The sequence below is a fragment of the Cajanus cajan genome, chromosome 1 (genome assembly GCF_000230855.2).
Source record: "Cajanus cajan strain Asha chromosome 1, NIPB_CcT2T_4, whole genome shotgun sequence".
In the NCBI taxonomy this organism is placed as follows: Eukaryota; Viridiplantae; Streptophyta; class Magnoliopsida; order Fabales; family Fabaceae; genus Cajanus; species Cajanus cajan.
The window spans coordinates 45,041,878-45,113,966 of record NC_138517.1 but is presented as its reverse complement, the minus strand read 5'-3'; the positions used below and the strand labels follow the sequence as shown (position 1 = coordinate 45,113,966).

Sequence of the window (72,089 nt, the reverse complement as noted above, 5' to 3'; positions counted from 1 at the left end):
TTTCCAAAACCTAACTTACAAGCATTTTTCTATAATTTCGTTCTCTCTCCCAGAGCATCATTTTTACAAATAAATTATATATTCGTAGTCCTAAATATATACAGAATCAAATAAGACCAATAATTCTCCAAACAGAAATAATTATAAAATTACTCATAAGACTAAGAAGAGGAAAGAAGAGAGAGTAGAAGAAGTTGAATCTAGATATGTAGAAGTTGAATCTACACTAGATCTGGTTAGTCTCCCTCTCTGGGTTCCCCTCGGTCTGAAGCAGAAAGTAGAGGAAAGAAGAGAGAGTAGAAGAAAAGAAATCAGAAAATGAGAGGTGTGCTTTTTGGAAGTGGCAGAGAGCTCAATTTATAGGAATTCTACGCCGGAATGACCCGTTCCAAATCCAGAACGGCCCGTTCTGGACCCTTCAATCATGGGTAAAAATCACATCCAGAACGGCCCGTTCTCAAACCAGAACGGCCCGTTCTGGTGTGCATTAATTACTCACAACGGCCATATTTTTGGGAACGACCCGTTCCAAGCCCGTTCCCATTTAGGGTTAAAGGCAGATTTAATAGTCCGGAACGGCCCGTTCCAACTTGAGAACGGCCCGTTCTGGGCTACTAACTCACACTCATTCTGGTAGTTTGGAATGGCCCGTTCTATTTTCGGAACAGCCCGTTCCAAGCTACTAAATTACCCCTATACATTTATAAAATTACCAAAATACCCTCAATAAAAAATAAAATAAAAACTGGGGTGTTACAATTCTCCCCTCCTTTTAAAAATTTCGTCCTCGAAATTACCTGAAGCAAATAAAAATGGATATGACGCTTTCATCTTCTCCTCTAGCTCCCAAGTATCACTTTCAGGTGTAGCTCCTCCCCAAATAACTTTCACCAAAGGAATTTCCTTACCCCTAAGCTGCTTCACCATTCGATCCTCGACTCTCACCGGGGTAGCTTCCACAGTTAGGTTCTCCTTAACCTCAAGATGATCTAACTCAATCACATGCGAAGGATCATGGATGTATTTCCAAAGTTGGGAAATGTGGAAAACATCATGGAGATTTAACAGATTAGGAGGCAAAGCAATTTGGTAGGCAACACTACCGACTCTTTTTAGAATTTGGAAAGGACCAATAAATCAAGGAGTAAGTTTTCTGAATTTCAATGCCCTGCCAACCCAGTCCACGGAGTGACTTTCAAGAACACATGGTCACGTTCTTGAAACTCCAAGTCCTTCCTTCTCCTGTCAGCATAACTTTTCTGTCTACTCTAAGCTACTCTCATCTTCTCTTGTATCAATCTAACCTTATTAGTGGTTTGTTGCACAATCTCAGGTCCTAAAATAACATTATCACCAGGCTCGCACCAACACAAAGGGGTCCTACATCTCCTACCATACAAGGCTTCATAAGGTGCCATACCTATACTAGAGTGGTAACTATTATTATAGGTAAACTCTATCAAAGGTAAAAGACTATCCCAACTACCCCCTTGGTCCAACACACAGGCTCTAAGCAAATCCTCTAAAGATTGAATAGTCCTCTCAGTTTGACCATCAGTTTGAGGGTGGTAAGCTGAACTAAGTCTAAGTTGGGTCCCCAAAGCTCGTTGTAGGCTCTCCCAAAACCTAGAGGTGAATCTAGGGTCTCTGTCTGACACTATGTTAGATGGTATCCCATGCAATCTTACAATCTCATCAATATATAGTCTAGCCAATCTCTCAAGGGAATACCTAATGTTAATAGGTAACAAATGTGCACTCTTAGTCAACCTATCAACTATAACCCAAATGGAATCATGCCCACTCATAGTCCTAGGCAAAGCAACTACAAAATTCATAGAAATGCTATCCCACTTCCACTCGGGTATACTCAAAGGCTGAAGTAGTCCTGAAGGTTTTTGATGTTCTATCTTAGCCTTCTGACACACTAAACAGGAACTCACAAATTCAGCTATATCTTTCTTCATCCTAGGCCACCAAAATATCTTCCTAAGGTCTTGATACATCTTAGTTGCTCCTGGGTGAAAACTAAGTTTGCTCCTATGACCTTCCTCTAGGATCAAACGTCTAAGTGTAGGGTCACTAGGCACGCACACTTGGTCTTTAAATCTTAACACTCCATCTACACCCAAGGTAAATTCTCCTCCAATACCTTGTCCTATAGCTTCACGTCTAGCAACTAGAAATGAATCCACTAACTGTGTTTCTCCAATTTTCTTCAACAACTCACTAGTCACCCGAGTCATACCTAGTCTCACATTACTAGGGGTCACCTCACAAGTCAAACTCAAGTCTCTAAATTGAGCCAAAAGGTCCATCTCCCTAATCATAAGAGAAGACAAATGCAAAGATTTCCTACTTAAAGCATCAGCCACCACATTGGCTTTGCCCGGATGATAACTAAGATCAAAATCATAATCCTTAAGGAACTCTAACCATCTCCTTTGCCTCATATTTAATTCTTTTTGGTCAAATAAATACCTAAGACTCTTATGATCACTAAACACCTCAAATTTTGAACCATACAAATAATGTCTCCAAATCTTAAGTGTGAATACCACAGCTGCTAATTCAAGATCACGGGTGGGGTAATTCTTCTCATGTATTTTCAATTGCCTAGATGCATAAGATACGACCTTTCCTTCTTGCATTAACACTCCACCCAAACCCATCTTAGAAGCGTCACAATAAACCACAAAAGTCTTACTAAGGTCAGTCAACATTAAAACAGGTGCACTAGTCAACTTCTCCTTAAGAGCTCAGAAACTATTCTCACATTTACTATCCCATACAAACACAACTCCTTTCCTAGTTAAACTTGACAAGGGTAACGCTAACTTAGAGAATCCCTTTATGAATCTTCTGTAGTATCCAGCCAATCCAAGGAAGCTCCTAATCTCACTAACTGACTTAGGTGTCTCCCACTTAAGCACCGCCTCAACTTTAGATGGATCTACTGCTATACCCCTACTTGAAATCACATGTCCTAAGAAACTCACTTCCTCTAGCCAAAAGTCACACTTAGACAACTTGGCATAAAGTTGTCTCTCTCTAAGGGTTTGAAGTACTACCTTTAAGTGTTCCTCATGTTCCTCTTTAGTCTTGGAATAAACTAGTATGTCATCTATGAAGACAACTACAAATTTATCCAAGTACGGATGAAAAATTTGGTTCATGTAATCCATAAAAATTGCAGGAGCATTTGTCACACCAAAAGGCATTACTAGATACTCATAGTGTCCATAACGAGTTCTAAATGCTGTCTTAGGTACATCCTCACCCTTAACTCTAATCTGATGGTACCCCGATCTAAGATCAATTTTACTAAATACACAAGCACCCACCAACTAGTCCATAAGATCATCTATCTTAGGCAATGGATATTTATTCTTAATGGTCACCTTATTCAATTGGCGATAATCTACACACAATCTCATGCTACCATCCTTCTTCTTGACTAAGAGTACGGGTGCTCCCCAAGGTGATACACTAGGCCTCACAAATCCCTTCTCCAACAAGTCTTCTATTTGTTTCTTAAGCTCCACTAACTCTATGGGTGACATCTTGTAAGGTGCAATAGAAATAGGTCTTGTTCCTGGTACTAAGTCTATGGAAAATTCTACTTCTCTTCTAGGTGGTAGGCTAGACATATCATCAGAGAAGACATCCGAAAAGTTAGACACAACAGGTAGTTCATTTACCAAAACATTACTCTCATAATTCAAAGAAGCTAACAACATGTACACTTGGGCATCCTCTTGCAAAGATACCTTAACTTGGTTGGCAGTCAAATAATCCTTACTCACTTTTTCAACAGGCTCACTAAAAACAATAGATTTATCAGCACAATTCAAAAGGACATGATTGGAAGATAACCAGTCCATACCTAGAATGACATCTAGCTAACTCACAAACAAAAAAATTAAGTCAACCATGAAATCTCTACCATCAATAATCAAAGGACACTTTAAACTGACATCAGAAGTAGACACTGAACCACTAGTTGGTGTCTCTACTATTAATTCAAAAGACAAGGAAGAAACAGGTAATTTTAATTTGGACACACACGCATGTGATATGAAAGAGTGAGTCGCACCAGAGTCATACAAAACAATTAGAGGAGTTCCATTGATGAAACACATACCCTGGATTAAGTCATTGGATTGAGTAGCTTCAGCACCACTCAAGGCAAACACCCTTCCTGTCGCTCTAGGTTTACTAGCTCTCCCTCCAACCTCTGTTATTCCTTTCTTCTTATTAGGGCATTCATTAGCTTTGTGTCCCTTCTGTTGACAGTTGTAACATGTTATTGCTCTTGGTATCCAACACTCGATTGCCCTATGCCCTGGCTTCCCACAGTTGAAGTAGTTGTTGTGTGGAATAGAACTCACACTCCCTCCTCTAGAAAGTTGGCTAGCTTGGCTCCTTTGTTGCACAGAATCTTGATTATTCACTTTAAAACTCGAATTCCCGACAGACTTGGTGTAAGGTTTACCTTTACTAGATGACCCAAACTTATTATGATTCCTCATGGGTCCTCCACTCTTATAATGAGTTACCCTAGCACAGTTGTCCTCATCATATACTCGGCACTTGTTTACCAATTCATGATAGTGAGTGATCCCTTGATAATTGAAAACTTGTTTAATCTCAGGGCGAAGACCACTCACAAACTTCACACATTTGTTCTCCTCATTGTCCACACCATCATACATAGGACAAAATCTGACCAAGTCTTCAAACTTAGTCACATACTCAGCCACAGAATTTTCTCCTTGCTTCAACTCAAGGAATTCCACCTATTTCTAATGTCTCACATCCCGCGGAAAGTATTTCTCCAAGAATAGCCGCTTGAAATTCTCCCAGTTCACTTGGGTACCTGCAGCTATCATTCTTTGCAAAGTACCTTGCCACCAGATGCCAGCCTCTCTAGAAAGCATGAAGGCAGCCAAAGTCACCTTTTGTATCAAAGGACATCCCATAGCTTGGAATATCTTTTCAACTTCAAAAATCCAGTCAGCAGCTCCATCAGGATTATAACCCCCACGAAAGCTTGGTGGATTATTTCGCTGGAATCTCTCCAGCCAATCTACCTCTGGTTGTTGGTTCATATTACCAAGAGCTTGAGCCATCGCTTGAAGAGCATCAGCGATTGCACGATCGTTCCTACCTCCTGCCATTACTTTTTTGATCTCCAGAAAAGTTAACAATTATACTATAAGTAAACAACAAACTTAATCAATCATTGCACTAACATATCAACAAATTTCACAATCAATTCATTCCATCAATTATCTACCAAACAAGCATAGTAGACTCATAACTCACGGCCGATTGGATCAACCAGGCTCTGATACCACTAAATGTGACACCCTTACTACCCCAACACATATATTGCAATAATGAAAACTTACAAATAAATTTTTCAATTTCGGTAAAAGGGTTCACATGAGAAACTTCAAAAAATTTTCTTCAATAACCACAATAAAAATTTAGAACATGAAACACAAGAGTTTACAAATTATTTTCAAAATAATATTTACAATTTCAAATCCATATAAAAATCTATGTTCTAAAAATCCTCTTCCCCGATGTCACAATATCAAAGCGTAACCACAATTCAATTGTTGGCATTCTAGAAGCCACTCGTAGCCGGATCCTCCTCACCTAAAACATCCACAATTTATACGGTGAGAAAAGAAAATATCTATATGTAAAGCACATACAAACACACCACAATGTGATCTCATCATAACTCATTACTTAATAAAAAATTTACAAGCATTTATATCTATCATAATCATTTTCACATCTCAATTCACAATTACATCAATCCATCACAATCGACATAAATCTTACAATTAACACTATGTCAAGACCACGCCACAACTGACACAAGTGATACGGGTTAATTGCCTCACTAATCCCACACCATGCCAGGGGCACGCTCGTCCTTGTAGCATCACTTACCCAAGGTTCGTCTCATCCCTGGTCATTAGTGTGAGGAACCATAATCACATTACAATCCACACAATCTCTTGCAATTAACCCTATGCCAGGGCTGCCATATTTGACATAAGTGATGCGTGTCAATTGCCTCACTCATCCTACACTATGCCAGGGGCACGCTCGTCCTCGAAGCATCACTACTCAAGGTTCGTCTCATCCCTGGTCATTAGTGTGAGGTACCACAATCACATTCATAATCATATCCACACAACATCTCATCTCATATCTCAATTCCATGCACAATTCCATATCACATATACAACAGATAAGTCCAACAAAAATAAGGGTTTACACACCCCTCAAGCAATTCACATCTAAATCATCAATTCTTATCAATTAACATAACAATAACATTCATAAGTTAATAAGATAATCAATAGAATTATCAATTTAATATAATTTTAACATAAATAGTAAAATCCCCAATTGTTCCAAAACCTAGCTCACGGGCACTTTTCTACAATTTCGATCTCTCTCCCAGATCATCATTTTTACATATTAAATATATATTTCTAATCCTCAACACATACATAATCTAATGGTATCATTAATTCCTCAAACAGAAATAATCCAATTTTTCCAAAACCTAACTTACAAGCACTTTTCTATAATTTCATTCTCTCTCCCAGAGCATCATTTTTACAAATAAATCATATATTCGTAATCCTAAATATATACAGAATCAAATAAGACCAATAATTCTCCAAACAGAAATAATTATAAAATTACTCATAATACTAAGAGACTCTTCCTCTACCCAATTCCCTCATGTAACTCTACATACAAATAATTCCCTTTTCCCCCATATACCTGGATATGTAGAAGCTGAATCTAGATGTGTAGAAGTTGAATCTACACTAGATCTGGTTGGTCTCCCTCGATGGGTTCCCCTTGGTCTGAAGCAGAAAGTAGAGGAAAGAAGAGAGAGTAGAAGAAAAGAAATCAGAAAATGAGAGGTGTGCTTTTTGGGAGTGGCAGAGAGCTCAATTTATAGGCATTCTACGCCGGAACGGCCCGTTCCAAATCCGGAACGGCCCGTTATGGACCCTTAAATCATCGGTAAAAATCACATCCAGAACGGTCCGTTCTCAAACCAAAACGGCCCGTTCTGGTGTGCATTAATTACTCACAACGGCCATATTTTTGGGAACGACCCGTTCCAATCCCGTTTCCATTTAGGGTTAAAGGCAGATTTAATAGTCCAGAAAGGCCCGTTCCAACTTGAGAACGGCCCGTTCTAGGCTACTAACTCACACTCATTCTGGTAGTTTGGAACGACCCGTTCCAATTCTGGAACAGCCCGTTCCAATTCTGGAACAGCCCGTTCCAAGCTACTAAATCACCCCTATACATTTATAAAATTACCAAAATACCCTCAATAAAAAATAAAATAAAAACTGGGGTGTTACACCCACTATCTGAATGGATCGCAACCGACCTCAGCCCAAGGCCCAGAAAAACCCTATTTCACACTATGGTACGTGCACTACATATACGAGACCCATACACCCATAAATACTAACTTTAGCATCGTAGTCTCTTTTGCAGGCACCACCCTCACTTCGGAACAGCCGACGTACCCAGTGAAGGAGGCTCGCCAATCTTGCCCAGCAGATCGTCTCCCTTGACCGATCTTCGGTAAGAACATTAATTAAAGAAAAATTATGAAATTATTTATTATTTTAATTATTATAGATATAAATAGATTTTAATTGCTTTTACATATTTTGATTATATATTATAGTTTTGATTGATTGACTGGTTTTTAAATAAGGAAATCATAGATTTATAATTCTTTATTTGGAGGTAATATATTCTAAAATGTTTCTTTATAATCTATCCTTATGAAAATTATTATCATAAAATTATCAGTATACCACCTAAATTCTCCTAAGGTAAGGCATCTTGAGTTATGAAGTTAAAGATTTTTGCATCGGAACTTTTAGAATCTCCCAAAAAATTTTGAATTATTTCTATTATTAAATTTTCCACCACTATAGGTATTTGTTGACCATTTTCTATTTTTGTTAAAGTTGTTATAAGGTAATTTTACTATAGGGTCAAATAATTATCCCACCATGCTTTTTTGGATTCAATAAAATTGGTTATTAGTAATTTAATAGTTTGTTCTTCTAAATTTTTTATTTTGTAAGCTGAGGCAACCATAACTATTTCATTAGTGCTTCCAAGAAGTAAATGATCGGTCATATCATCAATTTTCATTCTATAATTCCATTACCATTAAAAATAGATGGAATTTCTAAATTTCATTACTTGAATTGAATATTAGGTAAGACATATCTTTTAAAAGAATCTCCAGATATTGGTGCATTTACAAGAAGTTATGATTATTTTTCACATAAATTTAATATTTTATCTTGAGTGTCAAAATCTTCAAGGTGTTGTCTCTAATTCTTCTAGGGGTATATACTTTTTTATATAGTATTTTCCTTACTTATTTTTAATTGGTTTAATATTTTAGAAATTTCATCTTGTGACACTCTCTACCACAACATATATATATATACATATATATATATCTTATTCAATAAAAAAAATATTTAAAAATGAAACGACAATTCCAATAATCATGTGAGTAGAAAATTCACATTCATGTACTTAATCCAAATAGCAAATAAAATTACAAAGAATAAAAATTAAAATTTCCAAAATATATATATACTTTAATAAAACATAAACAACATCATATTCTAATTCTATCTATGTCCCGATGTCACATATCCTATCAGAGCAAAATCCCACATAGAAGCCTAAGCTCCATAGTCCACATCCTTAGCCTCTTGCTGCTGATGGTCTCCTGTATATCAAACAAGAGAAACAACACAAAAGAAAGGAGTGAGAAACATCTCACTCTGGCTCACGGTGTAGGAACACACACTGAATAGCCAAACACAAACAATACAGTTACCTCATAGATCAATCAACAACAATAGCTTATCCAATCATCCAAGTCATACAAATAGTAATTTATCATCATTTAATAATAAGAATGCACATGCATGGACACGGACTTCACATTAAAATGCATGTGGTGCCAGTAAAACATCACATGGAATATTGCCACTAGCAATACACGAAGAGTAGTCTAGGAGTACATGCCGGGTCACACCCTCTGCACACTCTCACTAGAAGGATATACTACCAGAGTCTCATCGGGATAGCTAAGCCGCGCAAGATACATCCCATGCACACAATGGGCGAGACTGGGACTTCCAAACTGAGCTATCCCCAAGGACTAATCCCCGAAGCTTTTACACTAGGGGGCCTTCTCTAGCAGTGTATTTCATATCGTACCCTTAAAACATTTATGCAAATGATGCATGTCAATCAAGACTCTAGACATTCTCATATCACATTATGATTTCCCATGGTCATATCGCATCATCACATTTCGTCATCACATTTCATCATCACATTTCATTATCACATTTCATTGACAATCTTTACAGAGCACTTTATTCCGTATTAAAACTCATCTATTTGCATAATTAAATACACATTTATACATCTTATACAGCAAGGAGTACAACAGAACAATCAGAAGGTAAAACAGAAATATTCCTATTTTGCCTGCTACTCATAGGGTTCTCTCAAGAACCCATAGAGTGTTCCAATTTATGCAATAAACATTTAAAATAAGACAATTCACGTATATAATTATTATCACAATTAATTTACTCATACAAGCACCAATGCACTCCCTTAGGGTTTCCCGTAGGAACCCATAGGAGCACCAAATTCCACAATCATAGCCTAAACAAAGTTTCTATTCATACACGCATATTAATTAAGTAATTGGAACATACAAGAAAAATATGACATATAACAAACACAGGATTGAGGGCCAATCCCACTACCCAACATACAATCCCACACCCAGAGCGAGGTTTATCACTCTCCCCTTACCTCGATAAACAGGGGTTGAAACTGAAGCAGGATCTCCTCCTCCGAGTTCTCCTTGGTCTCCAAAAAGTGTAAAAGAAAAAGGTTAAAAGTGAAAAATGCATTTTTCTAGAGTGCCAGAACGCATTTATAGGCATCAGGATTTGGCCAGAATGGCCCGTTCCAAATTCGGAACGGCCCGTTTTGGACACATAGAACATGTACAAAAGCCTCTCCCAAAACGGCCCGTTCTGAGTTAATACTTTTTTCTTTAAAACCACATCCGGAACGGTCCATACCCAAAGTGGAACGGCCCGTTCTGGGTTGAAATTTTACCCATGCATGCTCGAGTTGGAACAGACCGTTCCCAAAGTGGAACAGCCCGTTCCGGGGCTATGAAAATCCATAATTACTAATTAATAAATAAATAAATTACATATATATATATATATATATATCAAATTAAAATAAAATATCAATACAATTTAAACCATGATTTTCTTCAAATAATAATTATAACAAAATATCATAATTAATAATATTATAAAAAAATAATTTCATAAACGATTATTGTTAAAAACCTTTAAAAATTCAATCAAACCCATTTAATTAATCAAAATAATTATAAGGAAATAATCTTCATAAATACAAAAATAAATAATAATTATTCGTAGTATTAGTAGAAAAAATTCGGGGTGTTACACATATGTTATTGTCATATTTATTAATCAATTTGAATTCTTTACATTCCTCATCAATAAATTTTATGAATCTGATCAAAGATCTATTTTTTTTTGTTCTTTCCTAGAGTATCCACCGCCGATAGCGGTTACTAATCTCCTCGCTACGAGGGAGGCACCTTAAAGGGTGGGATAGTTGGCCCCAAGATTTAACACGGCTGCATACACAAGGCAGGATTCGAACCCCTGACCTTGCTTAAGCGTGGATCAACCCCTACTGCTGAACAACCCGCTTGGGATTGATCAAAGATCTATTTAAATCTAATTTAGGGGTTCTTTTATCTTTAATCTGGAATAAACTATTTAATTAGCTACTTGAGGAAACAATTGATAATAATAATAATAATAGTGGTCGTCGTAGTATTAATAATAATAATAATAACTATAATAATAATAATACTAACTATAATAATTATTATTGTTATTGTTATTATTATTGTTTTTGTTATTATTATTGTTGTTGTTGTTATTATTATTATTTTTATTTAGATTTTCTTTTATTTTTTTTTATTGTTGTTGTTGATAATAATAATAATAGTGGTCGTCGTCGTAGTATTATTAATAATAATAATAATAATAACTACAATAATAATAATACTAACAACAATAACAATAACAATAATAATAATAGTAATAATAAGAGTAACAATAATAATAATAACAACAATAAAAATATTATTATTGTTATTGTTAGTATTGTTATTATTATTATTATCGTTGTTGTTGTTATTATTGTTATTGTTATTGTTATTGTTATTGTTATTTTTGATGTTGTTATTATTCTTATTTTTATTTAGATTTTCGTTTATTCTTTTTTTTTTTTTATATTGAGATGTTATTTGTTTTAAAAGGCTTCCTATTGCTAAAGATTTTAAAACAAGATTTTTAGTAGTTTCTTGGAAGAGGTCTTCATTTTTCAATAACTCTTGTGTTAATGTGAGAAGAAGAAACTAATTTTTCATAGCCATATTCATGACAAAAACTGTATCATTTTGAAGTTTTTTTAAATATTAAAATAATATTTTAATTAAATAAATATATTTTGTAATTATATGAAAGATTTTCTTGAAATGATTGTGATTGTTTTGTTAATTGTACTATCCAAGACGCAGAACCGAGCTTGAGCTCGACACTGAAGAACTAAACGAAACCGGATGAGCGCTACAACACATCGGCCAAAACAAAGGCCCACTATCTGAATGGATCACAACTAACCTCAGGCCCAAGGCCCAGATAAACCCTAACTCACACTATGGTATGTGCACTACATATACGAGACCCACACACCCACAAATACTAACTTTAGCATCAGAGTCTCTTTTGCAAGTATCACCCCCACTTCGGAACAGCCGACATACCTAGTGCAGGAGGCTCACCAATCTTGCCCAGCAGATCGTCTCCCTTGACCGATCTCCGGTAAGAACATTAGTTAAAGAAAAACTATGAAATTATTTATTATTTTAATTATGACAGATATAAATTGATTTTAATTGCTTTTACATATTTTGATTATATATTATAGTTTTGAATGATTGACTGGTTTTTGAATAAGGAAATCATAGATTTATAATTCATTATTTGGAGGTAATATATTCTAAAAAGTTTCTTTATAATCTATCCTTGTGAAAATTATTATCATAAAATTATCAGTATACCACATAAAATCTCCTAAGGTAAGGCATCTTGAGTTATGAAGTTAAATATTTTTGCATCAGAACTATTAGAATCTCCCAAATTTTTTTGAATTATTTCTATTATTAAATTTTCTACCACTATAGGTATTTGTTGACCATTTTCTATTTTTGTTAAAGTTTTTATAAGGTGATTTTACTATAGGGTTAAATAATTATCCCTGTAACACCCCATTTTTCTTATTTCAATTTTATTTTATTTTAATTGAGGGTATTTTGGTAATTTTATAAAGGAGATAGGGGTGATTTAGTAGCTTGGAACGGGCTGTTCCGGAATTGGAACGGGCCGTTCTAAACTACTAAATTGTATGTGAGTTAATAGCCCAGAACGGGCCGTTCTCAAGATGGAACGGGCTGTTTCGGACAATTAAATATACCATTAACCCTAAATGGGAACAGGCTTGGAACGGGCGTTCCCAAAATTATGGTCGTTGTGGGTAATTAATGCACACCAGAACGGGCCGTTCTAGTTTGGGAACGGGCTGTTCTGGATGTGATTTTTAGCCATGTTTTAAGGGTCTGGAACGGGCCGTTCCGGATTTGGAACGGGCCGTTCCGGCGTAAAAAGCCTATAAATAGAGCTGTTTGCCACTCCCAAAAAGCACACCTCTCATTTCTGATTTCTTTTCTTCTGCTCTCTTTCTTCTTTCCTCTACTTTCTGCTTCAGACCGAGGGGAACCCAGCGAGGGAGATCAACCAGATCTAGTGTAGATTCAGCTTCTACATATCCAGGTACGGGAGAAAAGGGGATTATTTATATGTAGAGTTACATGAGGGAATTGGGTAGAAGAAGAGCCCTTAGGATTATGAGTAATTTTATAATTATTTCTGTTTAAAGAATTATTGGAATTATTTGATTCTGTATATATTTAGGACAACAAATATATGATTTGTTTGTAAAAATGATGCTCTAGGAGAGAGAACGAAATCATAGAAAAGTGCCTGTAGGTTAGGTTTTGGAAAAATTGGATTATTTCTGTTTGAGGAATTAATTATACCATTAGATTCTGTATGTGTTGAGGATTATAAATATGCTAATAATTTGTAAGAATGATGATCTGGGAGAGAGAACGAAATTGTAGAAAAGTGCCTGTGAGCTAGGTTTTGGAACAATTAGGGGTTTTACTGTTTATGCTGAAATTATATTAAATTGCTAATTCTATTGATTATTATATTAATTTATGAATATCATTGTTATATTATTTGATAAAAATTGATGATTTAAATGTGAATTGCTTGATATGTATGAAACCCATTATTTTGGACTTATCAGATATGTGTATGGAATTGAACTATGAGATGTTGTGTGGAATGTGAATGAGATGTGGTTGTGGTTCTTCACACCTATGACCAGGGGTGAGCACGACACGAGATTGTTACATGAGTATCGTGACCTTGGTTAACATGTCAGGGGTGAGAATGACCCTAGGTTAGGGGTAACGTGACCTTAGCACAGTGTTATATCTGGGGTGAGCATGGCTCTAGATTGTTACATGGGTATCGTGACCTTGGTTAACATGTCAGGGGTGAGCACGACCCTAGGATAGGGATAACGTGACCTTGGCATAGTGTTATATCAGGGGTAAGCATGGCCCGAGATTGTTAAATGGGTAGCGTGACCTTGGCATAGTGTGAAGTGCAAGATTTGTGATGATTGGTGTGATTGAGAATTATGACGTGATGACAATGCATGATTGATTGAAATACGATATGTTGAAATATTTATGAATATTAAATTATAACGAGATAATATATTGTGTTTTCTTATGTGCTATATATATAGATGTTTTCTTTTCTCACCGTGCGATTTGTGGACATTTTAGGTGAGGAAGATCTGGCTACGAGTGGTATCTAGAATGCCAACGGTTGAATTGTCGGGATGCTCTGATATTGTGACATCGGGGTAAAGGATTTTGTTAGAACATAGGTTTTTATTGTAAATGTTATTTTTGAAAATAATTTGAAAATTCTTGCATTTGATTTTTGTTATTGTGGTTATTGAAGGATAACTTTTAAGATTCTCATGTGAACCCTTTTACCGAAATTAAAAAATTTATTTATAAGTTTTTATTATTACAATATATATGTTGGGGTAGTAAGGGTGTCACATTTAGTGGTATCGGAGCAGGTCGATCCAATCGGCCGTGAGTTATGAGTCTACTATGCTTGTTTGGTAGATAATTGATTGAATGATTTGATTGTGAAATTTGTTGATATGTGCTATGATTGATTAAGTTTGTTGTTTACTTATAGTATAATTGTTCACTTTTCTGGTGATCAGAAAAGTAATGGCAGGAGGTAGGAACGATCGTGCAATCGCTGATGCTTTACAAGCGATGGCTCAGGCTCTTGGTAATATGAACCAACAACCAGAGATAGATTGGTTGGAGAGGTTCTAGCGTAATAATCCGCCAAGCTTCCGTGGGGGTTATAATCCTGATGGAGCTACTGACTGGATTTTTGAAGTTGAAAAGATATTCCAAGCTATGGGATGTCCTTTGATACAAAAGGTGACTTTGGCTGCCTTCATGCTTTCTGGAGAGGCTGGCATCTGGTGGCAAGGTGCTTTACAAAGAATGATAGCTGCAGGTACCCAAGTGAACTGGGAGAATTTCAAGCGGCTATTCTTGGAGAAATACTTTCCCCGAGATGTGAGACATAAGAAACAGGTGGAATTCCTTGAATTGAAGCAAGGAGAATATTCTGTGGCTGATTATGTGACTAAGTTTGAAGACTTGGTTAGATTCTGCCCTATGTATGATGGTGTGGGCAATGAGGAGGACAAATGTGTGAAGTTTGTGAGTTGTCTTCGCCCTGAGATTAAACAAGTTTTGAATTATCAAGGGATTAATCACTGTCACGATTTGGTAAACAAGTGTCGAGTATATGATGAGGATAACCGTGCTAGGGTAACTCATTATAAGAGTGGAGGACCCATGAGGAATAATAATTTTGGGTCATCTAGTAAGGGTAAACCTTACACCAAGTTTGCCGAGAATTCGAGTTCTAAGGTGAATAATCAAGGTTCTGTGCAACAAAGAAGCCAAGTTCCCACGGCTAGCCAAACTTCTAGAGGAGGAAGTGTGGGTTCTGTTTCACACAACAACTACTACAATTGTGGGAAGCCAGGTCATAGGGCATATGAATGTCCGTTGCCTAGAGAAATAACATGCTTCAAATGTCAAGAGAAGGGACACAAAGCTCGTGATTGCCCCAAGAGCAAGACAACAGAGGTTGGGGGGAGTGCTAGCAAACCTCGAGCGACAGGAAGGGTGTTTGCCTTGAGTGGTGCTGAAGCTTCACAATCCAAAGACTTAATCCAGGGTATGTGTTTCATCAATGGAACTCCTCTAATTGTTTTGTATGACTCTGGTGCGACTCACTCTTTTATATGACATGTGTGTGTGTCCAAATTAAAATTTCTTGTTTCGTCCTTGTCTTTTGAGTTAATAGTAGAGACACCAACTAGTGGTTCAGTGTCTACTTCTGATGTCTGTTTAAAATGTCCTTTGATTATTGAGGGTAGAGATTTCATGGTTGACTTAATTTGTTTGCCTCTAAGTTAGCTAGATGTTATTTTGGGTATGGACTAGTTATCTTCCAATCATGTCCTTTTGAATTGTGCTGATAAATCTATTTTTTTTGGTGATCCTGTTGAAAAAGTGAGTAAGGATTATTTGACTGCCAACCAAGTTAAGGTATCTTTGCAAGAGGATGCCCAAGTGTACATGTTGTTAGCTTCTTTGAATTTTGAGAGTAATGTTTTGGTGAATGAACTGCCTGTTGTATGTGACTTGTCGGATGTCTTCTCTGATGATATGTCTAGCTTACCACCTAGAAGAGAAGTAGAATTTTCCATAGACTTAGTACCAGGAACAGGACCTATTTCTACTGCACCTTATAGGATGTCACTCGTAGAGTTAGTGGATCTTAAGAAACAAATAGAAGACTTGTTAATCACCTTGGGGAGCACCCGTACTCTTAGTCAAGAAGAAGGATGGTAGCATGAGATTGTGTGTAGATTATCGCCAGTTGAACAAGGTGACCATTAAGAATAAATATCCATTGCCTAGGATAGATGATCTTATGGACCAGTTGGTGGGTGCTTGTGTATTTAGTAAAATTGATCTTAGATCGGGGTACCATCAAATTAGAGTTAAGGGTGAGGATGTACCTAAGGCAGCATTTAGGACTCGTTATGGACATTATGAGTATCTAGTAATGCCTTTTGGTGTAACGAATGCTCCTGCAATTTTATGGATTACATGAACCGAATTTTTCATCCGTACTTGGATAAATTTGTGGTTGTCTTCATAGATGACATACTAGTTTATTCCAAGACTAAAGAAGAACATGAGGAACACTTAAAGGTAGTACTTCAAACCATCAGGGAGAGACAACTTTATGCCAAGTTGTCTAAGTGTGACTTTTGGCTAGAGGAGGTGAGTTTCTTAGGACACGTGATTTCAAGTGGGGGTATAGTAGTAGATCCATCTAAAGTTGAGGCGGTGCTTAAATGGGAGACACCTAAGTCAGTTAGTGAGATTAGGAGTTTCCTTGGATTAGCTAGATACTATAGAAGATTCATAGAGGGATTCTCTAAGTTAGCATTACCCTTGACAAGTTTAACTAGGAAAAGAGTTGTGTTTGTATGGGATAGTAAATGTGAGAATAGTTTTCGAGCCCTTAAGGAGAAGTTGACTAGTGCACCTGTTTTAGTGTTGCCTGACCTTAGTAAGACTTTTGTGGTTTATTATGACGCTTCTAAGATGGGTTTGGGTGGAGTGTTAATGCAAGAGGGAAAGGTCGTATCTTATGCATCTAGGCAATTGAAAATACATGAGAAGAATTACCCCACCCATGATCTTGAATTAGCAGCTGTGGTATTTACACTTAAGATTTGGAGACATTATTTATATGGTTCAAAATTTGAGGTGTTTAGTGATCATAAGAGTCTTAGGTATTTATTTGACCAAAAGGAATTAAATATGAGGCAAAGGAGATGGTTAGAGTTCCTTAAGGATTATGATTTTAATCTTAGTTATCATCCGGGCAAAGCCAATGTGGTGGCTGATGCTTTAAGTAGGAAATCTTTGCATTTGTCTTCTCTTATGATTAGGGAGATGGACCTTTTGGCTCAATTTAGAGACTTGAGTTTGACTTGTGAGGTGACCCCTAGAAGTGTGAGATTAGGTATGACTCGGGTGACTAGTGAGTTGTTGAGGGAAATTGGAGAAGCACAGTTAGTGGATTCATTTATAGTGGCTAGACGTGATGCTATAGGACAAGGTGTTGGAAGAGAATTTACCTTGGTTGTTGATGGAGTATTAAGATTTAAAGATCGAGTGTGCGTGCCTAGTGACCCTACACTTAGACGTTTGATCCTAGAGGAAGGTCATAGGAGCAAGCTTAGTTTTCACCCAGGGGCAACTAAGATGTATCAAGACCTTAGAAAGATATTTTGGTGGCCTAGGTTGAAGAAAGATATAGCTGAATTTGTGAGTGCCTGTTTAGTGTGTCAGAAGGCTAAGATAGAACATCAGAAACCTTCAGGACTACTTCAGCCTTTGAGTATACCCGAGTGGAAGTGGGATAGCATTTCTATGGATTTTGTAGTTGCTTTGCCTAGGACTAGGAGAGGGCATGATTCCATTTGGGTTATAGTTGATAGGTTGACTAAGAGTGCACATTTCTTACCTATTAACATTAGGTATTCTCTAGAGAGATTGGCTGGACTGTATATTGATGAGATTGTGAGATTGAATGGGATACCATCTAACATAGTTTCAGACAGAGACCCTAGATTCACCTCTAGGTTTTGGGAGATCCTACAACGAGCTTTGGGGACCCAACTTAGACTTAGTTCAGCTTACCACCCTCAAATTGATGGTCAGACTGAGAGGACTATTCAATCTTTAGAGGATTTTCTTAGAGCCTGTGTGTTGGACTAAAGGGGTAGTTGGGTAGTCTTTTACCTTTGATAGAGTTTACCTATAATAATAGTTACCACTCTAGTATAGGTATGGCACCTTATGAAGCCTTGTATGGTAGGAGATATAGGACCCCTTTGTGTTGGTGCGAGCTTGGTGATAATGTTATCTTAGGACCTGAGATTGTGCAACAAACCACTGATAAGGTTAGATTGATACAAGAGACGATGAGGACAGCTCAAAGTAGACAGAAAAGTTATGCTGACAGGAGAAGGAAGGACTTGGAATTTCAAGAAGGTGACCATGTGTTCTTGAAAGTCACTCCGTGGACTAGGGTTGGCAGGGCATTGAAATCCAGAAAACTTACTCCTCAATTTATTGGTCCTTTCCAAATTCTAAAAAGAGTCGGTAGTGTTGCCTACCAAATTTCTTTGCCTCCTAATCTGTTAAATCTCCATGATGTTTTCCACATTTCCCAACTTCGGAAATACATCTATGATCCTTCGCATGTGATTGAGTCGGATCATCTTGAGGTTAAGGAGAACCTAACTGTGGAAGCTACCCCGGTGAGAGTCGAGGATCGAATGGTGAAGCAACTTAGGGGAAAGGAAATTCCTTTGGTAAAAGTTATTTCAGGGGGAGCTACACCTGAAAGTGCTACTTGGGAGCTAGAGGAGAAGATGAAAGTGTCATATCCGTTTTTATTTACTTCAGGTAATTTCAAGGACGAAATTTCTTAAAGGAGGGGAGAATTGTAACACCCCATTTTTCTTATTTCAATTTTATTTTATTTTAATTGAGGGTATTTTGGTAATTTTATAAAGGAGATAGGGGTGATTTAGTAGCTTCGAATGGGCTGTTCCGGAATTGGAACGGGCCGTTCCAAACTACCAAAAGGTATGTGATTTAGTAGCTTGGAACGGGCTGTTCCGGAATTGGAACGGGCCGTTCCAAACTACCAAATTGTATGTGAGTTAATAGCCCAGAACGGGCCGTTCTCAAGATGGAACGGGTCGTTCCGGACTATTAAATATGCCATTAACCCTAAATGGGAACGGGCTTCGAATGGGTGTTCCAAAAATTATGGCTGTTGTGGGTAATTAATGCACACCAGAACGGGCCGTTTTGGTTTGGGAACGGGCCGTTCTGGATGTGATTTTTAGCCATGTTTTAAGGGTCCGGAATGGGCCGTTACGGATTTGGAACGGGCCATTCCGGCGTAAAAAGCCTATAAACAGAGCTGTTCGCCACTCCCAAAAAGCACACCTCTCATTTCTGATTTCTTTTCTTCTGCTCTCTTTCTTCTTTTCTCTACTTTCTACTTCAGACCGAGGGGAACCCAGCAAGGGAGATCAACCAGATCAAGTGTAGATTCAGCTTCTACATATCCAGGTACGGGAGAAAAGGGGATTATTTATATGTAGAGTTACATGAGGGAATTGGGTAGAAGAAGAGCCCTTAGGATTATGATTAGTTTTATAATTATTTCTGTTTGAAGAATTATTGGCATTATTTGATTCTGTATATATTTAGGACAACAAATATATGATTTGTTTGTAAAAATGATGCTCTAGGAGAGAGAACGAAATTATAGAAAAGTGCCTGTAGGTTAGGTTTTGGAAAAATTGGATTATTTCTGTTTGAGGAATTAATTATACCATTAGATTCTGTATGTGTTGAGGATTATAAATATGATAATAATTTGTAAGAGTGATGATCTGGGAGAGAGAACGAAATTGTAGAAAACTGCCTGTGAGCTAGGTTTTGGAACAATTAGGGGTTTTACTGTTTATGCTGAAATTATATTAAATTGATAATTCTATTGATTATTATATTAATTTATGAATATCATTGTTATATTATTTGATAAAAATTGATGATTTAAATGTGAATTGCTTGATATGTATGAAACCCATTATTTTGGAATTATCTGATATGTGTATGGAATTGAACTATGAGATGTTGTGTGGAATGTGAATGAGATGTGGTTGTGGTTCTTCACACCTATGACCAAGGGTGAGCACGACCCGAGATTGTTACATGAGTATCGTGGCCTTGGTTAACATGTCAGGGGTGAGCATGGCCCTAGGTTAGGGGTAACATGACCTTGGCACAGTGTTATATCAGGGGTGAGCACGGCTCTGGATTGTTACGTGTGTATCGTGACTTTGGTTAACATGTCAGGGGTGAGCACGACCCTAGGATAGGGATAACGTGACCTTGGCACAGTGTTATATCAGGGGTGAGCACGGCCCGAGATTGTTAAATGGGTAGCGTGACCTTGGCATAGTGTCAAGTGCAAGATTTGTGATGATTGGTGTGATTGAGAATTATGACGAGATGACAATGCATGATTGATTGAAATACGATATGTTGAAATATTTATGAATATTAAATTATAATGAGATAATATATTGTGTTTTCTTATGTGCTATATATATAGATGTTTTCTTTTCTCACCGTGCGATTTGTGGACATTTTAGGTGAGGAAGATCTGTCTACGAGTGGTATCTAGAATGCCAACGGTTGAATTGTCGGGATGCTCTGATATTGTGACATCGGGGAAAAGGATTTTTTTAGAACATAGGTTTTTATTGTAAATGTTATTTTTGAAAATAATTTGAAAACTCTTGCGTTTCATTTTTGTTATTGTGGTTATTGAAGGATAATTTTTAAGATTCTTATGTGAACCCTTTTACCGAAATTGAAAAATTTATTTATAAGTTTTTCTTATTACAATATATATGTTGGGGTAGTAAGGGTGTCACAATCCCACCATCCGTTTTAGGATTCAATAAAATTGGTTATTAGTAATTTAATATTTTGTTCTTCTAAATTTTTGATTTTGTAAGCTAAGGCAGCCATAACTATTTCATTAGTGTTTCCAAGAAGTAAATGATCAGTCACATCATCAATTTTCATTCTATAATTCCATTACCATTAAAAATAGATGGAATTTCTAAATTTCATTACTTGAATTGAATATTAGGTAAGACATATCTTTTAAAAGAATTTCCAGATATTGGTGAATTTACAAGAAGTTCTGATTATTTTTCACATAAATTTAATATTTTATCTTGACTCTCAAAATCTTCAAGGTGTTCCTTCTAATTCTTCTAGGGGTATATACTTTTTTATATATTATTTGCCTTACTTATTTTTAATTGGTCTAATATTTTAGAAATTTCATCTAATACTGTCATATTTATTAATCAATTTGAATTCTTTACATTCCTCATCAGTAAATTTTATGAATCTGATCAAAGATCTATTTAAATCTAATTTAGGGGTTCTTTTATCTTTAATCTTCAATAAACTATTTAATTAGCTTCTTGAGGAAACAATTGATAATAATAATAATAGTAGTCGTCGTAGTATTAATAATAATAATAATTATAATAATAACTACAATAATAATAATACTATCACCAATAACAATAACAATAATAATAATAGTAAAAATAAGAATAACAATAATAATAATAACAACAATAACTATATTATTATTGTTATTGTTGTTATTATTAATATTGTTAGTATTGTTATTATTATTATTATCGTTGTTGTTGTTATTATTGTTATTGTTATTGTTGTTGTTGTTATTATTATTATTTTTATTTAGATTTTCTTTTATTCTTTTTTTTATATTGAGATGTTATTTGTTTTAAAAGGCTTCCTTTTGCTAAAGCTTTTAAAACAAGATTTTTAGTAGTTTCTTGGAAGAAGTCTTCATTTTTCAATAACTCTTGTGTTAATGTGAGAAGGAGAAATTAATTTTTCGTAGCCATATTCATGAAAAAAATTATATCATTCAGATTTTTCTTAAAATATTAAAATAATATTTTAATTAAATAAATATATTTTGTAATTATATGAAAGATTTTCTTGAAATGATTATGATTGTTTTGTTAATTGTACTATCCATGACGCGGAACCGAGCTTGAGCTCGACACTGAAGTGCAAAACGACACCGGATGAGCGCTCCAAGACATCGGCCAAAACAAAGGCCCACTATCAGAACGGATCACAACCGACCTTAGGCCCAAGGCCCAGATAAATCCTAATCCACACTATGATACGTACACTACATATACAAGACCTATACACCCACAAATACTAACTTTAGCATCAGAGTCTCTTTTGCAGGTACCACCCCCACTTCAGAATAGCCGACGTACCCAGCGAAGGAGGCTCACCAATATTGCCCAGTAGATCGTCTCCCTTGACCGATCTCCGGTAAGAACATTAATTAAAGAAAAATTATGAAATTATTTATTATTTTAATTATATGAGATATAAATAGATTTTAATTGCTTTTACATATTTTGATTATATATTATAGTTTTGAATAATTGACTGGTTTTTTGTGACACCCTTACTACCTCAACACATACATTGTAATAATGTAATTAAATTAAGAAAAATAAACTTTCAAAGTTGGTAAAAGGGTTCACATAAAAACCTTTAGCAACATTCTACGATATCCAAAATATTTTGAAAATGAAACATGGAAAATAAAACATAACAGGTTATAAAATGTTTTCAAAATAATAAGTACAGCTCCATTTACAAATAAATTTCATGTCCTAGAAGTCCTCTGCCCCGATGTCACAATATCAGAGCATACCCATAACTCAATTGTTGGCATTCTAGATGCCACTCATAGCCGGATCTTCCTCACCTAAAACATCCACAAATTATACGGTGAGAAAAGAAAACATCTATATGAAAAGCACACAAGAAAAATCCACAATATCGTCTCATCATAACTCATTACTTATTAAAGTATTTACAAGTGTTTCTATCTATCCTAATTCTATCAATCACGTAACATCTTCACATCACAATTCACAATCACACCAATCCATCACAAATCTTGCAATTAACCCTATGCCAAGGTCACGCTTGTAGCATCCCTTGCTCGCGGTCGTGCCACCCCCGACATAAGCATTAATTGCCTCAAACATCCCACCCTATGCCAAGGTCACGCCTGTAGCATCTCTTGCCCAAGGTCGTGCCACCCCCGACATAAGTATGAGAAATCACACATCCTACATTGTGCCAAGGTCACGCCTGCAACATCTCTTGCTCGAGGTCGTGCCACCCCCGACATAAGCATGAGGAATCACCCATCCCATACTATGCCAAGGTCACTCCTGTAGTATTTCTTGCCTAAGATCGTGCCACCCTTGGTCAGAAGTGTGAGGAACCACAATCACATTCTCATTCACATCCACATTCACATCCACATCCACATCTCAATTCCACAATACATACACAATTCACACAAAAAAGTGGTTCACATACCCCTCAAGTAATTCACCATGAATCCTCATCTAGATCATCAATTTTACCAAATCATGTAATAATAATATTTATAAATTAATATAAAACCAGATTAAATCGCCAATTTAATATAATCTTAACCCAAACAATAAAATCGCAATTTTTCCAAAACCTAACTGACAGGCACTTTTCTACGATTTCGTTCTCCCTCTCATATCATCATTCTTACAACTTAAATATATATTTCTAATCCTCAATACATACGGAATCTAATGGGATCATCAATTTCTCAAACAGAAATAATTCAATTTTTCCAAAACCAAACTAACAGACACTTTTCTATAATTTCGTTCTCTCTCCCAAATCATCATTCTTACAAATTAAATATATATTCATAATTCTAAATACATACAGAATCACATAAGACCAATAATTCTCCAAACAAAAATAATTATAAAATTACTCATAATCCTACGAGCTTCCTCTTCTACCCAATTCCCTCATGTAACTTTGCATACAAATAATCCCCTTGTCCCCCGTATCTTGATAAGTAGTAGTTGAACCTACACAAGATCTGGTTGGTCTCCCTCGTTGGGTTTCCCTCGGTCTGAAGCAGAAAGTAGAGGGAAAGAAGAGAGAGTAGAAGAAAAGAAATCAGAAAATGAGAGGTGTGCTTTTTGGGAGTGGCAGAGTGCTCTATTTATAGGCATCAGGCTTCGCTGGAACGACCCGTTCCAAATCCGGAAAGGCCCGTTCTGGACCCTTAACTCACGACTAAAAATCACATCCAGAACGGCTCGTTCTTAGACCAGAACAGCCCGTTCTGGGGTGCATTTAATACTAACAACGGTCATATTTTTGGAACGGCCCGTTCTCAACTTTGGAACGACCCGTTCTCAACTCTGGAACGACCCCTTCTCAATTTGGGAACACCCCATTCCAATGTGGGAACGCCCTGTTCCCATCTAAAATTTGTAGATACTTTTTGTATTTTGGAACGGATCGTTCCAGTTTGGGAATGGCCTGTTCTGGGATACAAAATCACTCTCATTTTAGTCGTTTGGAACGGCCCGTTCCGATTTGGGAATGTCCCGTTCTAGGCGACTAAATAACCCCTATTGGGCCTTTGGGCCCTCAAACAATCTATGAAAATCGAGTTGTTACAATTCTCCCCTCCTTTTAGAAATTTCGTCCCCGAAATTCACCTGAAAACAGAAATGGGTAGACTCCTTACGTCTTGCTTTCTAATTCCTATGCAACCTCACTATCTTATAGATGTACAACTCTATCAATTTCACCAAGGAATGTCTATTATCAACAAGGGTAAGACAAGAAAACTTGGTGAGTCTATCTACTATAACCCAAAAAGAATCAATTTCTTAAGCATTTCAGACAAACCTATAACTAAGGTCTATCTACACACCATGTCGCTTCCAAAATGAGACGTCTAAAGGCTACAAAATTCCTAAAGACTTTGAGCATACTAAACACGAGTTCACAAATTACTCTATTCCTCTCTCCACCTAAGGCCACTACGCTTCCGCTGTGCCACTCTGATACATCTTAGTAGCTCCTAAATGAATGTTAAAAGTACTCTTATGTGCTTCCTCTACGATCATCTTCCTTAATTCAGGATTACTAAGCACCCAAGTTTTGTTCTTGCACCTTAAAACAACGTCGATTTCTACTCAGAAATGGTTATCTATACTTCTACCAATCTTCTCCACTTGGTTCCCTAAGAAAGGATCTGAATCCTAGGCTTCTCTAATCTCATCCATTAATTCACTAGTCACTTTCAACATAATCAATTCAATGCTCCTAAGGATAATCTCACACACCAAGCATAAGTCTCTAAATTCTTCAATCAAATCCAACTCTTAAATCATCAAAAAATGATATATCAGAGGTCATCATAATCAAGGCATCTGCCACAATATTGGTTTTACTTCTATGATCATCTCTAAAAATTCAGCACCTAAGCGTAACTTCACTAGGTATACATATCAGATCTCTAATTTCACCACTCCATCTACACCCAAGTCAAACTCTTATCCATCACCTTATCCTATAACCTCATATCTTGTCACCAAAATGAATCAACTAATTATGCTTCTCCAATTTCCTTCAACAATCCATTCGTTACTCAAGTCATACTTAGTCTCGCACTACTAAGGGTAACCTTATAAGCCAAACTTAAATCTCTAATTTGAGCCAAAAAGATTCATCTCTCTAATCATAAGGGAGGATAGATGTAGAGGTTTCCTAGCCAAAACATTTGTCACCATAATGGCTTTACTCAGATAACAACTAAGTTTGAAATCTTAGTCCTCCAGAAATTTAAACTATCTCTTTTGTCTCATAATTAACTCTTTAGTCAAAAATATTTAAGGCTCTTATGATCACACTAAATACCTCAAGCTTAAAATCATATAGGTAGCATCTCCAAATCTTAGAATAAATATTACAACCGCTAACTTAAAGTCATAGGTAGGTAATTCCTCTAATGAGTTTTCAATTGCCTAGAATCACAAGCTACTACCTTTCCTTCTTGCATCAACATTCCACCCAAACCTATCTTAGAAACATCAACCTATACCACAAAAGGTTTACTAAGTAAGATCAACCGATGCTAACACTAGTGCACTAGTCGATCTTTCCTTAAGAATTTGGGAACTATTCTCACACTTACTATCTCACACAAAAACAACACTCTTCTTAGTTAATCTGCTCAAAGGTAATGTTATCTTAGGAAGTTACTCAATAAATATCCAACAACAATGAGATAATCCAAGAAAACTCCTAACCTCACTAACTGATTTAGGTATCTACCACTTAAGCACAACTTCTACTTTAAATAGATTAATATTATACCTTCACTAGAAATTACAAGACCTGAAAATTCACTTCATACAATCAAAAATCATACTTAGATAACTTAGCCTAAACTTGTCTTGTATACATCTTCATCCTCATCTCCAATATGATCATATACACCCTAAGGTCAATCTTACTAAACACATAAACACTCGCTAATTAATCCATAAGGTCATCTATCCTCATATTAACATACATACATATCAAATCATATTAGAATACCTACTTTAAACCTTCATATATACCATCCTTAAGCATGTACGAATCAATCATCGTTTACTCCATATAGCATGTACATGAACCAACTTTACCACATAGCATCATACAACCTTAAACGACCTCTCAATCCACATGAAAACACCTCAGAATATCATATCCAAATCAGTTTTCATCCTTGCATTGCCTAACAACTCAAAACATCATGACACATTACATATTCCATCAACAACTGGCAACGAAGAATGACACCTAAAGAGTTATACTCCTCCACATGATCTCAAACCTATCTCAAAAGAAAGCTAATAGAATAAGATATAACTCTTATGAAGACATGAGATTCTAAAAAAAATCATCTTCTTAGCTAAAAATTCAAAAATCCAACAAATATATTCAACGCTTACAATTAGACTTCTAACCATCAAAACAACTATAACTGGAGTTCTAGATCTCCGTTTTATCTAATTCTAGTTCCATTAGAAAGATAACATTCAAGGCTACAACTTTCCTGAAGACTACAAAAATCTAATTCTGTCAATAAGGTACTCAAACTGGCACAACAAAACTACAGCAAAAAACTTCCGCTACACCAAACTACAATAATGTATCAACATCTAAGGCCAGAAAAATACCTCAATCCTTTCAAACTCACTCCTTTACCTAAAACTCATATCCAAGCTTCTCACTACAATCCTAAACCAAAACAACTCACATACTCCACACAAAAGACTTAGAGTTGAAATAAAATCCTTATGCAACTTAACCCCTAACAAGGTTAATATGCAAGCATCAAAACTTAAGGAAATCACCAACACTCTGACCTTTCATCAAGAACACTCAAAGCTCTAATGCTCAACATATAACCTCTTAGATTCAATCACTAGAACTATAGCTTTCAGAAACTCTACCAATCGTAAACTCTTAATGTAACACCCCGAATTTTTCTACTAATACTACGAATAATTATTATTTGAAGAAAATCATGTTTTAAATTGTATTGATATTTTATTTTAATTATATATATATATATGTTATTTATTTATTTATTAATTATAAATTCTGGATTTTCATAGCCCCGGAACGGGCCGTTCCACTTTGGGAACAGGTCGTTCCAACTCGAGCATGCATCGGTAAAATTTCAACCCAAAACTGGCCGTTCCACTTTGGGAACGGGCCGTTCCACTTTGGGAACGGGCTGTTCCACTTTGGGAACGGGTCGTTCCACTTTGGGAACGGGCCGTTCCGGATGTGGTTTTAAAGAACAAAGTATTGACTTAGAACGACACAGAATGACCCGTTCTGGTTTTGGAACGGGCCGTTCTGGTAGAGGCTTTTGTACATGTTCTATGTTCCCAGAACGGGCCATTCCGGATTCAGAACGGGCCGTTCTGGCCAAATTCTGATGCCTATAAATGTGTTCCGGCACTCCAGAAAAATGCATTTTTTCACTTTTGACCTTTTTCTTCTATACTTTCTGGAGACCAAGGGGAACCCGGAGGAGGAGATTCTGCTTCAGTTTCAACCCCTAGTTATCGAGGTAAGGGGGGGAGTGAGAAACCTCGCTCTGGGTGTGGGATTGTATGCTGGGTAGTGGGATTGGCCCCCAATCCTGTGTTTGTTGTATGTCATATTTTTCTTGTATGTTCCAATTACTTAATTAATATGCGTGTATGAATATAAACTTTGTTTAGGCTATAATTGTGGAATTTGGTGCTCCTATGGGTTCCTACGGGAAACCCTAAGGGAGTGCATTAGTGCTTGTATGAGTAAATTAATTGTGATAATAATTATATACGTGACTTGTCTTATTTTAAATGTTTATTGCATAAATTGGAACGCTCTATGGGTTCTTGAGAGAACCCAATGAGCAGTAGGCAAAATAGGAATATTTCTGTTTTGTCTTCTATCTATTCTGTTATATTCCTTATTAAAAGAGATGTGTGAATGTGTGTTTAATTTTGAAAATAAACAACTTTTGATATGAATTAGAGTGCTCTGTGGGTTCCTGTGGGAACCCTATGAGAAACAAACATATTTCTAATATTTTTTGTTTTACCTTCTGATTGTTCTGTTGTATTCCTTGTTGTACGAGATGTATGAATATATGTTTACTTTCGCAAATAGATGAGTTCTGATATGAATAAAAGTGTTTTGTGAAAATTGTGAATATGATGTGATAATGCGAATGTGATGATGAAATGTAATGAGGAGATGTGATGATGAGATGTGTTGAGACATGATAATGTGATATGGGAATGAGACATGATAATGTGATATGGGAATGAGACATGAAAATGTGATATGAGAAAAGCATGGAGTCTTGATTGACATGCATCATATGCATAAATATTTTTAAGGGTACGATATGAAATACACCGCCAGAGAATTCCCCCTAGTGTAAAAGTTTTGGGGATTAGTCCTTGGGGATAGCTTGGTTTGGAAGTCCCAGTCTCGCCCATTGTGTGCATGGGATGTATCTTGCACGACTTAGCTATCCCGACGAGACTCTGGTAGTATATCCTTCTAGTGAGAGTGCGTAGAGGGTGACAGGGTGTGATCCGGCATGTACTCCTAGACTACTCTTCGTGTATTGCTAGCGGCAATATGCCATGTGATGTTTTACTGGCGCCATATGCATGATAATATGTAGTCCGTGTCCATGCATGTGCATTCTTATTATTAAATGATGATAAATTACTATTTGTATGACTTGGATGATTGGATAAGCTATTTTTGTTGATTGATCTATGAGGTAACTATATTGTTTGTGTTTGGCTATCCGATATGCGTTCCTACACCGTGAGCCAGAGTGAGATGTTTCTCACTCCCTTCTTTTGTGTTGTTTCTCTTGTTTGATATACAGGAGACCATTAGCAGCATGAGGCTGAGGATGTGGACGATGGAGCTTATACTTATATGTGGGATTTTGCTCTAATAGGACATGTGACATCGGGACATAGATAGAATTAGAATATGATATAGTTTATGATTTATTAAAGTATATATTTTGGAAAATTCAATTTTTATTCTTTGTAATTTTATTTGCTATTTGGATTAAGTACATGAATGTGAATTCTTTACTCACATGATTATTGGAATTTTTGTTTCAATTTTAAATATTTTTTTATCCAATAAGATATTTCTTTTTATTATTATTATATATATATATATATATATGTTGGGGTAGAGGGTGTCACACTTAATACACTCGACAAATCAATGTCTCACCCACATTCAAAGTCCTAATAGTTCTAGTTGATTAGCAAGACTTCATCCACTACTACTGGCACATATGCTCGTAATACGAGCGATACCACTCAACCACTACTTCTTAGTAAGTAAGAAGTATCAAAACAAATAAGCAATCATGAATAGCATCAACTAAGCTATATCATGTCTTTCAGCCAAATTCTGAGAAAACAATACACAAGTAAGCACAACACTAACAACACAAGAGAAACATCATCATTATCCTCATCAAACACTACTAGAAAAATTAATATTTGTGACGAATTTTGTGATGGAAAAAATAGCATCGCTAATAGTGACGCATTTTGTGAGGGAATTTTAAGTTTTGTGACGGACTAGAATTTATTGAATTTTGTGACGGATTTTGTGACGGAATATATTCTGTCTCTAAAAATTCGTCACAAATTTCGTCACTGAATAAAAAAAAAAAAATTTGTGACGGATTTTGTGACGGAAAAGTTTTCGTCTCTAAAAATCCGTCACAAATTTCATCGCTAAATAAAAAAAAATGTTTGTGACGGATTTTGTGACGGAATGGACTTCGTCTCTAAAAAATCCGTCACAAATTTCGTCACTAAAATGAAAAAATTTAGTGACGGATTGTTCCCTCTCAAAATTCCGTCACAAATAGGTTATTTAAGTTAACATATACTATAATTTTTATTAATGTAACAAATGATATATATTTATTATTACTAAATAAATAAAATTTATATATTATTAATAATTTAATATTGCTAATAAATTAATATCAATAATAATTTTAGTATATTTATAGATAAATTGATAATTTGATAAATATAGCTTAGTATATATTAATATACTTTTACAAAAATATAAATATATAGTAGATATATAAGATATGTATATTTATATTTTTGTAAAAGTATATTAATATATAATAAGTTATATTTATCAAATTATTAATTTATGTATAAATATACTAATAATATTATTGATATTAATTTATGAATAATATTATAAAAATATAATATATATATATATATATATATTTTATGTATTTATTAATAATAAATATATATCATTTGTGTGACACTCTCTACCCCACATACCATAACACAAATAACAAAAATTGAATAACATAATCTTTTTCATAATTGAAATACCAAACATGTTTAATTCAAATCAAAACTCATGTATTTGTGGAATTAAATAGATATTGATACATCTCACGCAACAAGGAATACAACAGAACAATCAAAAAGCAAAATATAAACTTACATAGTTTATTTGTTTATCTCTGGTTCTCTTAAGAACCCACAGAGTACTCTAATCCATACAATAAACATCTTACTCATATAATTGTCTCTTACAATTGCATTCCCTTATGGCGTGTTTGGATGAGTAATTTTACAAATTCAAGGAATTTGAAATTCTTGATATTTGAATTACTTTGATTTCAATTTCTATCATTGTTAAAATATTTTGTTTGGATAAGTCAATTCATTTTTTTTTTAATTTTAAATTGTTAATTTGGATATGATAATATGATTCTATCATGATAAAATTGCTTTTAAAAAGATATTTATATGTTGAGATTTTTAAATAAAATTTTATAAAAAAAATGTTAACCAATTTTTAAATATTTAATAATTTTAAAAATTAATTTAGATAATATTTAATAATTTTTAAAGTATTTTTGAATATTCAATAATTAAAAATATGAAGATATAAGATAAAATATATAAGTGAAATAAGGGGAAAAAATGAGGAATTTCAAATTGTTACATTTTTGGGAGAATTTGAAATTCTACTACTTCAAAGAATTTCACAAATGCTCTGGTAATCGATTACAGCAAATGGTAATCGATTACAACGGTTTAGTTTCAAAATGTTGGAACGTTGTAGTTTAAATTCAAATTTTGAAATTTTCATCTTCTGGTAATCGATTACATGGAATGGGTAATCGATTACCAAAGCACGTTTTAAAGAGTGACTTTGAACATATGAGATTCATCCTTTGGTAATCGATTACATGTAATGGTAATCGATTACCAGTCTCTTAAAAACAATAATTGCCTTATTAAAACTTAAAATATTGAAAACCTTTATTTTCAAAACCTTATTAATATAAATCATATTTGGGTTTTCTTTGAAATTCTTTATTTTAAATGGCCAAGAACTTTATGCAATATTTCTAAAGATTTCTTTTTACATATTAAGCTAGGTTGACAAGACTTATCTAAAATATTTTGAGATTTTTGTTTCTTGGTCACCTTGCTTTAACTTGACCTCTTGTTTTCTTTAACTTCTTTGGCATCATCAAAATCCTTTAGATACGTTCTTCCACATTCTCCCCCTTTTTGATGATGACAACATACTGTAGATGGAAAGAAACATAAAATAGTGTATATCGATCACTCCCCCTTAGTCTCCCCCTTAATAAATCATTGTTTGATGTTAATTTTTATATTGTAAAAATTTGACTTTAAATAGACAGTTGTAATGATCAGATTAAATTGTTCAATTCAAAATATCTAATATTTGATCAGGACCCTTCTTTCCTTTTCTCTCCCCCTTTGGCAACATCAAAAGGAATGAGACAATATATAAAAAAATTGAATAAGATAAACAAACACCATTCAGAAACAAAAGTACAATATGTCCTATGAGCAAAATAGTCTGAGTCAAGCGAGCAGAATTAATCTAAAACATACTAATCAAAGATCCAGAAATTGACTAAAAAATAGTCCAAAACATAAGATAAACTAAAATAGCAAATAACAGAATCAGAGTCAACTAGCTACTCGGAAGGGCGTCTAAGAGATTTTACTTCCTCCTCAAGACGAGTCATGCGAGTGTCAAGAGAATCAAAACGTTCACCAACATAGAACCGAAGATCTCTAATTTCATTGAGAACATCCGAGAGAAGTGCTGATGAAGGATCTTGAGGAGGTGGTGACGGAGTTCGATCGTCAGTGTCTACTGCTTGAAAATCCCGCTTCTTGACCCAGGTGTTGTCCAGTGTTTTCTTGTACCCAAAGGAAGCAATTGCATTTGCTCCAATCTCAAAGACCCTCTTAACTGGAACCCAGGTTTCATCTTCCAAAGGAACTTTAAAATGTTCCAAAATAGTAGTTACAAAATGTGGGTATGGAAGAGAAGCATTAACCAGCAAGGCCTTCTTCATTCGACTCCTAATCAGATGAGCCCAGCTAAATTCCCGGCCAGTGATTAGAGCCCATATCAAAATTAAGTCCTCTTCTGAAGCCTGGGCAAGGTTAGTTGTGCATGGAAGCAGTACCCGAACAATTATGTAATGCATGATTCTATAATCAAATTTCATTGAGCCAGCCAATAATCTTCCAGTCATGTCAACATTATCCACACAAATCATACTTCGGGCATTGGGATGGGAATATTCTGGTTTCCATGTATCCGGAATCGTTCCCTCAAATAGAGTACCTTGATCTTTTAATTTTGATAAATCCCGGAACAGAGACTGATTTATCACTATTGGAATCCTTTTAACCTCACTGTAAAGAACTCCATTCCTAATTTCCAAATTGCTGTAAAAGACCCTAACTAATTCTGGATAAACAGGGTTTTTCATAGCCATAAAATCTACTAACCCAAAATTCTTAAAAATCGTATAACACTCAAAAGATTCATCCTCAAAAAAATTAATACTGATATATTTGGGATCAACAATATTTCTCTCAGAAAATAACTGGTAGTACTTATCTCGTTGTTCGTCTGTGGAGAACAGAGCGAGAGCACGTCCAGCGTACGGAATGGGATTCGTAGGAGTAGGGGCGTCGTCGGAGGGAGGCTGTTGGCGGCGCCTGGCGGTGGTTGAACGAGATGAAGAACCCTTATGATGTTTGGATGATTCTGCCATTTGAGTTTTTGTTTTGAAAAATGCAATCGGTAGAGTTGAAGAGACTTGAAAACGATGAAGAATGGAACAAACGGGGCTCAATTTGGTTAAGATTTAAGGAAGATATGGGGATTTGAAGATCTAAGGGCGCGGAGGGTTTTGGGTTTTCTTTCGTGAGGAAGAAGACGAACTGCAATTTTTTAAGTGCAGAGGAGTCGTGTAATCGATTACATGACTATGGTAATCGATTACACATTTTGAGATTCTTTGCATTTTTGGCACTGGTAATCGATTACATTACATGGTAATCGATTACCCTTTACCCAGATAAGTGAATTAGCTCAGGTAATCGATTACACTACTATGTAATCGATTACATGACCAATAGCTGATACTTTAAAACATTCTATAAAAGTCATTAAAATAACTATAAGAAGATACTGTCCACAAATATAAAATAAATAATAATTAACTAATTTAGTTATTTATTGAAAAATATCTTTCTAATTTTATATACCTGAACAAGAGCTGTCAAAATGGGCCAGCCCGGGCCGTTTGGCCCTGCCCACCTCAACCCACTTTTTAAGTGGGCCAACCCGACCCGGCCCACCAAGTTTATTATCTAAAATTTTCTAGCCCGGCCCGGCCCACCACGGGTTGGTGAGCTAAACGGGTCGCCCACCAACCCACCTTATTTATTTAAAAAAATATAATTTAAAATAAATTTCAATATAAAATAATATTTAATCTAAAGTAAAAATTATTAAACTAAGTATCATGGGTACAACATTAAAATTAAATTAATAAGTGTGCAACTTTAAAAAATTAAAACAAAAAAAACTAAAAAATCTTTCATGAGAGTGATTATTCATCAATATTAAATTTTATTAGAGGTTTGGATAGATAAATTTATAGTAATTTCATATTATTTAACATTGATTTTATCTTTATCTATAAAAAAATTATATCTTATTAAAATAATGCATATATAATAATAAATAGTTAAGTGAGTTGTTAGTGGGTTTAGGGGATGGGTTGGTAAGTGGGTCAGGTGGGCCGCCCGGCCCACCATGGGTTCAACCCGGGTGGGCCGGGTCAAAAGTGGGTCGGGTCACAATTTTTTACCCATCATAAATTTTTTTATTTTTTTGGCCTGGCCCGTTTTCAAGGTGGGCCGGATTGAAAAATATCTTTCTAATTTCATAATTTTTAATTTTAAAATTTAAATTTTTAGTTAAAAATTAAAAATTTCTTATTTTTTGTTAATAAAATAATATCCTTTAATTTCTTAATTTTTATGCTTAAAAGCAAACTTATAAAATAATCTAATTTAGATTTATGAAAGAAATAAGCACAACCTAAAAAATGGAAATATCTTATTTTGCATGAAAGTTATTAATATGACAGGTATTACTTGATCTTGTGTTTTCAAGTATCCTAATATTGTGAATTTTATATTTAAGTAGTAAATCAGTAAAATATAGGTAATGAGTATAAATATATGAGTATTATATTTAAAAATTCAATGAATCTATATATAAAAATTAGAAATAAGTAGATTGTTAATTATAAAGGTAAGTATATAAATAAAGATTAATTAAATATATATATTATTATTCATAATATAATTAATTATCAAGCGGTGTGTAATATTTAATATATAAAAGTTACACCTGGTATCAGTGTTAGTATAACCTGTTTGTCTCTATATATATATAGAGAGAGAGAGACTGAGAGACTGAGAAAATGAATGGAAGAAAAATAATTAAATATATAGTTGTTTGATTATCTATATAGTAATATAGATAAAGGGAAAATATATTACGTCATCTTGTAACTGATTTTTGTCTCCAAAATAATGGATAATATTATAACCCTCAATTCTTAAGAAATAAATAAATAAATATTATTAGTATATTTATAGATAAATTGATAATTTGATAAATATAACTTAGTATATATTAATATACTTTTACAAAAATATAAATATAGTAGATAAGATATGTATATTTATAATTAATATATTTATATTTTTGTAAAAGTATATTAATATATAATAAGTTATATTTATCAAATTATTAGTTTATCTATAAATATACTAATAATATTATTGATATTAATTTATCAATAATATTATAATAATAATATATATATATATTTTATTTATTTATTAATAATAATTATATATCATTTGTGTGACACCCTCTACCCCACATACCATAACACAAATAATAAAAATTGAATAACCTAATTTTTTTCATAATTGAAATATCAAACAAGTTTAATTCAAATCAAAACTCATCTATTTGTGGAATTAAATAGATATTCATACATCTCATGCAACAAGGAATACAACAAAATAATCAAAAAACAAAATATAAACTTGTATAGTTTGTTTGTTTCTCTCATGGTTCTCTTAAGAACTCACAGAGCACTCTAATCCATACAATAAACATCTGACTATTTTAGTAGTTTAGAACGGCCCGTTCCACTATGGGAACGGGCCGTTCTGTATTTGCGTATTGATCATAAATTTATGTGTTAGAACGGTCTGTTCCGCTTTAGTTTTAATAGGCTATTTTAGTAGTCTAGAACGGCTCGTTCCAGTTTGAGAACGGCCCGTTCTAGCTACTTAAAAATCAAAATATTACAAAAATTAATTTTCATAAATATTCATTATTAAAATACTAATAATTATTAAAAACCTTTAAAACATTCTATAAAACTCATTAAAATAACTATAAGAAGATAATGTCAACAAATATAAAATAAATAATAATTAACTAATTTAGTTGTTTATTGAAAAATGTCTTTCTAATTTCATAGCATCAAATAATTCAAATAGTAAGAATTTAAAATTATTTAAATTTGTAATATTTTTCATCCAAACACACATGATAAGGATTATTTTCCTTATCTTCTTATCTTGTCCAATATATATATATATATATATAAGAAAAACTCAATAACATTATTGATTAAAAGATAAAGTATACAAATATGTAATTAATATTGGATTTTATTTATTATAAAACATAATAAATAAAATCTAAAATCTAGAGCAATTTCTTTGATACAAATATGTAATTAATTTTAATATATAATAAATTTAATATCAAAATATTTATTATAATTTTAGATATGATTTATATAATATTTTGATTTAATATTAAATTTCTTTTGATTATAATATTTTAATATATTTTATTTAAAATATCAGTTAACATATTTTATTATATTTTCATTTTAATTTATTATAAAATAATTAGAATATTTACTTTAACATCATTAAAAAAATAATCATTATAAAATTTATTCTTTTTTAATTTAATTATTTATTATAATACTTTTTAGTTACCGTATTTACTAAAAAATTATTTTTAATTAAAATATATTTTAAAATTTTATTTAATTCATTATCATTCACTCACTTGATTAAAACTAAAAAATGATGTAGTTTTGTAATAAAGCATGGAAACTATAATTGGTGATCCTTATTTTTAAGAATTTGGGATGTGAACTGGGATATTGAGCAGTGGATACCCTTGTCACTTTTACCTGTTATTGTATATTTGTGTTCTTATTATAATATTTTATTGATGATTTTTGCATTACAGAGAATTATGGTTGTGAAGTTGTTTGCTTCACTACTGATGTTGGCCAAGTATGTTCTGAATTTTAAATTCATTTTCTGTAATTGAGATTTTTGTGTAAATTGTGTTGGAAAATGTGTTTTAAGGTTATAAGCTTCTGACGAGGGGAATTACTTTATGCAATTTTTGTTACAATGCCGCATCATCTTAACAACACTAAATTTAATAGGGTATAAAAGAATTGGAAGGTTTAGAAGTGAAAGCAAAAGCCAGTGGGGCCTGTTAGTTAGTGGTAAAGGACTTGAGAGAAGAATTTGTTAGAGATTATACATTTCTTTGCCTGCGTGTTGGTGCAGTTTATGAGAGGAAGTATTTGCTTGGGACCTCAATGGCCCGCCCTGTAATTGCAAAGGTACTTTTGCTCAAAGTTTAATATATTTATCTTCCTTGGTAAGGCCATTTCTTCTGTTAGCTCTTAGTGCAGTATTCCCTCTTTTTATATTGAAGAAGAATTAAAATGACAATGATAGTGGAATATACTTATCTAGTTATCTTTATTTCCCCATTTTATAAACATAGATTGATTGATATCTACTGATTGATAGGCGATGGTTGATGTTGCCAAAGAAGTTGGAGCTGATGCTGTCTCTCATGGGTGTACAGGGAAAGGAAACGATCAGGCATGTCTTACTATTAGTCTCACAACACTAATTATGTCATTTATTTTATGTTAACACTTTACTATGTAAACTTTTAGGTTCGATTTGAGCTCACTTTCTTTGCTCTGAACCCCAAGCTAAACTTTTAGGTGCAAATAATATTTTATTTTGAGAATGTTCACCTAAAAGTAATTTTGCTATGATACATTGTTTTGTTATGATACAAGTTTTTTCCTTTGTGGACTACCCAAGGAAGAACCTATTACTGCTTTCAAATAAGGAGTTCTCTATGGAATCTATGATGATTTATAGTCTCCAGATCTTGGAATAATTCTGAATTCTGATATTATTTACTACTATGGAATTGCATACAAGTTTTTTCCTTTGTGGACTAGGTTTTGTTCCACTTTTCTATATACTTTTTGTACATCTCTCTCGAATAATGATATTACTTCGATGGTAATTAGTATGCCACTAGACCAAATGATTCTCCGAAAAACTTTCTTGCTTGTCTAAAATGATGACTCCCTGCCAAAGTCTGCATGTGTCTAACTACCAAATTCTTCAAAAATTTATAAACAAGCATATCCTAATCCCTATTAATACAAATTGTTATTGGATATTCTTTGACATCTAAACAATTTTGAATGTAACTCTGCTTCTCATAAATTAGTATAGTACTCCCTCTAATCCTTTATTTAAGAAACAAATGACTAATTAATCAAGACCAATAAAAGTAGTTAAGGTATTACATGAATAATGTCATAAATTTAATTTTATTCTAAAAAAATCCTTTAAATTGAATGGTTTAAATAGTGGTTACATTTAATGACACTACTAATTCAAGAGATAACTTTTTTCTACCAATGACTGTAAATGGTATTGTTAATAGATTAATAAACACATCTACTTGCATTGCATGAGAGGCAAAGAGACTTTGTTAGAATCAACACAACGCCACTATGGCATACCCTGTAGTGGGCAGGGGCTGTTCTGCACCGATAGACTTTCTATAGTGCACTATTTAAAGCCTTGATCTTAAGTTAACCATTCTTAAATGAATTTTGATTTTACTGCTGCAGGCTGCATATGTAATAAATGGTAATTGCAAGAATGTCATGAACATGTCGCATCCTGATCAGGTGGAGCTTTGGGGCTCTGTTTTAAATGGTACAGTTGCTAATTACTTGATATTAAATCTGATACTTTATAATTCTTTTATTCTGTTTCTTTCTAGGATAGGCTACTTGCCCTTGTTGATTTCGCTTTTGAAGCCTCACTTCAGCACCGCGCTTCCCCCTGGAGTTGACACCATTTGGTTTGAATACAAGGGCCTTCCTCTTAAGTGGTGCGTAAATGTATCATAATGCTTTTCCATTGAATATATATATATATATATATATATATATATGAGTTAGGATTTATTGATAATAGTTCACATTATGTATACTTTCTAATTAATTAAATAATTTTGGATACTCTCCCACTAATATATTATGTTTTTCTGAATTCAAGCTCCCAACAGAAGATCAACTAAAAACCGTTCTTGATAAAGTGAAAGACTTTTTCAGAGACGCAAAGGAATCTTTTGGGAAGATAACATTACTGGCACTACTGCAACAGAGGATTCAGACGAAGATACAAAATAAAAAACCAAGTGAGTTTATTATTTTAATTTTAATTTATTTTAAAAATAGACAAACACTCAAACACATAGTGTCTCTTCTTTCCTGGCATAATTGAATGTAATTGCTACAATAAATTTTACAAAATATTTTTAATCTTTTTAATAATTAATTTAGATGTAACATCTTGCTAACTTACACTTGTGCTTGAGTTGTACTAATTTGATGATCTTAAATTTTATAAAGTTTTACTTAGATACAAAGAAGAATTTAAATTTTAAACTCGATGGCTCGTTAATTTTATAAAGTTTTCTGGTAATCGATTACAATAAATGGGTAATCGATTACCATACAACGTTTTAATAAGTAATTTATTGTCTGGTAATCGATTACAAGAAAAGGTAATCGATTACCAGAAAACCTTTTAATAAGTAATTCATTGTCTGGTAATCGATTACAAGAAATGGGTAATCGATTACCAGAGAACGTTTTAAGAAGTAATTCATTGTCTGGTAATCGATTACAAGAAAAGGTAATCAATTACCAGAAAACCTTTTAATAAGTAATTCATGTCTGATAATCAATTACATGTATAGGCCCAGTTAGTGACGGATTTTATCCCTCACAAATTGTGACGGATTTTGTGAAGGAGTCCAATCCCTCTCAAATAGCATTTGTGACGGACTATCAATCCCTCTCAAATAGCGAGGGATTCTTTCATCACAATTTGTGACGGACTCACATACGTCTCAATCCCTCTCAAATAGCGAGGGATTACGCGTCATCACAATTTGTGACGGACTCACATAGCTCTCAATCCCTCTCAAATAGCGAGGGATTTAATCCCTCACAAATTGCGAGGGATTTAATCCCTAAAGTTTAGGAATTTAGATAAATAGTTTCCTTAGTACTTGAATCTGAATGATTTTCATGTTATTGAATTGATGGATACAATAAAATAAATAGGCATAAAACATAATCAATCCCTAAAGTTTAGGAATTTAGATAAAACTGACTAAGGAAACTAAACAAGAAATTAAGAGAGTATAAACTAGTATATCTAAACTATATCTTATAGAATTATCTTAACAATTTATATTTTTTATAATATAAATATATTTAAACAAAGAATTTAATTGTTTCGGTAATAAAAAATTCATACGTAAAAATTAAATTCAATATATAATTTAAATAAAATTAGGTATATACATACTAAATCAATTATTCATCTTTCGATATAATACTTGATTTCTTTTGGTTATGATATTTTAATATATTTTATTTAAAATATCAATTAACATATTTTATTATTTTTTTATTTAATATATTGTAAAATAATTAAAATATTTAATTTAGCATCATTAAAAAAATAACCATTATAAAATTTATTTTTTTTAGTTTAATTATTTATTATAATACTTTTTAGTTACCGTATTAACCAAAAAATTATTTTTAATTAAAATATATTTTTGAATTTTAGTTAATTCATTATCATTCACTCACTTTATTAAAAAGTGATAAAACTTAATTAATTTTTAATTAATTTAATAAAATAAAAACTTTAAAATAAATATCTAAAATCTTTAATGTGAAGTCCCACATCGGTTAGGAAGGAGAACGAAACATGCCATATATATGGGTGTGGATACCTTCCTTGTGTGGACGCGTTTTGGGGGTGGCATGCGTGCTATTGCCAGAAGCAAAATCGTGAGGGCTACGGCCAAAGCGGACAATATCCACATGCGGCTTGCTGGGCTGTTACATTTAACAATTTCTTAAATACAAATCTTTAATTAATTAATTTTAATATATACTAAATTTAATATTAGAAAATTTATAAATATTTTAGTTATAATTTTTATTATCTTTTGATTTAATATTGGATTTATAAATGAATATTACATTAACTCCATTGATTATTTTAATCCTTGTCTTTAATTTTATTATATATAAAAATTATTTACCTAATATATTTTGAAATTATTTTCATGAATCTTGTTTTATTTCAATTGATATTATAAAAGTTAGGCTTAATCATTCGATTCAATTGATATAATCGTGTTAGTTTCATTGTTTAAAAGCAATTGACTTATACAAAAATTAGTAAGAATTTGTGAAATAATTATAAAATGAAATATTTTTTAGTAATTAAAAAAAATTATTATCCTTTGATTTTAATTTACTCATAGATGTTCATAGTATTTAACTTATGATATATACACCTTCTTTTTATTACAATTACACCTACTTTGTTTAAAAAGCCTAAAATTACTGATAGTAGAGCTCAAATCCATACAAATACTTACGTGGAGAAAATCTTAAGTCTTCCCCCTTAACTAATTGGGCAAACCACCCGCTGGTTCTTTTTGATCAGTTTTTAATACATCACAATGCGCTTCCTTACTTTTTTCTCTATCAAACAGAATATATGACCGTTTGACAGAGTTTTTTTTATTCACACATTTATTTTAAAGTTTCATGTTGAAATAAAATCCCAACACAGATTAACATATTTTATTATCTTTTCATTTTAATTTATTCTAAAATCTTGGGAATATTTAAGTTAACATCATTAAAAAAACACCATTATAAGATTTTAAAATTTATTTTTGATATAATTATTTATAAAAAATACTTTTAACCATCATATTCACCAAAAATATATTTTTAATTAAATTATATTTTAAAAATCTAGTATCAGAATATTTATTATGATTTTAGTTATAATTTTTTTATAATCTTTTGATTTAATATTTGATTTCTTTTTATTATAAAACATAGTAAATAAAATCTAAAATCTGTATCAGTTTATTTGATACAAATATTTAATTAATTTTAAGATATAATAAATTTAATATCAAAATATTTATTATGATTTTAGTTATAATTTTTATAATCTTTTGATTTAATATTGGATTTCTTTTGATTATAATATTTTAAAGAATTTTATTTGAAACATAAGTTAACATATTTTATTATCTTTTCATTTTAAATTATTGTAAAATAATTATAATATTTAATTATCATTCACTTACTTTATTAAAAAGTGATAAAATATAATTAATTTTTAATTAATTTAATAAAATAAAAACTTTAAAATATATATCTAAAATCTGTAACAATTTTTTAAATACAAATATTTAATTATTTTTAATATATACTAAATTTAATATCATAATATTTATTATGATTTTAGTTATAATTTTTATTATCTTTTGATTTAATATTGGATTACTATACATAATTATTTATTCCCTTTAAACATACAAATAGGTAAAAAGAAAAATACTTAATTTTGTTTTACTAAAATATAGGCAAATCTAATTAAATAAACTTTATTTGATTCTTTTAATAAATAAAAAAAGTCTATTTGAAATAAATATGATTAAGTATATTTGATATAAAATCTAAAATTTATACACTTCATTAATTTTCTTAATTTTTAAAATTTGTATTTTTACTCACATATTGATAAGTATATGTAAGAATATGATAATTCGATTTCCATATGTTATGTTTCTTAACTAATTTAAAAAGTATTATCTAATTTTTTTTAAAAAACTTAATTTCAAATTGAATTTTTTTAGACATAAACCCCCCCAAGTTCCCCTAAACCCTAATAACACAACACACCGCAACAGAACACCGCAGAGGGTCCCCTCCTAGACGGGCGTTCATGCTGTTCTGGCCGGCGTCGTCGTTCTGGCCAACCGCCGCAGGCGCCGCCGAAAGCCTCTCAAAGAGGACTTTGGTGCATTCCTCCAGCGTTTCAAACTTCTTCCCATTTCCCAGCCCTACCAAATGCAGAACCTCTCCGCTCTAACCTTCGCCATCAAAGACGTGTTCGTTTCTTCCTCCCTCACTTGCTTATTGTTTCAATGTTTGCATCGAATATATGTTTAGTAATTTTTGACGAGTCCTGTGTTCGCGGTAGATTCGATGTGAAAGGCTACGTGATGGGGTTTGGAAACCCTCAGTGGAAGAAGACTCACGGTGAGGCTGGGAAGACTGCGATTGTCATCACTGCTCTTCTCTCCAACGGTGCCACCTGCGTTGGCAAGAATGTTATGGATGAATTCTCTTTTGGGTATGTGATTGTAAGTGAAACCCTTCATTATCATTAAGACATGCATTAACCTTTTCCATTCTGAACTTGTTTACTTTACTCACTGTGGGTGCCATCCATCATCCATCGGCATGCCAGGATTTCCGGTGAGAACAAGTTTTATGGAGGATAAAACTTGTTCCTCTCATGCCCTCGTGCATCCCTAGAGGCTCTTCCAGTGGTTCAGCAGTGGCTGTTGCTGCTCGCCTCGTTGATTTTGCCATTGGTGAGTTTAGTTTAGTTTACTAGCTCATATTTCATTTGAAAATGCTGTTCTCTCAATCACTTATTAGCCTGCCTATTCAATGTAACAATCAATCAACACCTCTATTTTGTTTGGGGCATTGGGATTGTTCTTGTGTTCAACTGTATTCCTGGAAAGTGCTTTTTGCTTTTGTGTGTATTACTTGGCCTTTCCTGTAGTTTAAGTCGATTGTACTAATAATTAACTTATGACTTTAGTTCCAACTATTTCTTAAAGGTTAAAAGTAGTATTTCACTCACTGCATTTGTCATGCATAATCCCACCTGGATTAATTTTCAATGAGATGACGAGGTTGTATCTGTCATCTCTGTTTTATTGTGTCTTTCTGTTTTATTTGTCTTTTAATGTATTGTTTAGGTATAAAATGATAAGTTCTACCAACCGAGTGATGCATATTCATGATAGGTTATGTTGTTTAACTTGAGTTATTTTTGGTACCTGTTCTTTACTATCAACATCATCTTTTAATTCAAGCTGGTTCATAGAATATTACTAATAGCAGGTGTTTATCATACTTCTGATTCCACCTGCTTTATAACAGAACATAGGTTGTGTTGGATGCTGCAAAAAAACTCCAGAAGTTATTGCAATGGATGAAGCATCTAAAGGACTAAGAACTATAGATCAAACAGTGACTAAAGTGGATGGATTAGAAGATTTTTGGAGCAGCAACACCTTTGAATTAGACCATAGTGCAGCTCAGTCAGAGAGAAGCATTTATGATCCTCAAAGCAGTGGAGGCAGTCAAAGTGGTCCTCCTAAATTTATCAACCATGGCAAGTTTGCTCTTATATGTTTTATTATTTGTTGGATCCTCAATTTTTATTACTTGTTCTCTAAAACTTGGATTGAAGTCTCTGGTTCATCTGCTAGAAATGTTGCAAAGTAGTTGAAGGTAACTAACATGCACTTTTTTATGAATTTTATTATTTTATTTTCTAACTTTAGTACTTCAATAATATGACAAGAATCTAACTTTTATTATGTGTTCATAATAAAAGTTCACATTGTTTGATAAGCTGTGAGATGTTGCGAGTCTTGTTTCCCACTTAAATTGATGTTGGAAATTTCTACTTAAAACACATGAAGCAGAATAACTAGGATTTAGTCTAAACCTTGACAACTTTATCATTAACAACAAAAATTTAATAGAAATTATTGGTAATCTAATATATTTATTTTCCTAACATTCATTATTTTTCTATTAGTGTTTATTCTTTTATTATATCTTTTTGTTTCTCTTTGTTAATTATTCCTTCAATTACACCAATGTGCGCTGTTATTTTATTTATATTTTTTGTATTCAAACCTTGACAGCAAAAGCAGAGAGACATGTGTAAATTATGTTATCTACTAATTTTTAATTTCCATTATAGTTTGTAATTTGTATGTTTTCTTGTTTTTTGAACTGAATCTGAATCTGAATTTAATTTCCTAATATTTTGATTCCAATAATTTGACCTTGTAATAGTTTACAAAGAAAAGAGCAGGGAACATAAAAGTAGAAAAATAATGCGACCAGGGTTTTCTACTTTTATGTTCCCTGCTCTTTTTTCTTGTCTCTAGATCAAAAGTAGGGGAATCTTGATAATTCAGAAACTGGAATTGGTGAGTACCTAAGTTGCTGGAGTTTTGTTATTGTGTTTTTGTATTATTTATTCCGTATATAGTTTTGAACCCACCCAGGCATGTAGTTTTGGTTGCAATAATTTATATATATTGTTCCTAGAATTTATTAAGTTTTACTTTTATGTGTAATGTGTTGATGAAGTTATATTGTGCATTCATGTTCATAAGTAACATAGGAGGGAGTCAATATTGAACAAAGATATATTGCTAAGAAGGTTTCTGATTTACTGAAGGTATTTATAACCTTTTTATCATTCAATTTTTATAATTATTACTGTTAGAGTTTTACTATATGAGAACATATGAATATAATATGTTGGACAATAGTAATGAGTTATTATATACAGTTGATTAATTGTACAAATTAAATACGCAAGATCTTGAATCAATAATTGTTCCATTAACATACTATAAACGCATTTTTCAATGATTGTTTGCATCTGATAGGATTATATAGCACACTTAGTTACTTGTTATTAAATTTCAGAAGACAAATGTTATTGTTTAGTCCAGAATAATAGGCTCTGGTAATCGATTACAAGACTTGGTAATCGATTACAAAGGTTTAGTTTCAAGTTGTAAAGTTTAAATTCAAATTTGGAATTTTCATCTTCTGGTAATCGATTACAAGAATTGGGTAATCGATTACCAGAGAACCTTTTAATAAGTAAATTTCGAACATATGATTTTCATTGTCTAGTAATCGATTACATGTATAGGTAATCGATTACCAGACTCTTAAAAACAATGGTTTCCTCAAATTTAGTCATCAACAGTTAGTGAGGGATTCATCCCAGTTAGTGACGGATACAATACGTCGCAAATTGTGACGGCATTCTGGCGTCGCAAATTGTGACGGATTCTACTTAATTAAAGTCATCACAGCTTGTGACGGATTTAATCCCTCACAAATTGCGAGGGATTTAATCCCTCGCAAATTGTGACGGATTCTACTTAATTAAAGTCATCACAGTTTGTGACGGATTTAATCCCTCACAAATTGCGAGGGATTTAATCCCTCACAAATTGCGACGGATTTTTATTAATTTCTAAACATTTATTATTAGAAATTAGTGACGGAAATTATACTATTTTTGATGCCTTAATTCCGTCACTAATTGTGACGGAGAAAATAATCCGTCACTAAATATTTTGTGATGCCAAATTTTGTGACGAAATCATTTCCGTCACAAATTCCGTCACTAATTGATTTGTGACGGATTTTATCAAAATTAGTGACGGATTTGTTCCCTCTCTAATTTTAATTTTTCTAGTAGTGTTTGTTGACCATTTTTTCTTTTTGTTAAAGTTTTTATAAGGTGATTTTACTATAGGGTTAAATAATTATCCCACCATCCATTTTAGGAATCAATAAAATTTGTTATTAGTAATTTAATAGTTTGTGCTTCTAAATTTTTGATTTTGTAAGTTGAGGCAGCCATAACTATTTCATTAGTGTTTCCAAGAAGTAAATGATCGATCATATCATCAATTTTCATTCTATAATTCCATTACCATTAAAAATAGATGGAATTTCTAAATTTCATTACTTGAATTGAATATTAGGTAAGACATATCTTTTAAAAGAATTTCAAGATATTGGTGATTTGACAAGAAGTTCTGATTATTTTTCACATCAATTTAATATTTTATCTTGAGTGTCAAAATCTTCAAAGTGTTCCTTCTAATTCTTCTAGGGGTATATACTTTTTTATATAGTATTTGGCCTACTTATTTTTTATTGATTTAATATTTTATAAATTTCATCTAATACTGTCATATTTATTAATCACTTTCAATTCTTTAAATTTCTCATCAATAAATTTTATGAATCTGATCAAAGATCTATTTGAATCTAATTTAGGGGTTCTTTTATCTTTAATCTTGAATAAACTATTCAATTAGCTACTTGAGGAAACAATTGATAATAATAATAATAGTAGTCGTCGTAGTATTAGTAGTAATAATATTAATAATAATAACTATAACAATAATAATACTAACAACAATAACAAGAACAATAATAATAATAGTAATAATAAGACTAACAATAATAATAATAACAACAATAACTATATTATTATCGTTATTGTTGTTATTATTACTATTGTTAGTATTGTTATTATTATTATTGTCATTGTTGTTGTTATTATTGTTATTGTTATTGTTATTGTTATTGTTGTTATTGTTATTATTATTATTATGTTTATTTATATTTTCTTTTATTCTTTTTTTATATTGAGATGTTATTTGTTTTCAAAGGCTTCCTTTTGCTAAAGGTTTTAAAATAAGATTTTTTAGTAGTTTCTTGGAATAGGTTAATTGTACTGTCCATGTCTCAGAACCGAGCTTGAGCTCGACACTGAAGCGCAAAACGACACCAGATGAGCGCTACAAGACATTGGCCAAAACAAAGGCCCATTATTTGAACGGATCACAACCGACCTCAGACCCAAGGTCCAGATAAACCCTAATTCACACTATGGTACGTGCACTACATATACGAGACCCACACACCCACAAAGACTAACTTAAGCATCGGAGTCTCTTTTGCAGGTACCACTCCCACTTCGGAACAACCGATGTAGCCAGCGAACGAGGCTCATCAATCTTCTCCAGTAGATCGTCCCCCTTGACCGATCTCTGGTAAGAACATTAATTAAAGAAAAATTATGAAATTATTTATTATTTTAATTATGATAGATATAAATAGATTTAATTTCTTTTACATATTTTGATTATATATTATAGTTTTGATTGATTGACTGCTTTTTGAATAAGGAAATCATAGATTTATAATTCATTATTTGGAGGTAATATATTCTAAAAAGTTTCTTTATAATCTATCCTTGTGAAAATTATTATCATAAAATTATCAGTATTACACCTAAAATCTCCTAACGTAAGGCATATTGAGTTATGAAGTTGAAGATTTTTGCATCGGAACTATTAGAATTTCCCAAAATATTTTGAATTATTTCTATTATTAAATTTTCCACCACTATAGGTATTTGTTGACCATTTTCTATTTTTGTTAAAGTTGTTATAAGGTAATTTTACTATAGTGTTAAATAATTATCCCGCCATCCTTTTAAGGATTCAATAAAATTGGTTATTAGTAATTTAGTAGTTTGTTCTTCTAAATTTTTGATTTTGTAAGCTTAGGCAGCCATAACTATTTCATTAGTGTTTCCAAGAAGTAAATGATCGGTCATATCATCAATTTTCATTCTATAATTCCATTACCATTAAAAATATATTGACTTTCTAAATTTCATTACTTGAATTGAATATTAGGTAAGACATATCTTTTAAAAGAATATCCAGATATTGGTGGATTTACAAGAAATTCTGATTATGTTTCACATAAATGTAATATTTTATCTTGAGTGTCAAAATCTTCAAGGTGTTCCTTCTAATTCTTCTTGGTGTATATACTTTTTTATATAGTATTTGCCTTACTTATTTTTTATTGGTTTAATATTTTAGAAATTTCATCTGATAGTGCCATATTTATTAATCAATTTGAATTCTTTACATTCCTCATCAATAAATTTTATGAATCTGATCAAAGATCTATTTAAATCTAATTTAGGGGTTCTTTTAACTTTAATCTTGAATAAACTATTTAATTAGCTACTTGAGGAAACAATTGATAATAATAATAATAATAGTGGTTGTTGTAGTATTAAAAAAATAATAATAATAATAATAACTACAATAATAATAATACTAACAATAATAACAATAACAATAATAATAATAATAGTAATAATAAAAGTAACAATAATAATAATAACAACAATAACAATACTGTGATTGTTATTGTTGTTATTATTAATATTGTTAGTATTGTTATTATTATTATTATTGTTGTTGTTGTTATTATTGTTATTGTTATTGTTATTGTTGTTGTTGTTATTATTATTTTTATTTAGATTTTCTTTGATTCTTTTTTATATTAGGATGTTATTTGCTTTAAAAGGCTTCCTTTTGCTAAAGATTTTAAAAGAAGATTTTTAGTAGTTTCTTGGAAGTGGTCTTCATTTTTCAAAATTTCTTGTGTAAATGTGAGATGGAGAAATTGATTTTTCATAGCCATATTGATGGCAAATGTTGTATCATTTTGAATTTTTTTAAAATATTAAAATAATATTTTAATTAAATAATTATATTTTGTAATTATATGAAACATTTTCTTGAAATGATTATGATTTTTTTGTTAATTGTACTATCCATGTCGCGAAACTGAACTTGAGCTTGACACTGAAGCGCAAAATGACACTGGATGAGCGCTACAAGACATTGGCCAAATCAAAGGCCCACTATCTGAACGGATCAAAATCAACCTCAGGCCCAAGGCCCAGATAAACCCTAATTCACACTATGGTACAGGCACTACATATACGAGACCACACACCCACAAATACTAACTTAAGCATCAGACTCTCTTTTGCAGGTACCACCCCCACTTTGAAACAGCTGACGTACCCAGCGAAGGAGGCTCATCAATCTTCTCCAGCAGATCGTCCCCCTTGACCGATCTCTGTTAAGAACATTAATTCAAGAAAAATTATGAAATTATTTATTATTTTAATTATGATAGATATAAGCAGATTTTAAATGCTTTTACGTATTTTGATTATATATTATAGTTTTGATTGATTGACTAGTTTTTCAATAAGGAAATCATAGATTTATAATTCCTTATTTGGAGGTATGCCACCTAAAATCTCCTAAGGTAAAATTATTATCGTAAAATTATTAGTATGCCACCTAAAATCTCCTAAGTTAAGGCATCTTGAGTTATGAAGTTAAAGATTTTTGCATCGGAACTATTAGAATTTCCCAAAATATTTTGAATTATTTCTATTATTAAATTTTCCACCACTATAGGTATTTGTTGACCATTTTCTATTTTTGTTAAAGTTGTTATAAGGTAATTTTACTATAGGGTTAAATAATTATCCCACAATCCTTTTTAGGATACAATAAAATTGGTTATTAGTAATTTAATAGTTTGTTCTTCTAAATTTTTGATTTTGTAAGCTGAGGCAGCCATAACTATTTCATTAGTGTTTCGAAGAAGTAAATGATCTGTCATATCATCAATTTTCATTCTATAATTCCATTAGCATTAAAAATAGATGGAATTTCTAAATTTCATTCCTTGAATTGAATATTAGGTAAGACATATCTTTTTAAAGAATATCCAGATATTGGTGCATTTACAAGAAGTTCTGATTATTTTTCACATAAATTTAATATTTTATCTTGAGTGTCAAAATCTTCAAGGTGTTCATTCCAATTCTACTAGGTGTATATACTTTTTTATATAGTATTTGCCTTAATTTTTGTTGGTTTAATATTTTAGAAATTTCATCTAATATAGTCATATTTATTAATCAATTTGAATTCTTTACATTCCTCATCAATAAATTTTGTGAATCTGATCAAAGATCTAATTAAATCTAATTTACGAGTTCTTTTATCGTTAATCTTGAATAACCTATTTAATTAGCTACTTGAGGAAACAATTGATAATAATAATAATAGTGGTCGTTGTAGTCTTAAAAATAATAATAATAATTATAATAATAATAACTACAATAATAATAATACTAACAACAATAACAATAAAAATAATAATAATAGTAATAATAAGAGTAAGAATAATAATAATAATAACAACAATAACAATATTATTATTGTTATTGTTGTTATTATTAATATTGTTAGTATTGTTATTATTATTATTATTGTCGTTGTTGTTATTACTGTTATTGTTATTGTTATTGTTGTTGATATTGTTATTATTATTTTTATTTAGATTTTCTTTGATTCTTGCTTATATTAGGATGTTATTTGCTTTAAAAGGCTTCCTTTTGCTAAAGGTTTTAAAAGAAGATTTTTATTAGTTTCTTGGAAGTGGTCTTCGTTTTTCAATATTTATTGTGTTAATGTGAGAAGGAGAAATTGATTTTTCATAGTCATATTGATGACAAAAATTGTATCATTTTGAGTTTTTTTTAAAATATTAAAATAGTATTTTAATTAAATAATTATATTTTGTAATTATATGAAAGATTTTCTTGAAATGATTATGATTGTTTTGTTAATTGTTCTATCCATGTCGCGGAACCGAGCTTGAGCTCGACACTGAAGCACAAAATGACACCAAATGAGCGCCACAAGACATTGGCCAAAACAAAGGCCCACTATCTGAACGGATCAGAATCGACCTCAGGCCTAAGGCCCAGATAAACCCTAATTCACACTATGGAACGTGCACTACATATACGAGACCCACACACCCACAAATACAAACTTAAGCATCGGAGTCTCTTTTGCAGGTATCACCCCCACTTCGGGCAGCCGACGTACCCAGCGAAGTAGGCTCATCAATCTTCTCGAGCAGATCGTGCCCCTTGACCGATCTCTGGAAAGAACATTAATTAAAGAAAAATTAATTATTATTTATTATTTTAATTATGATAGATATAGAAAGATTTTAATTGCTTTTATGTATTTTGATTATATATTATAGTTTTGATTGATTGAATAGTTTTTGAATAAGGAAATCATAGATTTATAATTCATTATTTGGAGGTAATTTATTCTAAAAAATTTCTTTATAATCTATCCTTGTGAAAATTATTATCGTAAAATTATTAGTATACCAGCTAAAATCTCCTAAGGTAAGGCATCTTGAGTTATGAAGTTAAAGATTTTTGCATCGGAACTATTAGAATTTCCCAAATTTTTTTGAATTATTTCTATTATTAAATTTTCCACCACTATAGGTATTTGTTGACCATTTTCTATTTTTGTTAAAGTTGTTATAATGTAATTTTACTATAGGGTTAAATAATTATCCCACAATCCTTTTTAGGATACAATAAAATTGGTTATTAGTAATTTAATAGTTTGTTCTTCTAAATTTTTGATTTTGTAAGTTGAGGCAGCCATAACTATTTCATTAGTGTTTCGAAGAAGTAAATGATCTGTCATATCATCAATTTTCATTCTATAATTCCATTAGCATTAAAAATAGATGGAATTTCTAAATTTCATTACTTGAATTGAATATTAGGTAAGATATATCCTTTTAAAGAATATCCAGATATTGGTGCATTTACAAGAAGTTCTGATTATTTTTCACATAAATTTAATATTTTATCTTGAGTGTCAAAATCTTCAAGGTGTTCATTCTAATTCTTCTAGGTGTATATACTTTTTTATATAGTATTTGCCTTACTTAATTTTTGTTGGTTTAATATTTTACAAATTTCATCTAATATAGTCATATTTATTAATCAATTTGAATTCTTTACATTCCTCATCAATAAATTTTATGAATCTGATCAAAGATCTATTTAAATCTAATTTAGGAGTTCTTTTGTCTTTAATCTTGAATAACCTATTTAATTAGCTACTTGAGGAAACAATTGATAATAATAATAATAGTGGTCGTTGTAGTCTTAAAAATAATAATAATAATTATAATAATAATAACTACAATAATAATAATACTAACAACAATAACAATAAAAATAATAATAATAGTAATAATAAGAGTAAGAATAATAATAATAATAACAACAATAACAATATTATTATTGTTATTGTTGTTATTATTAATATTGTTAGTATTGTTATTATTATTATTATTATTGTTGTTGTTGTTATTATTGTTATTGTTATTTTTATTGTTGTTGTTGTTGTTATTATTATTTTTATTTAGATTTTCTTTGATTCTTATTTATATTAGGATGTTATTTGCTTTAAAAGGCTACCTTTTTTTAAAGGCTTTAAGAGAAGATTTTTACTAGTTTCTTGGAAGTGGTCTTCATTTTTCAATATTTCTTGTGTTAATGTCAGAAGGAGAAATTGATTTTTCATAGCCATACTGATGACAAAAATTGTATCATTCTGAATTTTTTAAAATATTAAAATAATATTTTAATTAAATAATTATATTTTGTAATTATATATATGAAAGATTTTCTTGAAATGATTATGATTGTGTTGTTAATTGTACTATCCATGTCGCAGAACCGAGCTTGAGCTCGACACTGAAGCGCAAAATGACACCAGATGAGCGCTGCAAGACATTGGCCAAAACAAAGGCCCACTATCTGAACGGATCAAAATTGACCTCAGGCCTAAGATAAACCCTAATTCACACTATGATACTGTCATATTTATTAATCAATTTGAATTCTTTTCATTCCTCATCAATAAATTTTTTGAATCTGATCAAAGATCTATTTAAATCTAATTTGTGAGTTCTTTTATCTTTAGTCTTGAATAAACTATTTAATTAGCTACTTGAGGAAACAATTGATAGTAATAATAATAGTGGTCGTTGTAGTATTAAAAATAATAATAATAATAATAATAATAATAACTACAATAATAATAATACTAACAACAATAACAATAACAATAATAATAATAGTAATAATAAGAGTAACAATAATAATAATAACAACAATAACAATATTATTATTGTTATTGTTGTTATTATTAATATTGTTAGTATTGTTATTATTATTATTATTGTTGTCGTTGTTATTATTGTTATTGTTATTGTTATTGTTGTTGTTGTTGTTATTATTATTTTTATTTAGATTTTCTTTGATTCTTTTTTATATTAAGATGTTATTTGCTTTAAAAGGCTTCCTTTTGCTAATGGTTTTAAAAGATTTTTACTAGTTTCTTGGAAGTGGTCTTCATTTTTCAATATTTCTTGTGTTAATGTGAGAAGGAAAAATTGATTTTTCATAGCCATATTGATGAAAAACACTGTATCATTCTGAATTTTTTTAAAATATTAAAATAATATTTTAATTAAATAATTATATTTTGTAATTATATGAAAGATTTTCTTGAAATGATTATGATTGTTTTGTTAATTGTATTATCCATGTCGCGGAACCGAGCTCGAGCTCGACACTAAAGCGCAAAATGACACCAGATGAGCGCTACAAGACATTGGCTAAAACAAAGGCCGACTTTCTGAACGGATCAAAATTGACCTCAGGCCTAAGATAAACCCTAATTCACACTATGGTACGTGCACTACATATATGAGACTCACACACCCACAAATACTAACTTAAGCATCAGAGTCTCTTTTGCAGGTACCACCCCTACTTCGGGACAGCCGAGGTACCCAGCGAAGGAGGCTCGTCAATCTTCTCCAGCAGATCGTCCCCCTTGACTGATCTTTGGTAAGAACAATAATTAAAGAAAAATTATGAAATTATTTATTATTTTAATTATGATAGATATAAAAAGATTTTAATTGCTTTTACGCATTTTGATTATATATTATAGTTTTGATTTATTGACTAGTTTTTGAATAAGGAAATCATAGATTTATAATTCATTATTTGGAAGTAATATATTCTAAAAAGTTTCTTTATAATCTATCCTTGTGAAAATTATTATCGTAAAATTATCAGTATACCACCTAAAATCTCCTAAGGTAAGGCATATAGAGTTATGAAGTTAAAGATTTTTGCATCGGAACTATTAGAATTTCCCAAAATTTTTTGAATTATTTCTATTATTAAATTTTCCACCACTATAGGTATTTGTTGACCATTTTCTATTTTTGTTAAAGTTGTTATAAGGTAATTTTACTATAGGGTTAAATAATTATCCCACCATCCTTTTAAGGATTCAATAAAATTGGTTATTAGTAATTTAATAGTTTGTTCTTCTAAATTTTTTATTTTGTAAGCTTAGGCAGCCATAACTATTTCATTAGTGTTTCCAAGAAGTAAATGATCGGTCATATCATCAATTTTCATTCTATAATTCCATTAGAATTAACAATAGATGGAATTTCTAAATTTCATTTCTTGAGTTGAATATTAGGTAAGACATATCTTTTAAAAGAATATCCAGATATTGGTGCATTTACAAGAAGTTCTGATTATTTTTCACATAAATTTAATATGTTATCTTGAGTGTCAAAATCTTCAAGGTGTTCCTTCTAATTCTACTAGGTGTATATACTTTTTTATATTCTATTTGCCTTACTTATTTTTTATTGGTTTAATATTTTATAAATTTCATCTGATACTGTCATATTTATTAATCAATTTGAATTCTTTTCATTCCTCATCAATAAATTTTATGAACCTGATCAAAGATCTATTTAAATCTAATTTAGAAGTTCTTTTATCTTTAATCTTGAATAAACTATTTAATTAGCTACTTGATGATGGAATCATACTTGGGAATGCAAGAGGTGACACACTCAAAGATCCAAGAGGAGTTGGCTAGACATGAAGGTTTGGGCCAGTCAGGGCCCAATGGGCCTGATGGGCCTGGGAAGGCCCAAGTTGAACTGTTCATGGGCCATTTTTTGTTATAGCTATTTTCATATGTTTTGTATACATCATGTTAGTGTAGGTATCATATATTTTGGTCTTGTATTTTGGACCACATAGAGTAGCATTTTAGGTTTTAGGCTTGTTGGGCCTAGTTTTGGGCTTCATGGGCCTTTGGGCTTTTGGTACCCAATATTGGGCTCATTTTCATTCTTGTAATTTTTCCTTTCCATTGTAATTGTTGGACCAATGTATTTAGGTCATTAGAATAGGAAAATACAAGGAATACTAAAGTAGGCTAATTAGGTTAAACTAGGTTTAATTTGGAAGCCATTTAAGTTACATTTGAGTCACATGTTTTGCACCATTGGTGGCTAAACATGTGACACTCAAATTAACCCTAAATGACTCTCAAATCAGACCTAGATGCACATTAGGTACCTAAAATTTCGGAGTAACACATGGAAGCCAAAATTTGAATTCAAATTTCAAATTTGAATTCAAATTTTGGGCGCCACATGTCACCTTTGAGTTAGGCGCCCAAAAATGTGCAAAACCGGTTACTACTTAAGCTATTCCTTTTCCCCCGTACCTGGATAAATAGGAACTCGGGCAGAACCTCCTCTTTTTCCTTAAACAAGGATCGGAACTAAATCTGGGACAGAACCTCATCCTCTGAGTTCCTCTTGGTCTTCAGAGAGAAGAAGAGGAACGAAAGAGAGAACAGAAGAGAAGAGAGAGTGAGAATGAGAGGTGTGTAGAAATGAGAGGATTTGAGGCCTATTTATAGGATTTTTCGCCCACCTACCACTACGGCCCGTTCCAAAATCGGAACGGCCCGTTCTAGGCCCTTCAAACCTACGCAAATTTTTGAACTGGAACGGCCCGTTCCAAAACCAGAACGGCCCGTTCCCAATCCCAGCAGAACGGCCCGTTCTCCCTCCGGAACGACCCGTTCTCCAAACCAGAACGGCCCGTTCTCCCTCTGGAACGGCCCGTTCTCCAAACTGGAACGGCCCGTTCTCCCTCCAGAACGGCCCGTTCTGATTCTCAAATTTTGGGCCTTTAACTTATTCCAGAACGGCCCGTTTCACTTTTGAAACGACCCGTTCTGGGCAATGAATTGGGCCTACGGCCCATTGAAAATTGGGCTGTTACAATACTTCCCTCCTTTATGAAATTTCGTCCTCGAAATTTTTGTAATGGTAGACTCCTCGCTTCTTACTTTCTAATTATTATGCGACCTTACTACGTTAATGAGATACAACTTTATCAAAAGATATCTAAGGGCAAAACAAGTAAACTTGGCAAGCCTATCCACTAAAACACAAATAGAATCAACTTCTTAAGCATCTCAGACAAACCTACAATTAAAGCCTATCCACCCATTATCTCACTTCCACAATGGGACGTCTGAGTGCTACAAAATTCCTAAAGACTTCTAGCATACTAAACACAAGTATACAATTTCTCTACTCCTTTCTTCACCTTAGGTCACTTCACTTCCGCTGCGCTATTAAGATACATCCTCCTAAGGTCCCGATACATCTCATTAGCTCCTAAATATATATATATTAAGAGTACTGTTATGTCCTTCCTCTAAAATCATCTTCCTTAATTCAAGGTTACTATGCACCCAAGTTTGTTCTTGCACCTCAAAATAATGTCGATTTCTACTCATAAATGGTTATCTATACTTCTACCAATCTTCTCCACTTGGTTCTCTAAGAAAGGATCTGACTCCTAGGCTTCTCTAATCTCATCCATTAATTCACTAGTCACTTTTAGCACAATCAATTCAATGCTCCTAAGGATAATCTCACACACAAAGCATAAGTCTCTAAATTCTTCAATCAAATCCAACCCTTAAATCATCATAAATGATATACTAGAGGTCATCATAATCAAGGCATCTGCCACAATATTGGTTTTACTTCTGTGATCATCTTTAAAGATTAAGCACCTAAGCGTAAGTTCACTAGGTATACATATCAGATCTCTAATTTCACCAGTCCATCTACACCCAAGTCAAACTCTTATTCATCACCTTATCCTATAGTCTCATATCTTGTCACCAAAATTAATCAATTAATTATACGTCTCCAATTTCCTTCAACAATTCACTCGTTACTCAAGTTATACCTAGTTTCATACTACTCGGAGTAATCTCATAAGTCAAACTTAAATCTTTAATTTCAGCCAAAAAGATCCATCTCTCTAATCATAAATAAAAAAATAATGTAGAGGGTTCCTACTAAAAGCATCAACCATCACATTGACTTTATGCAAATAACAACTAAGATTGAAATCCTAGTCCACAAAAATTCCAACTATCTCTTTTGTCCCATATTCAAGTCCTTCGGGTCAAACAAAATTTGAGGCTCTAATGATCACTAAATACCTCCAACTTAGAATCATATAGATAGTGTCTCCAAATCTTAGTGTAAATATCACGATTGCTTACTCAATGTCATGGGTAAGGTAATTCCTCTCATAAATTTTCAATTGCTTAGAAACATAAGTTATTACCCTTCCTCCTTGCATCTACACTACCTCCAAATTCATCTTAGAAGCATCACGGTATACCACATAAGACTTACTAAAATCCGGTAACATTATCCAATCTTTCCTTAAGAGTTTGAAACATACTCTCACATGTATTATCCCATACAAAGGCAAGTCTTTCCTAGTCAATCTAGTCAAATAGTAAGCAACCTAGAGAAGTAAGCGACGAAATGCTTTGGGGAGTTGAAAATAAGCATAGGTCCGGGGATCCTCGATATAGGTTAACCTTTTGAACTACTGTTGAATTCATCGGTAGGCAAAAGACAACTTAGTGAACTGAAACATCTTAGTAGCTAGAAGAAAAGAAAGCAAAAGCAATTCCTATAGTAGTGACGAGATAAACGAGAGCAGCCTAAACCGTGAACGGCTATCTTAAAAATTTACTCAATAAATTTCCTATAAACTATCTCAATAAAACTTCTAACCTCACAAATTGACTTTTGATATCTCCCACTTAAGCAAAACTTCTACCATAGGTAGATCTATGTTATATCCGCGCAAGAAATTACAAGGTCTAAATCTATCTTGGATATATCTTCAAAATTAACTCTAATATGATGATATCACATCTTAAGGTCAATCTCACTAAACACACAACCATTCACTAATTAATCCATAAGGTCATCTATCCTCATATCCACATACATGGATATCATATTAGAATACCTATTTAAACCTTCATATATACATCTTTCCCAATCATATATATAAATATATCACTATTTCACACCATATAACATGTGCATGAACTTAACTTTACCACATAGCATCATAAAACCTTGAATAACCTTACAATCCACATGACAACACCTCAGAACATCATAACAAAATCATTTTTATCCTTGCATTGCCTAGTAACTCAAAAACATCATGATAGCATACATATCCCATCAATAACTGTCAAGGAAAATGATACCTAGAGAGTTACACTTGTCCAACGATCTCAATCCTATCTTAAAAGAAAGATAAAAGAATAAGTTATAACTCTTATGAAGACATGAGATTCTGAATAGATCCTCTTCTCAGCTAACAATTCAAAATCACAACAGATATATTTAACGCTTATAACTAGCCTCTAATTACCAAAACAACTATAACTGGAGTTCTAAACCTTCATTTTACCTCATTCCATTGCCATTGAAAAGATCACATCCAAGACTACAACTTCCATGAAGACCACAAAATCGAAATCTATCAATACGGTACTCCTACTAGCATAACAAAACTACAGTGAAAACATCTCCTACACTAGACAACAATAGTGCACTAACATCCCACAGAATACCTCAACCCTTCCAAACTTACTTCTTTCTACCTTAAACTCATATCCAAGCTTCCAACTACAATCCCTAAACGAAAATAATTCACCTATTCCACAAAAGACTTAGAGCTGAAATCAAATCCTCATGCAACCTAACCCCTAACAAGATTAATATGCAAGCATCAAAACTTAAGGAAATCACCAACACTTTGACCTTTCATCAAGAACACTCAAAGTTCTAATGCTCGACACATAACCTCTTGGATTCAATCATTACCACTATAAATTTCAGAAACGCCACCAATCGTAAACTCTTAATACCTTCGATAAGTCAATTTTTTTACCCACATCCAAGCTTCCACTAGTTCTAGTTGGTTAGCAAGATACTTCGTCTACTACCACTACTTGCACCTATGCTCGCAACACGAGCGATGCCACCCAACCACTACTTCTTACATAAGCAAGAAGTATCAAAATAATTAAGCAATCATGAGATTAAGAAAGAGCAATCAAAAATAGCATCATCAAGTTATATCATGTCTAACAGACAAATCCTGAGAACACAATGCACATAAATAAATAACAACAACATAATCAATCATCACATTAGCACATCAATAAGCTTCACACTCAATGCATTCCATCATTCATCTATCGAACAAGCCTAGTAGACTCACAACTCACGGCCGATTGGATCGACCTGCTCTGATACCACTAAATGTGACACCCTTACTACCCCAACACATATATTGTAATAATGAAAACTGAACAAAAACAATTTTCAATTTCGGTAAAAGGGTTCACCTGAGAATCTTCAAAATTGTTCTTCAATAACCACAACGATAAAAATGATACGTGAGAGTTTACAAATGATTTTCAAAAATAATATTTACAATTCTAATTTCATATAACAATCTATGTCCTAAAGAAAATCCTCTGCCCCGATGTCACAATATCAGAGCATAACCACAACTCAACCGTTAGCATTCTAGATGTCACTCGTAGCCAGATCTTCCTCAACTAAAATATCCACAAATCGCACGGTGATAAAAGAAAACATCTATATATATAGCACATAAGAAAACACAACATATTATCTCATTATAACTAAATATTCATAAATATTTCAACATATCGTATTTCAATCAATCATACATCGTCATCACGTCATAATTCTCAATCACACCAATCATCACAAATCTTGCACTTCACACTATACCAAGGTCACGCTACCCATTTAACAATCTCAGGCCGTGCTCACCCCTGATATAACACTATGCCAAGGTCACGTTATCCCTATCCCAGGGCCGTGCTCACCCTTGACATGTTAACCAAGGTCACGATACCTACGTAACAATTCAGAGCCGTGCTCACCCCTGATATAACACTGTGCCAAGGTCACGTTATCCCTATTATAGGGCCGTGCTCACCCCTGACATGTTAACCAAGGTCACGATACTCATGTAACAATCCAGAGCCGTGCTCACCCCTGATATAACACTGTGCCAAGGTCACGTTATCCCTAACCTAGGGCCGTGCTCACCCCTGACATGTTAACCAAGGTCACGATACTCATGTAACAATCCAGAGCCGTGCTCACCCCTGATATAACACTGTGCCAAGGTCACGTTATCCCTAACCTAGGGCCGTGCTCACCCCTGACATGTTAACCAAGGTCACGATACTCATGTAACAATCTCGGGCCGTGCTCACCTCTGGTCATAGGTGTGAAGAACCACAATCACATCTCATTCACATTCACATTCACATTCACATCCACATCCACATCCACATCCACATCCACATCCACATCCACATCTCAATTCCACAATATATACACAATCCACACAAAATGGTGATTCACATACCCCTCAAGTAATTCATCATCTAGATCATCAAATAATATAACAATAACATTCATAAACTAATATAACAAACAACAGAATTATCAATTTAATATAATTTTAACGTAAACAGTAAAATCCCCAATTGTTCCAAAACCTAACTCACAGGCACTTTTCTACAATTTCGTTCTCCCTCTCAGATCACCATTCTTACAAATTATTAGCATATCTATAATCCTTAACACATACAGGCATATCTATAATCCTCAACACATACAGAATCTAATGGGATCCTCAATTTCTCAAACAGAAATAATCCAATTTTTCACAACCTAACTTACAGGCACTTTTCTATAATTTCGTTCTCTCTCCCAGAGCATCATTTTTACAAGTTAAACATATATTCGTAATCCTAAATATATATAGAATCACATAAGATAATTAATTCTCCAAACATAAATAATTATAAAATTATTCATAACCCTAAGGGCTCTTCCTCTACCCAATTTCCTCATGTAACTCTACATATAAATAATCTCCTTTTCCCCCGTACCTGGATAAATAGGAACTCGGGCAGAACCTCCTCTTTTTCCTTAAACAAGGATCGGAACTAAATCTGGGACAGAACCTCATCCTCTGAGTTCCTCTTGGTCTTCAGAGAGAAGAAGAGGAACGAAAGAGAGAACAGAAGAGAAGAGAGAGTGAGAATGAGAGGTGTGTAGAAATGAGAGGATTTGAGGCCTATTTATAGGATTTTTTGCCCACCTACCACTACTGCCCGTTCCAAAATCGGAACGGCCCGTTCTGGGCCCTTCAAACCTATGCAAATTTTTGAACTGGAACGGCCCGTTCCAAAACCAGAACGGCCCGTTCCCAATCCCAGCAGAACGGCCCGTTCTCCCTCCGGAACGACCCGTTCTCCAAACCAGAACGGCCCGTTCTCCCTCTGGAACGGCCCATTCTCCAAACCGGAACGGCCCGTTCTCCCTCCTGAACGGCCCGTTCTGATTCTCAAATTTTGGGCCTTTAACTTATTCCAGAACGGGCCGTTTCACTTTTGAAACGGCCCGTTCTGGGCAACGAATTGGGCCGTAGGCTTAGGCCTTCCTACCTACGAGTTCTCCTCTTTCTTTGGTTCCTCAATTCGTGGTCAACCTCCATTGAAGAAGATCCGTGCATAAGGAAAGCTAAGGAGAAGTCATCTTCCACTCCTTCTAACCTCTTCTATCACTTGAGGAAACAATTGATAATAATAATAATAGTGGTCGTTGTAGTATTAAAAATAATAATAATAATAACTACAATAATAATAATACTAACAACAATAACAATAACAATAACAATAATAGTAATAATAAGAGTAACAATAATAATAATAACAACAAGAACAATATTACTATTGTTATTGTTGTTATTATTAATATTGTTAGTATTGTTATTATTATTATTATTTTTGTTGTTGTCGTTATTGTTATTGTTATAGTTATTGTTGTTGTTGTTATTATTATTTTTATTTAGATTTTCTTTGATTCTTTTTTATATTAGGATGTTATTTGCTTTAAAAGGCTTCCTTTTGCTAAAGGTTTTAAAATATTTTTACTAGTTTCTTGGAAGTGGTCTTCATTTTTCAATATTTCTTGTGTTAATGTGAGAAGGAGAAATTGATTTTTCATAGCCATATTGATGACAAAAATTGTATCATTTTGAATTTTTTTAAAATACTAAAATAATATTTTAATTAAATAATTATATTTTGTAATTATATGAAAGATTTTCTTGAAATGATTATGATTGTTTTGTTAATTGTACAATCCATGTCGCGGAACCGAGCTTGAGCTCGACACTGAAGCGCAAAATGACACCAGATGAGCGCTACAAGACATTGGCTAAAACAAAGGCCGACTTTCTGAACGGATCAAAATTGACCTCAGGCCTAAGATAAACCCTAATTCACACTATGGTACATGCACTACATATATGAGACTCACACACCCACAAATACTAACTTAAGCATCAGAGTCTCTTTTGCAGGTACCACCCCTACTTCGGGACAGCCGAGGTACCCAGCGAAGGAGGCTCGTCAATCTTCTCCAGCAGATCGTCCCCCTTGACTGATCTTTGGTAAGAACAATAATTAAAGAAAAATTATGAAATTATTTATTATTTTAATTATGATAGATATAAAAAGATTTTAATTGCTTTTACGCATTTTGATTATATATTATAGTTTTGATTTATTGACTAGTTTTTGAATAAGGAAATCATAGATTTATAATTCATTATTTGGAAGTAATATATTCTAAAAAGTTTCTTTATAATCTATCCTTGTGAAAATTATTATCGTAAAATTATCAGTATACCACCTAAAATCTCCTAAGGCAAGGCATCTTGAGTTATGAAGTTAAAGATTTTTGCATCGGAACTATTAGAATTTCCCAAATTTTTTTGAATTATTTCTATTATTAAATTTTCCACCACTATAGGTATTTGTTGACCATTTTCTATTTTTGTTAAAGTTTTTATAAGGTAATTTTACTATAGGGTTAAATAATTATCCCACTATCCTTTTAAGGATTCAATAAAATTGGTTATTAGTAATTTAATAGTTTGTTCTTCTAAATTTTCATTCTATAATTCCATTAGCATTAACAATAGATGGAATTTCTAAATTTCATTACTTGAATTGAATATTAGGTAAGACATATCTTTTAAAAGAATATCCAGATATTGGTGCATTTACAAGAAATTCTGATTATTTTTCACATAAATTTAATATTTTATCTTGAGTGTCAAAATCTTCAAGGTGTTCCTTCTAATTCTACTAGGTGTATATACTTTTTTATATTGTATTTGCCTTACTTATTTTTTATTGGTTTAATATTTTAGAAATTTCATCTGATACTGTCATATTTATTAACCAATTTGAATTCTTTTCATTCCTCATCAATAAAATTTATGAATCTGATCAAAGATCTATTTAAATCTAATTTAGGAGTTCTTTCATTAGTGTTTCCTAGAAGTAAATGATTGGTTGTAACAACCCATTTTTCGTGGGCCAAAGGCCCAATTCGTGGCCCAGAACGGGCCGTTTCAATTTTGAAATGGGCCGTTCTGGAATAGTGAATATGGCCAAAATTGTAGAAGCAGAACGGGTCGTTCTGATGGGAGAACGGGCCGTTCTGGTTTGGAGAACGGGCCATTCTGGAAGCAGAACGGGCTGTTCTGCTGGGTTTGAGAACGGGCCGTTCTGGTTTGGGAACGGGTCGTTCCAGCTGAAAAATTTACGTAGGTTTGAAGGGCCCAAAACGGGCCGTTCCGATTTTGGAACGGGCCGTAGTGGTAGGTGGGCGAAAAATCCTATAAATAGGCTTTAAATCCTCTCATTTCTACACACCTCTCATTCTCACTCTCTCTTCTATTCTGTTCTCTCTTTCGTTCCTCTTCTTCTCTCTGAAGACCAAGAGGAACTCAGAGGATGAGGTTCTGCTCTAGTTTTAGTTTCGATCCTTGTTTAAGGAAAAAGAGGAGGAGGTTCTGCCCGAGTTCCTATTTATCCAGGTACGGGGGAAAAGGGAATTATTTATATGTAGAGTTGGGTAGAGGAAGAATCCTAATTTTATAATTATTTCTGTTTAGATAATTCTTGGTTTTATGTGATTCTATATGAATTTAGGATTATGAATGTATGATTTATTTGTAAAAATGATGCTCTGGGAGAGAGAACGAAATTATAGAAAAGTGCCTGGAATCTAGGTTTTGGGAAAATTGGAATATTTCTGTTTGAGGAATTAATTATACCATTACATTTTATATGTGTTGATGATTAAAAATACATATTTAATTTGTAAGAATGATGATCTGAGAGGGAGAACGAAACTGTAGAAAAGTGCCTATGAGTTAGGTTTTGGAACAATTGGGGGTTTCACTGTTGGTGTTAAAATTATATTAATTTATGAATGTTATTATTGTATTGATTGACAAGAATGAATGATCTTGATGTGAATTACTTGAGGGGTGTGTAAACCCTTATTTTGTTGGGCTTATCTGTTGTGTATGTGAGGTGGAATTGTGTACGTGATGTGAATTTGAATTATGAGATGAGATGTTGTATGGATGTGATTATGATTGTGATTGTGGTGCCTCACATCAGTGACTAGGGATGGCACGGCCCCTAGGTAAGTGGTGCTACAGGGAGGGCGTGACCCTAGCATGGTGTGAGATGAGTAAGACAGTTAACACACACCACTTATGTCGATTATGGCAGCCCTGGCATAGGGTTAATTGCAAGAGACTGTATGGATTGTAATTTGATTGTGGTTCCTCACACCAAAGGATCAAGGATGATACGAACCCTGGTAGTTGATGTTTCAGGGACGAGCGTACTCCCGGATGATCAGGGATGATACGAACCCTGGGTAGGTGATACTTCAGGGATGAGCGTACTCCTTAAATGACTAGGGATGGCACGGCCCCTGGGTAAGTGATGCTACAGGGAGGGCGTGACCCTGGTTTGGTGTGGGAGGCAATTAAGCTGTATCACTTGCGTCAGATGTGGCAAGGTCTTGGCATAGTGTTAATTGTAAGATTAGTGTGAATTATGGATGTGGAAATGATATTGATAATTGTAAGATTGACATGAATTATGGATATGGAAATGATGTTGTAAATTGTATAATTGGTGTGGATTATGATGGATTGAGATATGTATGTGAAATGAGATATGTTAAATGTGAATTGAGATGTGAAGATGATGAATGATTGATATATATATATATATATATATATATATATATATATATATATTATTAAATAATGAATTATGATGAGATTATATTGTGATGTGTTTGTATGTACTTTGCTTAAGATATTTACTTTTCTCACCGTATAAACTGTGGATATTTTAGGTGAAGAAGATCAGGCTACAAGTGGCATCTAGAATGCCAACAGTTAAATTATGGGAATGCTCTGATAGTGTGACATCGGGGCAGAGGATTTCTAGGACAGAATATTTATATGGATTTGGTATTGTAATAAATGATTTTAAAATTGTTAACTCTTAAATTTTACCTTTCAAGTTTTATTTTTCAGTCATTTTCTTATATTAAAGAAAGAACAGTTTTGAAGCTTTATGTGAACCCTTTTACGAATCCTTTGCAAGTTTATTCTTCTTAATTAAATTATATTATATATGTGTTGGGGTAGTAAGGGTGTCACATCGGTCATATCATCAATTTTCATTCTATAATTCCATTAGCATTAACAATAGATGGAATTTCTAAATTTCATTACTTGAATTGAATATTAGGTAAGACATATCTTTTAAAAGAATATCCAGATATTGGTGCATTTACAAGAAGTTCTGATTATTTTTCACATACATTTAATATTTTATCTTGAGTGTCAAAATCTTCAAGGTGTTCCTTCTAATTCTACTAGGTGTATATACTTTTGAATATTGTATTTGCCTTACTTATTTTTTATTGGTTTAATATTTTAGAAATTTCATCTGATACTGTCATATTTATTAATCAATTTGAATTCTTTTAATTCCTTATCAATAAATTTTATGAACATGATCAAAGATCTATTTAAATCTAATTTAGGAGTTCTTTTATCTTTAATCTTGAATAAACAATTTAATTAGCTACTTGAGGAAACAATTGATAATAATAATAATAGTGGTCGTTGTAGTATTAAAAATAATAATAATAATAATAATAACAAAAATTATAATAATACTAACAACAATAACAATAACAATAACAATAATAGTAATAATAAGAGTAACAATAATAATAATAACAACAATAAAAATATTATTATTGTTATTGTTGTTATTATTAATATTGTTAGTATTGTTATTATTATTATTATTGTTGTCGTTGTTATTATTGTTATTGTTATTGTTATTGTTGTTGTTGTTGTTATTATTATTTTTATTTAGATTTTCTTTGATTCTTTTTTATATTAAGATGTTATTTGATTTAAAAGGCTTCCTTTTGCTAATGGTTTTAAAATATTTTTACTAGTTTCTTGGAAGTGGTCTTCATTTTTCAATATTTCTTGTGTTAATGTGAGAAGGAGAAATTGATTTTTCATAGCCATATTGATGACAAACATTGTATCATTCTGAATTTTTTTAAATATTAAAATAATATTTTAATTAAATAATTATATTTTGTAATTATATGAAAGATTTTCTTGAAATGATTATGATTGTTTTGTTAATTATACTATCCATGTCGCGGAACCGAGCTTGAGCTCGACACTAAAGCGCAAAATGACACCAGATGAGCGCTACAAGACATTGGCCAAAACAAAGGCCCACTATCTGAACGGATCAAAATTGACCTCAGGCCTAAGATAAACCCTAATTCACACTATGTTACGTGCACTACATATACGAGACTCACACACCCACAAATACTAACTTAAGCATCGGGGTCTCTTTTGCAGGTACCACCCCTACTTCGGGACAACCGAGGTACCCAGCGAAGGAGGCTCGTCAATCTTCTCCAGCAGATCGTCCCCCTTGACTGATCTCTGGTAAGAACAATAATTAGAGAAAAATTATGAAATTATTTATTATTTTAATTATGATAGATATAAAAAGATTTTAATTGCTTTTACGCATTTTGATTATATATTATAATTTTGATTGATTGACTAGTTTTTGAATAAGGAAATCATAGATTTATAATTCATTATTTGGAAGTAATATATTCTAAAAAGTTTCTTTATAATCTATCCTTGTGAAAATTATTATCGTAAAATTATCAGTATACCACCTAAAATCTCCTAAGGTAAGGCATCTTGAGTTATGAAGTTAAAGATTTTTGCATCGGAACTATTAGAATTTCCCAAATTTTTTTGAATTATTTCTATTATTAAATTTTCCACAACTATAGGTATTTGTTGACCATTTTCTATTTTTGTTAAAGTTGTTATAAGGTAATTTTACTATAGGGTTAAATAATTATCCCACCATCCTTTTATGGATTCAATAAAATTGGTTATTAGTAATTTAATAGTTTGTTCTTCTAAATTTTTGATTTTCTAATCTTAGGCAGCCATAACTATTTCATTAGTGATTCCAAGAAGTAAATGATCGGTTATATCATCAATTTTCATTCTATAATTCCATTAGCATTAACAATAGATGGAATTTCTAAATTTCATTACTTGAATTGAATATTAGGTAAGACATATCTTTTAAAAGAATATCCAGATATTGGTGCATTTACAAGAAGTTCTGATTATTTTTCACATAAATTTAATATTTTATCTTCAGTGTCAAAATCTTCAAGGTGTTCCTTCTAATTCTACTAGGTGTATATACTTTTTTATATAGTATTTGCCTTACTTATTTTTTATTGGTTTAATATTTTAGAAATTTCATCTGATACTGTCATATTTATTAATCAATTTGAATTCTTTTCATTCCTCATCAATAAATTTTATGAATTTAATCAAAGATCTATTTAAATCTAATCAATAAATTTTATGAATCTAATCAAAGATCTATTTAAATCTAATTTAGGAGTTCTTTTATCTTTAATCTTGAATAAACTATTTAATTAGCTACTTGATGAAACAATTGATAATAATAATAATAGTGGTCGTTTTAGTGTTAAAAATATTAATAATAATAATAATAATAACTATAATAATAATACTAACAACAATAACAATAACAATAATAGTAATAATAAGAGTAAAAATAATAATATTAACAACAATAACAATATTATTATTGTTATTGTTGTTATTATTAATATTGTTAGTATTGTTATTATTATTATTATTGTTGTTGTTGTTATTATTGTTATTGTTGTTGTTGTTGTTGTTGTTGTTATTATTATTCTTATTTAGATTTTCTTTGATTCTTTTTCATATTAGGATGTTATTTGCTTTAAAAGGCTTCCTTTTGCTAAAGGTTTTAAAAGAAGATTTTTACTAGTTTCTTGGAAGTGGTCTTCATTTTTCAATATTTCTTTTGTTAATGTGAGAAGGAGAAATTGATTTTTCATAGCCATATTGATGACAAAAATTGTATCAGTCTGAATTTTTTTAAAATATTAAAATAATATTTTAATTAAATATTTATATTTTGTAATTATATGAAAGATTTTCTTGAAATGATTATGATTGTTTTGTTAATTGTACTATCCATGTCGCGGAACCGAGCTTGAGCTCGACACTGAAGCGCAAAATGACACCAGATGAGCGCTGCAAGACATTGGCCAAAACAAAAGCCCACTATCTGAACGGATCAAAATTGACCTCAGGCCTAAGATAAACCCTAATTCACACTATGGTACGTGCACTTCATATACGAGACCCACACACCCACAAATACTAACTTAAGCATCGGAATCTCTTTTGTAGGTACCACCCCCACTTCGGGACAGCCGAGGTACCTAGCGAAGGAGGCTCGTCAATCTTCTCCAGCAGATCGTCCCCCTTGATTGATCTCTGGTAAGAACAATAATTAAACAAAAATTATGAAATTATTTATTATTTTAATTATGATAGATATAAAAAGATTTTAATTGCTTTTACGTATTTTGATTATATATTATAGTTTTGATTGATTGACTAGTTTTTGAATAAGGAAATCATAGATTTATAATTCATTATTTGGAAGTAATATATTCTAAAAAGTTTCTTTATAATCTATCCTTGTGAAAATTATTATCGTAAAATTATCAATATACCACCTAAAATCTCCTAAGGTAAGGCATCTTGAGTTATGAAGTTAAAGATTTTTGCATCGGAACTATTAGAATTTCCCAAATTTTTTTGAATTATTTCTATTATTAAATTTTCCACCACTATAGGTATTTGTTGACCATTTTCTATTTTTGTTAAAGTTGTTATAAGGTAATTTTACTATAGGGTTAAATAATTATCCCACCATCCTTTTAAGGATTCAATAAAATTGGTTATTAGTAATTTAATAGTTTATTCTTCTAAATTTTTGATTTTCTAAGCTTAGGCTGTAACATTGTTAAAAAAAAAAAAAAAAAAGAAGAGGCTGATTCAGTAGCCCAGAACGGGCCGTTCCCAAACTGGAACGGGCCGTTCCAAGCTACTGAATTGAACTACATATTGTAGTTGAGAACGGGCCGTTCTGGGAAGGAGAACGGACCGTTCTAGAGGGAGAACGGGCCGTTCTGGAGGGAGAACGGGCCGTTCTGGAGGGAGAACGGGACGTTCTGGAGGGAGAACGGGCCGTTCCGGATGAGTCCCGGAACGGGCCGTTCTGATTTCAGAACCGGCCGTTCTGGGCGTTAATTTTGTGCGTGATTTGGGAGTTCGGAACGGGCCGTTCCGAATTCGGTACGGGCCGTTCTGGGCCAATCCGAAAGTCTATAAATAGGGGGTTGGGGGCCTTCAGGAGTTTTGGAGTTTTTAGAGAGAAGTTTTAGAGAGAAGGTCTCTGGGTCAGTGAGCTCCTTTCTCTCCCAAATTTCTCTGTTTGACTCCTTTTCTCCTCTAGATCACTAACTCCTTCTGACTTTTCTTGAAATTCAGATTAGAAAGCTTGTTTTGGGAGGACTGAAGTTCCGAGTTGAGCCTCGAGGGGAAATTATACTTTTGTTCAGTCTTTGGCTATCTGAGCCAATCTTCAGGTAAGGGAAGCTAGAATATTTGTTATTTAAGTTGCATGTGAGTTTAGAAACTCAATTGATGCATGAAAGTTGAGGATCCATGACTGGATCAGAGAATTCGCTAATTGTTCAAAGTCTTGGAAAAAAAAATGGGGTTTCTGGTGAATTTGATGCATCAGATGGGTGCATGTTGATTCTAGGTTTATTTAAGTTGTATGGAGCCTATGCATTGTATTTTGTGTTTGCATGTGGCTGGATTTGTTGGTGTGGATGAGAGTTTGTGAACTCTGTTACTGGAATTTAGGCCGGGCGCAGGTTGAATGCGCTAGGCGTGGATGAGTCTTGGGACTCTCAGGCTGGGATTAGGCTGGGCGAGCTCAGGCTACGCCGAGCGTGAATAAGTTTATGAATGAATTGATGCTTATGCATGTTTAAAGTTGAAGTTTTAGATCATGTATGTATGATATATGATGTATGGTGAGGTGTGATTCATATGTATGCTTTGTGATGATACGTATGAATGTTTGAATATGATATGACATGCGTATATGTTCATATGAGTATGACTGTTGATCATAATGGTGGGTAGACCATATATGATGTATGATGCATTATTGCATGTGACGTCTTATGACATGTGTATGATTGTTGATCATGATGGTGGGCAGACCATTATGATGTATGATGCATTATTGCATGTGATGCCTTATGGCATGAGTCTAGCCTAGGACTTGAGGAGAGGAAAAATGTTTTCGAACTGGAAGAGCTCACATAGAGTCTCTTGAGAGTGGTGCTTAGATAGGCCACTGATATATGAGAGTGGTGCTCTGGGAGGCCACTGGA

The 72,089-nt window shown here is 32.6% G+C and overlaps 3 long non-coding RNA genes across 5 annotated transcripts in view; all 3 read left to right on the top strand.

Moving 5' to 3' along the window:
* The window catches only part of LOC145949883 (uncharacterized), a 12,384-nt gene extending 11,803 nt beyond the window's left edge, over positions 1–581 (top strand). For both annotated transcript variants that reach the window (XR_014428190.1, XR_014428189.1), the window contains one exon: positions 1–581. This exon is cut by the window's left edge and continues 6,752 nt beyond it. This is a non-coding gene — a long non-coding RNA (uncharacterized LOC145949883).
* Positions 582–37,399: 36,818 nt separating this feature from the next.
* On the top strand, positions 37,400–38,154 carry LOC145953963 (uncharacterized). Its single transcript, XR_014431179.1, has 3 exons — positions 37,400–37,745; positions 37,939–38,013; positions 38,091–38,154. It is a non-coding gene; the product is annotated as an uncharacterized LOC145953963 (long non-coding RNA).
* Positions 38,155–42,375: 4,221 nt separating this feature from the next.
* LOC145949880 (uncharacterized) lies at positions 42,376–46,913 on the top strand. 2 transcript variants are annotated; one of them, XR_014428188.1, is made up of 4 exons: positions 42,376–43,459; positions 43,552–43,704; positions 43,822–43,948; positions 44,529–46,913. It is a non-coding gene; the product is annotated as an uncharacterized LOC145949880 (long non-coding RNA). The 2 variants fall into 2 exon arrangements; XR_014428187.1 differs by having other exon boundaries at positions 42,378–43,704.
* Positions 46,914–72,089: the final 25,176 nt, after the last annotated feature.